General features: G+C 46.6%; 3 protein-coding genes across 3 annotated transcripts; all 3 read right to left on the reverse strand.

Moving 5' to 3' along the window:
• Positions 1–29,887: 29,887 nt before the first annotated feature.
• Positions 29,888–35,258, reverse strand: Cenpa (centromere protein A). Its single transcript, NM_001246717.1, is given in 5 exon segments — positions 29,888–30,986; positions 32,293–32,449; positions 32,709–32,786; positions 33,187–33,278; positions 35,083–35,258. Coding segments are annotated over 4 exon segments (390 nt in total). The 5' UTR covers positions 35,168–35,258; the 3' UTR covers positions 29,888–30,986; positions 32,293–32,314.
• A 2,659-nt stretch (positions 35,259–37,917) lies between these two features.
• LOC100760954 (40S ribosomal protein S27-like) lies at positions 37,918–41,992 on the reverse strand. The gene has a single exon (XM_027424517.2). The coding sequence runs from the start codon at positions 38,223–38,225 to the stop codon at positions 37,971–37,973; it is 255 nt and encodes an 84-aa protein (XP_027280318.1). The 5' UTR covers positions 38,226–41,992; the 3' UTR covers positions 37,918–37,970.
• A 391-nt stretch (positions 41,993–42,383) lies between these two features.
• On the reverse strand, positions 42,384–54,062 carry Slc35f6 (solute carrier family 35 member F6). Its single transcript, XM_027424516.2, has 6 exons — positions 53,884–54,062; positions 45,907–45,979; positions 45,070–45,241; positions 44,651–44,863; positions 43,746–43,856; positions 42,384–43,168 (listed from the first exon to the last, which is right to left on the reverse strand). The coding sequence occupies exons 1-6, from the start codon at positions 53,958–53,960 to the stop codon at positions 42,696–42,698; spliced, it is 1,119 nt and encodes a 372-aa protein (XP_027280317.1). The 5' UTR covers positions 53,961–54,062; the 3' UTR covers positions 42,384–42,695.
• Between the last annotated feature and the right edge of the window lie 6,886 nt (positions 54,063–60,948).

The following is a 60,948-nucleotide window of genomic DNA, read 5'->3' on the forward strand; positions in this document are numbered from 1 at the left end:
TCCTGGTGTCCTCCCCTCTGACTCCACCCCACTTCTGCAGGGTCCCCTGAGCTCTAAGGAAGGGACCCGATGGAGACCTCCAATTTAGACTCTCCACATGCTGTCTGGCTGTGGGTCTCTGCTCCCACTTCCATCTGCTGCTGAAGGAAGCCTCTCTGATGATGACTGAAGAAGGGCAGGTGCCATTCTTCATTGGAAAACATAAGACTTCCCTCTCGACACCTTTTTTGATAGAGAGGGTTCTTGTGTACAAACAACATAAGCAACTAACACAAGGGCATCTTTATGTGCACCAAGCTCTGTCCCGCACAGCCCTGCATTGACTTAATGTGGTCAGAGAGCACAAGGCTGGAAAAGAGCTGCTTTTACCATTGGTAGGAGAAATATTCTTACCAGCTGGCTAGTGAGAGAGAGGTGGGGACTGACACTAAGCTGTTCGTTTTGAGATGCGATCTCACTATGTAGTCCAGGCTGGTCTTGACTTCACAGTCCTTTTGCCTCAGTCCCCTGAATTTTGGGATTTTAGGTGTGACCCACCAGGTCCAGCTCCCAGCAAGCATTCATGGTAGCTTATGATGTGCTCAGTGTGCTAAAGGGCACAGTAACCCTGATCTCTGTCTTGAGGACTGATTCTCTGTGAGAAAGGAATAGCTCTGGATCCAGGATTCTATGGGGGAACCATAAGAGAGTCCCTTATTCCCTTAGCTCACAGGACAGGATACTGGGGGATAAAATAAATCCCAGAGTGGATGTTTAAAACTTGAAGAGGTCCAGGTGAGGTGAGAGGTCAGGGTCCAGACCAGAATGGCCTGTGGTGATAGATTATTTATGATTTAATAAAGCTTGCCTGAAGGATCAGAATGCAAAGTTAGCTAAATCCATAGAAGCTTAGCAGGGGTGGCACACACCTTTAATCCCAGGACTCAGGAGACAGAGGCAGATGGATCTCTGTGAGTCCAAGGCCACCCAGGGCTACAAGAGAGTGAAGCATTCTAAAAGAGAAACAGAGCTCATGCCTTTAATCCCAGCACTAGAGAGTATATAAGGCGTTCAGTGCAGTCTCAGCAGTCTAGGATTCTGAGGCTTCGTGGAAAGCACTGCAGTGTAGAGATGCAATCTGAGGCTCAGAGGATCATCCCTTCTGTCTGAGCATTGGTAGAGGTGAGAAGTCTCTAGTGGTTGGCTGCTTTGCTTCTCTGGTCTTCAGTTCAAACCCCAACATCTGTCTCTGGGATTTTACTATTCTTGTTACAATGGCCTACCCATGGGTGATGGTGGTCAAGAATGGGACATTGGCCTTCAAAGGCTACTTGACCCATGTGTGGTGAAAGGCAGGAAGAAGGAAGGAAAGCAGCATTTATCCATGTTGCGGTAGGTCCCAGGTCTTCCTGAGTGTTCGGTTTTCATGCCATGAACCAGGCTTCATCATTGGTGGAGACTTTTTTCTCATGTTAGACCCCCGGAAAACTCAGGCTTCCAAGGTCTTAGCCCAGGACCTCGGTCACCCCAATCACCAGGCAGATTTGAGAGCTTGATGCAAACTGCATGAGGCTTTATTGTTGTTTAATGAGCTAACCCCATGTTAGCTCGGGTCTTTCACCCACCGCCATGGTGGATGGCTAGCAAAGACAGCTCGAAGTGTCTGCATGGAGATCTTATAGGGCACCATAAGGGGAGTGTCTAGGGGTACGTACAGGCTCAGGATTGGTGTTCCTCCAGGCTTGGAGGGCTTGCTCTGTGTTGATTGGCCAATTGGTTGTTATGGCCCATAGGCCCTCCCAGGGTGGTTGCTATGCTCTGTGTGTCATTGCTGTGCACTTTTCCGTAAAGCACAACCAGAGTCGTAAAGCATAGCGCCACCAGTTAACTTCTGATTGGTTCCTTGCCACAAGGCAGACATCTGACTTCTAGTGACTAGGACAAGGTCATGGCGAGCACGTGTTACTGTCATGGCTGCCGAAATAGGGAGCTGGTCCCTTCACTCATAAGGTCCTAAGTTTAAGAATAACCCCTGAAGGTTCAAGAAACATAAATGGCTTGGGAGTCTGTGGCCTGATATTGCGTTACAATTTGCTCACAATAAATAAAACCCCAGTTTGGCAGCTTCAAAATGTGGTCTTTTCAAAATTGCATTTTATTGATTTCTTTTTATTGTAGAAGCAGGTTTATTTGCTATGGGAAAATTATAGAGGATGTTTAAAGAAAAAAATAAAAAGGAAAATTCCACACCTACATTTCCTTCCTTCATCGAGAATCACAGCAAAGATTTTGGCATCACATCTCTCCCCATGCTCTTGGTTTTTACAAACTGTGTCCCATGTAGCCCAGGCTGGTCTTAAACACCTTAGAAAGGCTGAACTTGAACTCCTGATCCTTCTGTGTCAGCCTTCCAAGGGCTGGAATTAAGGTGTAAGCCACCTTGTCTAACTTATTTCTCTATTCTCTTAGCATAATTTTTCTCATTAAGAATGAGATTATAGGGCTGGAGACATGGCTCAGAGGTTAAGAGCACTGACTGCTCTTCCAGAGGTCCTGAGTTCAATTCCCAGCAACCACATGGTGGCTAACAACCATCCGTTATGAGATCTGGTGCCCTCTTCTGGTTTGCAGATATACATGGAGGCAGAATGTTGTATACATAATAAATAAATAAAATCTTTTAAAAAATGAGATTATGTTGTTAGACCCCTGGAAAACTCAGGTATCCGGGGTCCCAGGCCACGACCGCGGTCATTCCAATCACCAGGGAGATTCGAGAGCTTGATGCAAACTGCATGAGGCTTTATTGTTTTTTTTTTTTAACGAGCTAACCCCATGTTAGCTCGGGTCTTTCACCTACCCACCATGGCGGATGGCTTGCAAAAGACAGCTCCAACCACTGCAGAGAGAGATCTTATAGGGCAGCGTAAGGGGAGTGTCTAGGGATATGCACAGGCTCAGGATTGGTGTGCCTCCAGGCTTGGAGGGCTTGCTCTGTGTTGATTGGCCAACTGGTTGTTATGGCCCATAGGCCCTCCCAGGGTGGTTGCTATGCTCTGTGCGTCATTGCTGTGCACTTGTCCGTAAAGTACACCCAGGGTCATAAAGCATAGCGCCACCAGCTAACTTCTGATTGGTTCCTTGTCACGAGGCAGGCATCTGACTTTCTAGTGTCTAGGATAAGGTCACACAAGCCGTGTTCGGCCGTTATGGCTGCCGAAAGGGGAGCTGGTCCCTTCAATGGTACTTGTCACCAGGCCGTTAACCACAGTGACCACTTGAAATATGACAAGTCTGATATACACTGAATTACAAAGACAGTTCAAAAGCACCCCCCACACACCATAAATCATGAGAGATTCCGAGTTGGAATGATTGGGTTCAATATGTTATGCTTTTAAAATTAATTGATGTCCTTTGAGTTTTAAAAACATAGCACTTAGATTTCTAGAAGACCCTACCTAGGCCCTCCACTTCTTAGGAACCCGCACTGTTCTTTGTCTTGAAGGAACCGGCTTCCCTTTTGGCAGCCATAACAGTCGAACATGTGCTTCTATGATCTTGCCCTAGACACTAGAAAGTCAGATGCCTGTCTCGTGACAAGGAACCAATCAGAAGTTAGCTGGTGGCGCTATGCTTTACGACCCTGGGTGTGCTTTACGGACAAGCGCACAGCAATGACGTAGAGAGCATAGCAACCACCCTGGGAGGGCCTATGAGCCATAACAACCAGTTGACCAATCAACACAGGGCAAGCCCTCCAAGCCTGGAGGCACACCAATCGTGAGCCTGTGCGTACCCCTAGACACTCCCCTTACGCTGCCCTATAAGATCTTTTGGGAGACCCTAGGAGCTGTCTTTGCTAGCCATCCACCATGGCGGGTGGGTGAAAGACCCGAGCTAACATGGGGTTAGCTCGTTAAATTACAATAAAGCCTCGTGCAGTTTGCAGCAAGCTCTCAAATCCGCCTGGTGATTGGGGTGACCGCGAACGTGGCCTGGGACCCCGAATACTTGAGTTTTCAGGGGTCTAACAGTCTTTGTAGACTTTGCAGCTCAGCAATGGAAGAAATCCGCTTGTGAGAAGCCTGTCTATAGGATGGCAAATGAGTGTTTCCCGGAAAAGATGACACCCACCTCAGTTCCCGGAAGAAGCTGGTCTTGCCTCTGTTAGCAAATTCTCTTCAGCATTTCCATTTTGCTGTCCTTTGGATTTCCCTCCAACCCAATTTGTGTAAGTTATGGGTTCCTGTCGGGACCGTATATGGAAATCCATTCCATCCTGCCAGGAGTTCAGAGAGCTCAACTCACTCCTTTTGTCTCTAAAACATTAGCTTAAGGGCTACAGGATGCTGAGGCCTCAGTGGTGAATGGCTCCTATCTAAATAACAATAGACTTCGGCCCAGGTGAGTTTACACTCATCCAGAAGGCTAGAGGATACTGCAGCTATGGGGTGCCTGATGGCCAAAAAGTATGTGCAGCTATGGGAGTGTCTTTAGGATTAAGGGAAGTAATTGTTATTTGCCCTTTATACAAAATAATAGAAGTCTTCTGCCGTTGTCCCCACCTTTGGTTGATTACTTAAGATGATGCATGAAAAGGTAGCGGCGCATTCAGTATGGACTGAAACTGCCCTCCTGACAGCTATTCTGTGTCTCTGACTCTTAACTCTCTTAGCTAGCCTTTTCCTCATCCACTCTCCCACTCAGGAGCAGACCCAGGGCTGATCAGCTGGTCCTGACTGCAGCCCCACAAACACTAGTCTGTGACAGGTTTCCACATCATCCATAAGTTAAATAAGTCTTTGATATGTGTCCCTGTTATATATTTTTTAATTTTTTAATGTTTTTAAGATTTATTCATTTACTATGTATACAAAGTTCTGTCTGCATGTATGCCTGAGGGCCAGAAGAGGGCACTAGATCTCATTACAGATGGGTGTGAGCCACCATGTGGCTGCTGGGATTTGAACTCAGGACCTCTGGAAGAGCAACCAGTGCTCTTAACTGCTGAGCCATCTCTCCAGCCCATGTGTTCCTGATACATTATGAACTAATCATGAGTCACAATTTTGTCATTGAAAAAGTGTATTTTAGCTATTGTCCTTTGATGGCTGTGGGGGCTCATGCCCAGGTGTCCAGGGAATTCACCTGACAGGTCTGGTAACTGTTGCCGGAGGAGCTCACCTAAGGGCTCCCGGTACAGCCTGTCTCTATATTCAGTTACTTTTCTCTTTGCTGGACCAAATACCTGGCAGAGACAACTTATGAGAGGTTTCCTGGGGCTGATGATTTTAAAGGGCACAACCTCCATGGTGAGGAGGGAGGATGGCCAGGACAGCTCTCTCCACAGTGGTGGGACCACGAAGCAGCAGCATTTCCCCTTGTGGTAGATCAGGAAGTAGGGGACTTTAGACTAGGATCAGAGGTAGGTATAACCCTCAAACCCCTGCTCCCAGGGGCTTACACCTCCCAGCTAGGCCCCATGTCCCACAGGTTTCAGAACCACATTAGACAGAGCTACCAGCTGGAGACCAAGTGCTCAAACACACGAACCCGTGGAAGCATGTCTAGTTCAGGTCAATGCACTCCCAATTGTGAATATGAATGGCTTCTTCATCACCCTCTTTACAGATTTTGTCTTTGGCTTCTCATGCCCAGCAGGCCAATGTTATTCTCCTGGGGACAACAATGGTTGCAACTGTGCATTTACAGCTTGAGCATTTGAGAATTCTCATGAAGGGACCAGCTCCCCATTTCAGCAGCCATAATAGCCGAACACGTGCTTGTCTGACCTTGCCTTGGTCGCTAGGAGGTTAGGTGCCTGCCTTGTGGCAAGGAACCAATCAGAAGTTAGCTGGTGGCGCTATGCTTTACGGCTCTAGGTGTGCTTTACAGACAAGTGCACAGCAATGATGTGCAGAGCATAGCAACCACCCTGGGCCTATGGGCCATAACAACCAGTTGGCCAATCAACACAGGGCAAGCCCTCCAAGCTTGGAGGCACACCAATCCTGAGCCTGTGCATACCCCTAGACACTCCCCTTATGCTGCCCTATAAGATCTCTATGTAGATGCTTCGCAGTGTCTTTGCTAGCCATCTGCCATGGTGGGTGGGTGAAAGACCCGAGCTAACATGGGGTTAGCTCGTTAAAGAAAACAATAAAGCCTCATGCAGTTTGCAGCAAGTTTTCGAATCTGCCTGGTGATTGGGGTGACCGCCGTCCTGGGCTGAGACCCTGGAGGCCTGAGCTTGTGGGGGTCTTTTTCTCATAGAGGGATTTTAATGATTGTTTTCTACTGTTGGAAGGTGACAGAATTTCTTTTTGTTTGTGTGCTATTTGGGGCACAAATTGAGACAACCATGATCACTGGGAAGAAAAATAGATCTTTGCCCTCAGAACTGGTAGATACTGTGTTTACTCACCACTCATCATTAAGTATAAACATTTTGTATATGTGTGATTCTAGGGATGGAACTCAGAGACCGATGCATTGAGCTAGAATTGGAGCTCAGTGGTAGAGTAACTACCTAGCATGTGCAAGGTCCTGGGTTCCATCTCCCATCCCACATGTAATCACTAACCAACCAACCAATCAATAAGGTAGTACCAGAGACTGGTGCATTCAAAGTAAGTGTTCTATGGCTGAGCTACATGTCAGCCCCTACATGTACTCTTGGTCTGCTGCAAATGCTGTTCCAAGTACCATACGTGTCTATGAGTCTATGTGTCAGAAATATCTAGAAGCTTTTACACCAACAGCAACTGAATTCTGTAGATATTAACTTGAATGTTTTTACCAAGATATTTGGGTAGTTTAAAACCTTCGACAAGGTCGGGAGGCAGAGGCAGGTGGATCTCTGTGAGTTTGAGACCAGTCTGGATTCCAAGAGCAAGTTCCAGGACAACCTCCAAAGTCACAGAGAAACCCTGTCTCAAGACTCCCCCCCCAAAAAAAACCTTCGACAAAATTTAAGAGTTGCTGGGCAAGTTGGTGGCACATGCCTTTAATCCCAGCACTTGGGAGGCAGAGGCAGGCAGATCTCTGTGAGTTCGAGGCCAGCCTGGTCTCCAGAGCAAGTGCCAGGATAGGCTCCAAAGCTACACAGAGAAACCCTGTCTTGAAAAACAAACAAACAAACAAACAAAAAAACAAAAAAAATTAAAGAGTTAATTAATAATCATAGATTACTTAATACCAAATGATTGATATAGAATACTGACATAAATTATTAAGATAATTTTATAGTTAGATATTGTGGTCATTTTTTAAGTGTTATATAGGGTTTTATGTTTCATGTATTATAGAGAAGCTATAGCTTTGAGGTACGTGAAATTAGCCTTGTAACCAGGCAGGCAAAGGCCTGGCTGAAGACAGATTAAAGGAAAGGGAGCATAGGCCCACTATGAAGCCCAGCCCAGCCGTTGTAGATAAGTGTGAAAACGTGTGAAGTGTGGCAAAGTGTGATTAGCAGGATTTAGCGAATTACTTAAGGACCAGCTCAGAAATAGGAATTTTAGAATGTACCGCGACTCTATGTTCTGGAGCTCTCCTCTGCTAACCTGACAACCAGTCCATTAAGCTGAGTGCCGCAGGTTCTGAGCCCGACTTCCCAACAGAGCCAGAACCTACGGGCTGCCGCTGCAGGAGAGTACCCCCTGCTGTGAGCCTATTGTCTGTGGTTCTTAGGATTGTTTGCTTATGCTTGTGTGTTGCTTTGACATAAGTGTGAAGTAAAACTTATATACTCAAAACCAACTCCCTGAGTTTGTCATTCCTCCCAGGTCAAAACCTGGTAAGGGCTGGAGACAGTATGCAAGATGATTAGTCTACATTGTCAACTGGATTTGGAGTCAGCTAAGAGACACATCTAAGGCTGTGTCTGTGAGGGAGTTCCCAGAGAAATTTAACTTGGGAAAGACTCACCCTCAACCTGGGTGATGCTATCAAAAAGGGAAAAGAGGGGATGCTAGAGGAGCATGAGGGTTCCCCTCTCTCTGCTTCCTGATGGTGGGGGCAATGACACCCAATGCACTGGTACTGAAGCCTCCGTCAGAGGACCGTCACCATCAGACCATTGCCAAATTAAACCCTTCCCTAAGTTGCGTCCCTCGTCCCTCGGGTATTTTGTCACAATGAGGAAAAAAGTAACATAGCAGCAAGGGGTCGGTCTGTCTGTCTGTCTGTCTGTCTGTCTGTCTGTCTGTCTGTCTGTCGTTTGCAGCAAGGTCTCACTGGAGCCCAGGCTAGACTAGAGCTTGCTGTTTGGTCAAGGATGACTGAGAACTTCTGGTCCCCTTGCTCCAATCTTTGGAGTGTCAGTTTCAAAAGGTTTAAAAGGGGTCTGTTTAGCCATGCAAAGTTGTGTTATATGTGTTCTTCAGGAAATACATATGTGACAAACGTGTCTTAGTTTTCCAGCCATTAATTTTCTTTGTGAAATAGAAATTACTTTGGTTGTTGACTATTATTGATATGTGAGAACATTCTAGAGACAATAGTTTAAAAATGTAACACTGAGTGTGCATACGAGAGAGAGAGAGAGAGAGAGAGAGAGAGAGAGAGAGAGAGAGAGAGAGAGATAGTTTTCCTAATACAGAATTTCCTAGGCATTCTGGTCTTAGGACCCTTTGCATACAGTAAAAATTATTGAGGGTACCAAAGAGCTTTTGCCCAGGTGGGCTACAGTTACTAATAGTCAACACACAAAAAATTAATTCTGAATTTTTAAAAAAAAGTGTGTTGGAAATAAAATCACTGCATACTAACATATTTTATGAAGAATACCATGTTTTCCACAAAAGTAAGAAGGGGCATCATTTCGTACTTCCAGATCTTCTTAATGGGTAGCTGAATGGAAGATTGCTGGATTCACATATCTGCTTTGGCATGCAATTTCATTCCTCACAAGTCTTCTAGTCTTATTTGATGCCCAAAAGAAAAAAAGAGGGAAGAATCAATGTTTTATTTTGATTATGAAAATAGTTTCAACCTCATGAACCCCTCCCACCCAAGAGCGTCTAGAGGACTCCTTTGAGGACCTTTGGATGACACACATCAAGTGTCAGTTTGTTCCAGAACATAAATGACCATGATGAAGGGCAGAATTAAGGAGTGGTTTTTATTTGCTTTAATCACAGACAGCTGTGCTCGAGAAGACGCTGCATGAATATTTCATTGGAAAGAAGGCAGACTCTTGCCCGAAGCAGAGAGGGAACGGAGGTGGTCCCTGCTGTTGGGGTTCTGAAGCCCAGTCCTCGGGAGGGAAGGGACTGGGTGTGGTTAGTGGGTTCAGAAGATCATGAATGTGAACAAATCTTCAAGCTTGGACATGAAAAACACTTTCAGGCGTGGCAGGGATGAGATGTTCCTGTGGGTACCAGAGAGGGCCCCATGACCTGCCCTTGCCCCTCCCCTGCTTGTGGTGAGTACAACAGACTACTCTGATGAAACCCAGCCAACTTAGTGCAGAGATACATACCTCCACCCCCAGATAGCCATAATTCCCTGCGATGAAGCTGCTGCTACTACTCTTGCTCCAATTGAATAGCGCCTGGAATAAAGATTGAATGCTGAGGCTTGGGAGGTGGCTCGCTTGGCCAAGAGTCTGCTGTGCAAGCAATGGGCACCTGGGCTTGGATACCCAGCACTCATGTAAAAAATCTGGTATGGTGGTGTGAGTTTACCACCTAGTGAAGCTCAAATGTTTGTAAGAGATCTCCAGTGAGAGTCTGGCAGCCACTTTGGGGGTGGGAAGAAGAAGACCTTCTCGCTGCAGCTCAGAATTGGAAGGCAATAGGGAAGAAAGCTGAACTGGTCAAGCCCCTAACAGCACCCTACTGGAACACTATTCAAACCAAGGAGGGCCTTCGTGGCCTCAGCCTGTCCTGGGTCCTTCTTTGCTCCTAAGACAAAGGCTTTGCTTATTTGCTGCACTGCCTGGGATGGATTTAGTTTTCAAGAACATGATTCCCTACCTCGCACTGGCATGCCATTGTGTCATAGGTTCTCCCCTTGCAGTCAATCGCTGAGTGGGCATTGCTGCCTTTTCTGTTACAGAGAGATGCCCAAGGCTGGGGTGTGTCAGGGTAGGTGGGATCGGGTATATCTTGGCCTGTGTTATAAATACGACCACCACTTGGTGCCAATACTATGCTAGGTGTTTTATCAACATTAAAATTCAGCAGTGAGTTCCCGCTTTTCCTGCTGATACTGGAAGGCTACAGTCTTGGTCAGTCACAGAGAAGGAGGCCACTAGTGTCACAAAGTTCAGCCTGAGAGAGGGCAGTCTACTCAGGGAAGGTGACTTTTCTTGTGATACTGCATGTAGGGGACTTTGGTGGGACGTGACTGGCTGTAGTATTCAGGTTGGGAAGGTGGGCTTGTATTTGGAGGCCAGAATTAAGAAGTGAGCCTGTTAGGATCCAGGGGTCTGGATCAGGTTCCTTTCTGTTGCTAATTAGATAATAAAAGGGCAGGAGAAATCTCAGCACTTCAGGCTGCAGGGAAAGTCTCAAATGTGGCAAATGGAAAGAACAAGTGGGAAAAAGTTATTAAAGGTGGAGAAGCTGGGACTGGAGGGATGGCTCAGTGGTTAAGAGCACTGGCTGCTCTTCCGGAGGACCCAGGTTCAATTCCCAGTCTCCACATGGAAACTTACAATTGTCTGTAACTCCAGTTCTAGGAGATCTGACATCCTTACACCAATGCACATAAAAAAATTATTTTTTGAAAAGGTGGAGAAGCATGCAGACACACCAACCAAGGCACAGAGAAAGACCTCTATGCAGAGCAAAAGTCACATTTTTCCTGGATGCACACGGATGATGCTTGGAGAGACCACCTCCCAGTCTTGTTCTGGCTTTCAGGGACTGGCTCTGTCTGTGACCTTTGTGGCATGATGCTGGGCCATGGTAATAGCAGCAACAGGCTGGCATGGTTGCTTGCTTCTCAGGAACAGGCCGTGAGCTCTTGGGTTCTGCTTTATCCTTCTGGAAAATGGGGCCTGTCTTCCCTGCATGGTTCCCTAGGGTATTGCTGAGGACGTGTGTGAAAACCTTTCTGGAAACCAGAGAGACTTGTCACATGTTGGCAATTATTCTGATATCGAAGGTAGTTAGTAGATGAAATGGAATTTTCCTTAGTGGCTTCTTCTCAGGGTCCCCATGACAGTGATTTGAAGCAGAAACCATGTTTGTGTCACCATGATCCTTGCTCTGTCCCAGGCTGTCCTCTCCTGGTAATTACTATACTTATTGTTTGTGTGTGGGGGGGGAGGGGGAGTGCAGGCATTAGTGTGTGGAAGTCAGGGTGTGACTCGAGGGAGTCTGGATCTTTCCTCCCACCATGAGTAAGCTGAGGATTGAACTCAGGTCCTCAGGCTTGGTGGCAAGCACCTTTACCTGTATAGCCATCTCACTAACCATGCCCTGGTAATGATCGCTGCATCTTGGAGCTATTTGAATTAGCCTAAGGTAACTAACTCAACCTCTGAGAATTCTAGTACTTCAGAGCAATGATGATAGAAGCAGACACCATCCCCGCAGTCAGTGATGATGGAAGCAGACACCATCCCCTCAGTCAGGATGATGGAAGCAGACACCATCCCCTCAGTCAGTGATGATAGAAGCAGACACCATCCCCTCAGTCAGTGATGATGGAAGCAGACACTGTCCCCTCAGTCAGTGATGATGGAAGCAGACACTGTCCCCTCAGTCAGTGATGATGGAAGCAGACACCGTCCCCTCAGTCAGGATGATGGAAGCAGGCACTGTCCCCTCAGTCAGTGATGATGGAAGCAGACACCGTCCCCTCAGTCAGTGATGATGGAAGCAGACACCATCCCCTCAGTCAGTGATGATGGAAGCAGACACTGTCCCCTCAGTCAGTGATGATGGAAGCAGACACCGTCCCCTCAGTCAGTGATGATGGAAGCAGACACTGTCCACTCAGTCAGTGATGATGGAAGCAGACACTGTCCCCTCAGTCAGTGATGATGGAAGCAGACACCGTCCCCTCAGTCAGTGATGATGGAAGCAGACACTGTCCACTCAGTCAGTGATGATGGAAGCAGACACTGTCCCCTCAGTCAGGATGATGGAAGCAGACACTGTCCCCTCAGTCAGTGATGATGGAAGCAGGCACCATCCCCTCAGTCAGTGATGATGGAAGCAGGCACTGTCCCCTCAGTCAGTGATGATGGAAGCAGACACCATCCCCTCAGTCAGTGATGATGGAAGCAGACACTGTCCACTCAGTCAGTGATGATGGAAGCAGACACCATCCCCTCAGTCAGTGATGATGGAAGCAGACACTGTCCACTCAGTCAGTGATGATGGAAGCAGACACTGTCCCCTCAGTCAGGATGATGGAAGCAGGCACCATCCCCTCAGTCAGTGATGATGGAAGCAGGCACTGTCCCCTCAGTCAGTGATGATGGAAGCAGACACCATCCCCTCAGTCAGTGATGATGGAAGCAGGCACTGTCCCCTCAGTCAGTGATGATGGAAGCAGACACTGTCCCCTCAGTCAGTGATGATGGAAGCAGACACCGTCCCCTCAGTCAGGATGATGGAAGCAGGCACTGTCCCCTCAGTCAGTGATGATGGAAGCAGACACCGTCCCCTCAGTCAGTGATGATGGAAGCAGACACCGTCCCCTCAGTCAGTGATGATGGAAGCAGGCACCGTCCCCTCAGTCAGTGATGATGGAAGCAGACACTGTCCCCTCAGTCAGTGATGATGGAAGCAGACACCATCCCCTCAGTCAGTGATGATGGAAGCAGACACTGTCCCCTCAGTCAGTGATGATGGAAGCAGACACCGTCCCCTCAGTCAGGATGATGGAAGCAGACACCGTCCCCTCAGTCAGTGATGATGGAAGCAGACACCGTCCCCTCAGTCAGTGATGATGGAAGCAGACACTGTCCCCTCAGTCAGTGATGATGGAAGCAGACACTGTCCACTCAGTCAGTGATGATGGAAGCAGACACCATCCCCTCAGTCAGTGATGATGGAAGCAGACACTGTCCCCTCAGTCAGGATGATGGAAGCAGACACTGTCCCCTCAGTCAGGATGATGGCAGTGGGCACCATCCACTCAACTCACCAGGCACTTTCTCATCCTTACAAAAACACAGCTCCAGCAGGGAGGGTCTGTCATCATTAAGGTAAAGGGCACCCTGGTCTGGGTCATGGAGCTACAGGGTCAAAGTCAGGGCTCCATCCTTTCACTTAAAAGCTTCAGTATTTCCTGGGGAAAGTGTGGCTGTTGACACCCTCTCACAGTTGTCACCGGCAAGGAAGGAATATCAGCTCATGAAAGTTCTGCAAACACAGAAGGTTCTGAGTTCATGTGCTCTGCCTCAGGCCTTCTCATGGTTCTTACTAATTAATATCTGCTGCCATTGTGATGGTCTATTAGGTTTATTTTCTTCCATCAACATGCCCTAATGTTGTTTCCCTTTCTTTGAATTTTTAGATTAGAATTAAAATAATTAAAGTACAAACACTGAGTTTCCAAATGATGCTTTCATAGCATACTTTGTTCATATTTGCCTCCCCAGCCTTCTCCCATCTCTCTTCTCCCTATTGTGTTGCTTTTGTCACCTTGGAATTAGGGCTGAGCTGTGGCATTTCAGGCCTCTTGTCTCACCATATGGTCTACATTCCCTTACTGGACACAGAATCCTTTCTCTGCAGATTCCAGCAGGACAACCCTCTACCCCTGGGCTCCCTGCTCATAGGGGGCTCAGGGCCCAGCCCTCTCTCCTGCTGGTGTCTTCACTTGAATGGCCCAGTTGCTGCCTCACGGCTGCTGGGGTAATGCTTCACTTTCTTTCCCCTTCCCCCACACAGGGGCTCTGGGGATGGCTCAGGTCCATTTCTGTGGGCATACTTCATGTGGTTTCTGCAGCTGCCTCTACACTGTGGAGGGTCAGGTGGCAGTGAGAGCAATCCTGTCTGCTGAGGCCGCCATCATGAAGAGCTGCAGAACTATCGTTCTGCCACAGTGAAGAAGTCCAGGGCTAGAGGCTGCAAGCCTGAGGTCAAGGACTTATCAGGGCTGACCTCTCCTGAGACACTTCCTTGGTTTGCAGATGGCCATCTTTGCCTGAGTCATCACATGGTTTCCCTCTGTCTCTGAATATCCTTTCTCTCCTTGAAAACACATCACCATTCTTGGCCATCAGGGAAATCCTAAGCAAGACTATATGGAATTTTTGTCTTTAGTTAGAATGGCTATTGTCGAGGAAACAGACAGACAACAGACAGACACACACAAACACATGAATACACACACACACACACACACACACACAGAGAGAGAGAGAGAGAGAGAGAGAGAGAGAGAGAGAGAGAGAGAGAGAGAGAGAGAGAGAGAGAAACACACACAGAGGCACAGATAGAAATGGACACACACAAAGACACATACACTAACATACAGATAGAAACACACAGAGACACAGAAATGGACACACACAAAGACACATACACTAACATTCATACAGATAGACATACAAATAGACACACACATGCTAGTGAGAAAGCAGGGGCTGATGAAGAGGAATCCTTATACTCTCTTAGTGGAAATGTAAATTAATGCAGTCACTATGGAAATGGAGGGTCCTCCAAAAAACCTACACTAAAAATAGAACTACCATATGGTCCAACTCTAGTACTCCAAGTATATACTAAAGAGGACCCTAAGTCACAGCACAGAGATACTTGCACAGCCGTGTTTACTGTTGCCCGATTCATTCACATAGCCACCTTCTAGAACCCACCTGTCAGTCTGCCAACAGATGAACAGACACAGAAATTCAGAACAAAAAGGACTTTTGTTCAACCATAAAGGAAAATAAAATGATGCAATTTCCAGGAAGATACAGAGAGCTGAAGATTATCATGTTCAACAAAAGAAACCAAATTCAGAAATACAAATATTGCATGTTTTCTTTTAGGTGAGTGCATATATATATGTATGTATACATAAAAAAGTTACAGGGGACTAATTGGGAAGAATAGAGTGGGGGACAAGAATAGATCATAGGGCAAATACAATCAAATTACACTATACACATGAGTGAAAATCTCATAATAAAATATATATGCATTTATACATTAATTATACACTGATTAATAACGCACATTAATTAATTCTCATTATAATGACATCAATCCCATTGGGTTGGGACCCACTCTAATGACCTCATTTTTCCTCAATTGATTTAAAGACTCTGTGCCCAAGTACGGACCCGGGCTAAAGGTACTGGGGATTAGGCCTTCAATACCATGGATTTTTAGGGAACAATTTGATCCATAACAAGGACCAAGAGGATATTTTAGAGGTATCCCCAAGCCAGTCTAATAGGTTTTCTGTAATTTGATAATAGGTTTCTCTGATGACACAGTAAGCCAGATCAAGCCAAATTGAAAAAGTAAAAGAACAGGTTTATTTGCGCAAAGCAACTCCCGAGTGAATTCTCCAGCCCTAGAAATCTCGGCCAGAGAAGAGGCAGAAGTCACACCCTTGAACTAAAGCAGGGAGCTTATATACCCTGTAGGTGAGAGGTGATGATGTGTCCTCCACAAGCTGGGTTTGTCCCCAAGTATGGTCAAAAGCTGACCGCTTTAGGCGGGGTCTTGAGTCACTGGCAACTTCAGGGGAGGAGCTGCCGCAGCTGCAAAGAACTGGACATTTTGGTGCCTTTGTTGGAGATTCTCTGAGAGGGAAGGGTTTGGAGAGACAGGGATGGGGCTTTCTGGATCAAACAGGAGTGAACTGGAGCTTCCAGTCAAACACAGTCCTTTCTGTCAGGGTAGTACCAGAGGACAGGCACAGGCAAGGTCCCCAGCATCCCCCATATCTGCTAACACTTATCTCTGGTGGTCACAAGAGCTTTGGCCCTTCTTGTCCTCACAGTAGTCAGGAGTTGAGCACTGATGCCCGAGTCCTTAAGAGCCAAAGAGTGGTTAAGGAAAACTTGTGGCAGAAGGCTCCATGACAGAGGTCTGAGGGAGTGTGCTGTTGGTTTTAAGTCACCTTGACATAAGCTAGAGTCACTGGAGAGATGGGAGGCTTAACTGAGGAAATGCCTCAGTACCATCAAGCTGTAGGCAAGCCTGTAAGGTATGTATGTATGTATGCATGCATGCATGCATGTATGTATGTATGTATGTATGTATGTATGTATGTATGTATTGAGACAGGGTTTCTCTGTGTCACAGCTCTGTGACTTGCTTTGTAGATCAGGCTGGCCTCGAACTCAGAGACCTGCCTGCCTCTGCCTCCTGAGTGCTGGGACTCAAGGTGTGTGCCACCACTGCCTGGCATAAGGTATTTTCTTAATTAGCGATTGATGCATGAAGACCTGGCCCATTGTGGGTGGGGTCATCCCTAGGTTGGTGGTCCTGAGTTCTATAAGCAAGCAGATTGAGCAAACTTGAGGGAGCAAGCCAGTAAGCAGCACCAAGGCTTCTGCACAAGCTCTGTTTGAGTTCCTGTCCTGACTTCCTTCAGTGATGGACTATGGATGTGAAGGCATAAGCCAAATAATAAGCCTTTGCTCCCTAACTTGCTTTTGTTGTAGTGTTTCATCATAGCAATAATAACCACAGGGAGGGGCTTCATCTGGGCCTAATGCCTTCTCTTTCTGGTTACCTTTGAACAGCATGATATTGATGGTCTCACAGGGGTCTCTGTGTTTTATAGGGATGTCTGTCATGCCAGAGAGGTGTGAGGTCTGTTCTGTAGTCTCAGTGGAGAGGGTGAGAAACAGTTGATGAAGAGACTACCTTGGGAGGTAATGAGCCAGCTCCCAGTCAGTAGAGAATCCAAGCAGAGGCCAGACAAGTTACAGGAGAGGAGGCTCAGGCATGGGTGTGTGTCTAAACTGGAGGACTGGAGGAGAGTTTTCCCAAGCTGGGGTATTTAATTATTTAATTTTAAAATTTTTATTGATGTGTAGAGTGGGTGAGCGGGGGTAGTCACATGTGCCACAGTCATGCATGTAGAGACCACAATACAATTTTATGGAGTCAGTTCTCTTCTTCCACCTTTATGTGAGTTCTGGGAACAAATTCAGGTCATCAAGCTGGCAATTTAAGTGCCTTTACAGTCAGAGCCATCTTGCTTGCCCCCACACTAAGAGTCTTTGAGTCCAGTAAAGTGCTTGAAGAGAGCAGATTATCTGCAGTGTCTCTTGCATTTTGTGGTGGAATCTGGCTCCAGTTTGATGTTAGCTGCTCCCTGTTACTTGCTGTAGTTTCCATGGAAAAATTGCAAGCACCAGAAGGTCATCGAAAGCAGTGCTGTGTTTTCAATTCTCTGGTGTATCTATGTGTGATCCAATAAAGCAGAGAATGAGTCACCCCCTGTAGTGGCTACACTTTTTGTTTTGTTAAATTTTCATTTCTCAAGTGAAGGGACCAGGTCCCTGCTTTTAGCAGCCATGACTCAAGATGTGCTTGCCTGACCTTGCCCCTTCTCCCAGTCACTAGGAGGTCAGATACCCTCCTTGTGGCAAGGAACCAATCAGAAGTTAGTTGATGGGGCTGTGCTTTACGGCTCTGGGTGTGCTTAATGGTACAGGTGCACAACAGTGACTGGCATAGCATAGCAACCTCCCTGGGAGGGTCTATAGGCCATAACAACCAGTTGACCAATCAACACAGGACAGGTCGCCCAAGCCAGGAAGCACATGAGTCCTGAGACTGTTGTGTACCGTTAGACACTCCCCCTGCTCTACCCAATATATTCCCTGCCTTGTAGTTTCTCGGGGTCCTCCTCCAAGCATCCGCTGCAATGAACGGATGAAGGGCCCTAGCTAATGGGGTTAACTTGTTAAACAATAAAAGACTCTTTGCTTTTACATTGAAATGGGTCTCTTGGTGGTTTGGGGGTTTCAGAATTTGGGCACAACACAAGGACCCTTCCCCTCTACTATGTTAATCACATCCTACATCCTGGGATCAGAGCAGTTGCCAGTCCCATGGTGGTATAAAGAGAGAAGCAGAGACAGGGGGTTGAGAGAAAAACAAAACAAAACAAAACTCATAGACTCAACTGACTCACACCAGCATCCATTGGCTTGTTTAACCATGGGAGCAAGAAGCTAAATGATGTTGGATTGAGGAACCAGCCCAGTGTAATCAGAGGTTTCTCTCCTGCCCCACAGTTCCCGAAGAACCACTTAGAGGCTTAATATTACTTGTAAATGCTTGGCTGATGGCTCAGGCTTTTTCCTAGCTAGCTCTTACATTTAAAGCTAATTCATATTCCTTATTTACACTTTGCCACGTGGCAGTACCTTTTCTTAATACAGTGTACTCATCTTGCTCTCTCTGCCTCTACCCTTCTCCTTCCCATTTCCTTAGTTTAGTTGTCCCGCCTATACTTCCTGCCTGGCTACTGGCCAACCAGCATTTTATTAAACCAATTCGAGTGACAAATCTTCACAGCACACAAGAGGATTATTCCACAGCAGCTCAGTCCATAGAATGCCTACCACAAATGCACGAGGACCTAAGTTCATATTTCCAGCTCCCATTTAAAAGCCAGGCATGGCGGTGCACATTTATAACCCCCAGTGTAGGGTTCAGAGACAGGCAGATCTGAGGCTTCCTGACCAGCTAATCTAACAGAAATGGAGAGCTCCAGGTTCAGTGAAAGACCCTGCCCCCAAATAAATATATAATACTGCCTGCTGGGGGCAAACTGGTGGGGATCCATAGAGGAAGACGTCTCAGTGTCAGCTACTGGATTTCACTGGACCACAGTGGCAAGCATACCTGCATATGTATGTATACATACACACACACATACAAGAAATAGAGAAGGAAGGAAAGAAAGGAAGAAAGAAAACATTAAGTATTTTTGGTGCCAACTTTTACCTCTAATCCCCTTACCTTGGGTTCTAGATATTCTGACTGAAATGAACATGCATGGGTCAGACCTCTGGGACTAAAGGATTTCTAAAATAACAGGTAGATGAAATCAAACTCTAATGCATATAGGATAACACGTATTCCAGCCTCAAACCATCCATCCATTTGTTCAGTCAGTGTTTATTCTAAGAGACCTCTACTAGGAGTTGGGAAGGCAAACACATGCAGAGGCTCTGTGTTGCAAGAGCCTAGAGTCCTGCCAGCTGTAGCTAAAAGACTTTTCCTTTCTTTGGGGCTGTCTTCATTCTTAATAAAGACTGTGTGCAGGATAGTCTCAAAGATCCATCTATTATAATTCTAGAATCTTATGTTTACTGAATTTAGACTCTAGGGTGTGGCTGTTTAGTTCTTCTGAGAATGGCACCTGTGGCTCCTTTGTCACATAACAGTGACTGGGTTCATTTAGGACCTTAAAATGAATTGTGGTATGGGCTTTTTGGGGTTAATACTCCATATTCGGGCAGTTGGTATCTGCCCTGTGAAGTCAGAGGCACATCCTATTTGTCAGCAGCTGTTACTTTGGTCCTCAGCCGTGTTTATCACATCCTGATCTTAAAGTGCATGGCGCCCTCTGCTGGCTGAGGACTCAGGATTCACGCTTTCACTCCCCAGGCACTGCTCCCCGACGTTCGTGTCCGGCCCCCCCATCTCCCCCACTCCCCCGTCCCCCTAGAGTAGATTGGCTCCTGATTGATTCTCCAGGAAACTGTTAAATGATAGGGAATGTAACATTTGTGGTTTGCTTATCTTCAGGGATAAGCAAGTGTCAGAACCTGGCATTCTTATAGATTAAGCTCCCTAAGGTAACCTGCTTTGACTTCCAGTTTGCAGTACTCCCTGAGGCAATCTTGTAGGATGCAGGAGATTCATGAGGTGGCAGCCTGTCATAGAAGCCAAGACTATTTGTACAGCCTGTGGTGGCTAGTGTTAAGTGTCACCTTGATAGAATTTAGATGGGCCTCTGAGAATGTCTGTAGGGGATTATCTTGACCGTATTAATTGAGGCATGAAGCCCTGTCCACTATGGGTGGTACCATTCCCTAGCCGGGATCTAGGACTGTGTAAGTGAAGAAAGGAAACTGAGAAGTATACATTCAATGCTGTCTTCTGACTGTGGATAGGATGTAACCAGCTGCTTCAAGGCCCTGCTACCTTGACAGACTTGAACTAAAATAGCCTCTTCCTCTCTTAATTGCTTTTGTTAAGGTGTTTTATTAAAGTAAAGGGAAAAGAAGCCAAAACACAGCCCCTTGTAAGCTGGTCTTCTTCGTGGGCTGTGGAGCTAAACCAGCTTCCGGAAGAGGAACCCACCTCACAGATATCCTCACCTCAGTCATGTCCCGTGAAATGAAGTGGCTCTGATGGGGGTGTCCTTCTGTATATGTGTTTCTCTTATTGGTTGATGAATAAAACACTGTTTGGCCAGGAGAGGCAGGAAGATAGGTGGGGCTAGGAGATGAGAAGACTTCTGGGAAAAGCAGGCAGAGAGAGAGAGACCTCAAAGAGACACCATGTAGCGCGGAGGAAGAGTAACAGGTCTAGACCCTTCTCCGGTAAGATAGGACTATGTGGAAATACTTAAATTAATAGAAATGGGTTAATAATTAAGACACAGCTGGCCAATAAGAAGACCTAGCCATCACTCAACAGTTTAATAATTAATATAGTGTCTCTGTGTGTTCATTTGGGACTGAAGCAGCAGGACCTGGCGGGACAAGAAAACTCCAGCAACATGGCTCTTTGTCTCTGACTTCCTCTCCTTGGCTGAAGCTGTCAAAGGGCACAATGTGTGCCTTGGGAATGTGAAAACCCTCCTCCCTGGGCTCAGCATGGGGTACCTGGTGTGCCTGATGCACCTCAGTGACACCAGACATTGGTGGGAAGAGAGCCATGTGCTTTGTGTCTGTGGGGCGTTACCATACTTACTTGCAAGTCTCCCTGGTGGTTTTGGAATACTGCAGAGTCCAAAGAGTGGGAAATGGCCCCAAGGACCAAGCTGAGGCAAAGTAAAGAGGCTGGCCTGCAAACTCAATTCTGAAGAAGAAAACCCACCAATTTATTCCTGGGACATCTGCTCATCATTTTCTGGCCCATCACAGAAAAGTGCAGATTATAGCCCATGGATGACTTCATGATGGGGACTCATGTCACTCAAGAACCCCGGGTATCCAGGAACAACAACGTGACATGGAGAATCCCTGTCTTCTGAGTTTAGCTATGGAAATGAAGTAAAGATGCCAGGTAGGCATGGCAACAATGTTGTCAGAATTAGAACCAAATTTCTTACTGTCCCATTGATGCCTGGTACCTTTATCAAGGTACAAAGAGCTCTAGCCCTGGTACAGCTCCCGTGAGGGCCTGCCAGCAAAGAGAAGAACTGGGGTCTCCAGATATGTCACTGTGGCTTTGACAAAGACTTGACCCAAGTTGTTCTCTGTTGTCTCATGGCATCTTCTGCTTTCCCTGTTGACCTCATTGTCATGGAAACAGAAGCTACCAACCTTGTGGAAGGCAGCACAAGGGTGGTTATCTCAGGATTCCTGGAGCTGCGTTTCTCAACCCTGAATCAGTATGGCATGCCCATGTAACTTGTAGAAATAGATATCCTTAATGTTTACCAAAAAGCACAGTAGCTTACACTTGTAATTTCAGCACTTGGGAGGTTCAATTCAAAATCAGTCTCAGCTATATTAAATCAAAATCAGCCTCAAGTACAGCAATTCAAAATCAGCCTCAGCTTCATAGTGACTTCAAGGCTACCCCTTTCTTAAAAGAAAACAACAAAAAAGACATGCTCATGCTTTCTTTCTCTTCGTTTCATATTAACGGTTCACTTACATTTTGATGATTTGCATATATGCCGTAGTATTTGTAGGTTCTACCATGAAAATATTAAATACAGCATGCTTACAATTAGCAAGCAAGAATGTACACACATTCCCAAGAATTGAAATGAGAGAAGTTCTCTGGTGATCCCATGTCCTACCCAAATGTCTTTGCCTCTGGCCTAGCTCCCTAGTTCATTATCCAGAACACACAGGTACGAGGTGTTGCCATGGTCACAGCTGTCCCTTCTGACTGCTGTAATCTACCCTGCTCCATGGAGGACAGGTGCTCTGAAACATTTCATCTGTCCTGTCTTCCAGCCCGTGCCAGCCTGCCCTTACAGGGTGTCTGATGGAGGAAGGATGTGCGCCCATGTACTTGAAAACATACATATACACACATACATGGTTTAAAAAATGAAGCAAAGAAAAGAGAGAGAGAGAAAAAAACCACAGGCTAATAACTACCCAGAATCTTCATTAGAGAGAACATCTCCCCATCCCACCCAGAGTCAGGTAAAATCTCCAAATTTCTTTTCCCAAATAGCATATAGCAAGGAATCATGAACTACCATCAGTTACCAATGCCTTTTAAAAACGGAAGTTCATCTTCCTTATTTCTATTAAGCCATATACATCTCTTCTGGGTTTATAGAGCTCTTGTATATACACTACCAGTCCCCAAAATATCTCTCATAGACTTAGGAATCAGACTTTGACATGTTCCCATCAATGTATCCCCCCCTCCCCCCGTAAAATCTACGGTGTTTTAAAATTTGTATTTACTTTGTGTTTTATGTGTATGAGTGTTTTGCCTGAATATAATGTACATCTATGAGCCTCCTGTTTGCCTGGTGCCCACAGAGGCCAGAAGAGGGAACCAGATCTTTTGGAACTGGAGTTACTGGCTGTGAGCTGCCATATGGTTGCTGGGGATTGAACGGAAGTTCATCTTCCTTCTTTCTATTAAGTGCAAGAGCAGCCAGTGTTCGTAAGCACTGAGGTATCTGTTCATCCTGGGTACTTTTTACATGAGGTCTTAAGTAGTCCAGGCTGGCCTCAGACTCATTACTTAGCTAAGGGATGACATTGAACTTCTGATCCTCCTGTCTTTGCCTCCCGAGCTCTGTGATCACAGATGGGTGCTCCACCATCCCAATTTATGATTCTGGGGACTGGACCTAGGGCCTTGTGCACACCAGGTAAGGACTGGATAACAACTGAGCTACATCCAGAGCCATAACTTACTTTAAAAAGAATAGTGATAATCAAGTAATTGTGACATGTTTTCTCTCTTTAGCTAAAGGGAGAAGAAATTTACTAGTTTTCTGGGATTTCAGGGAGCATGATTAATAAGTTAAGGACACTGACACAATGCATACTAAATGTCAAGACAGCTTTGTAAAATGACCCCATGGGTAAATGTCCCCCAACACTAAGTAAGGCATCGGAACAAAGCTTAGGTTAGAAGGACACATTTACCTTTGCTAAGGGTCTGGGATAAATGACTTCAAAGATAACTTTGGGCCCTGAAAGTCTGGGATGGATCTGGACTAAATGTAGTATAGGGACAGCTCAGGTGCTAAGAGGACCTTTTAGCGCAAAGGGAAAAACACCTTGAGACACAAGTGTCTTGGATTTAGTGTCTTGTCACCCGGGAAAGTGCCTTGGCCTGTCTTTTCACCACTCGGAGCTTCTCCGCCTCTCACACCCCCCACAGTGGAGACTTGGGTACCCTTTGGCTTTTCTCCCCCAGGAAACACCAGTGCCTCGAGGATGGAAGGTCAGTCTTGCCTGCCAGGACCACAGCCCTGGAAAATTCCACAACTGTGCACAACTGAAGCTCTGTTCTTACAGCTCATGCAAAAACCCAGAGCGGCAGACCCTCAGAGCTCAAGCCCGGCCAAGGAGTTCGAGTACACGGGGATAAACGGGAACGACCGTTTTCTTTTGAAAAGGCAATCAATTTTTAAGTAGCTAAAGGCCAGTGGTGTTTGAAAGGTGCTGGCCTGGCCTGGGGAGGCAGGTACTTAGGAAACAGGCTGGCTTGGGAGTCCACTGGATGCGGTGAGTTAAGCCAAGTAGACTGGAGTCAGGAAGGAAGCTGGTAGACTCCAAGGTAGTCAAGACCTTGAATGAGTTTTGAATGAGATCCCAGGAACATGGATGGAAAGGTTTGCAATAACCGAGGTTGCAGAAATAACTGAAATTGATCCTGGAAACAATTAGGAATCAACTTTTTCCCTCTGGCATCATGTGGGACAGCAATATTGACCCAATGTGGGTAGGGGAGAGGAGAGAAACCCTTGGTAAAATGCTCTGCTGCTCTTTAAAGTGCGGCTGATGTCCCGTGTGCCTAGATCTGTCTCCTGAAATGACGTGCTGTCTGCCGTGTGAGCACATAAGGGGGGGCGGGGGGGGAGCGCTAAAGAGAGTTTTCACTAGACAGATTGGATCCATCATTACTCTCACCCAGGTAGAGGGGTGTCCTATGGGATGGAGAGTTGAGGCTTTGAACATTTAAAAACATTCTATATAAAAGAATTCCAATATTTAAGCTGGGCATAGTGGTGCAAGCCTTTAATCCCAGCTTTCAGGAGACCGAGACAGGCAGATCTCTGTGAGTTTGAGGCCAGCCTGGTCTACATAGTGAGATAGATCCAGGACTGCCAGAGCTACATAGTGAGACCATGCCTCAAAACAAAACAAAACAAAACAAAACCAACAAAACAAACAAACCAAAAAAGCCCCCCAAGTGCAATGTTTACCCAGAATATGAGGTTTGACACAAAATAGGTCATCTAATTCTAGAGTGGTGTTTATAACTATTAATGAATGATGGACCTGAAGAACTAATTTTAGCCATAGCTCATCTCTGAAAAGTGCATGAAATATGTGTTCATAGAATTATGAGCTGGACAGTGGTGTTGCATGTCTTTAGTCCCAGTACCTGGAAGGCAGAGGCAGGTGGATCTCTGCAGGGTTGAGGCCAGCCTTCTCTACAAAGCTACACAGAGAAACCCTGCCTCGAAAAACAAAACAAAACAAAACAAAAAACCAAAAAAAAAAAAACCAAAAAAAACCAAAAAAGAATTATGTATAAATTCAAAACACATTTTTGAATTGAAATTGATTTCTTTACAATATAAAACATTTACAAATAATTGCATCTCATAAATTTTTTAAAAGATTTTATTTATTATGTATACAGCATTCTGCTTCCATGTATATCTGCACACCAGAAGAGGGCACCAGGACTCGTAACAGATGGTTGTGAGCCACCATGTGGTTGCTGGGAATTGAACTCAGGACCTCTGGAAGATCAGTCGGTACTCTCAACCTCTGAGCCATCTCTCCAGCCCATCATCTCATACATTTTTAAGCAGAATGAATGTCCAACATTTATAATAGCTTTAAACATGAATCTGCCCAAGTGTTCAATACAATTTTGCCTATATCCATGCAATGGAATATTTTGATTTGTTTCTTGGTGCCTACAGGGAATTGGTTTCAAGATTTCATGTGAATGGATACGCAAGTCCCTTTATATAAAATGGCATAGTAGTTTGGCTTGATGTAGTGGTGAATGCCTACTTGGGAAACCGAGGCAGGAGGCTAGCCTGATCTATAGGAGAAAGAACTATTCTTTTTGTTTGTTTCAAGAAGAATCTTTGTTGCTGGGTGGTGGTGGCACACACCTTTAATCCCCTTACTCAGGAGGCAGAGACAGGCAGATCTCTGTGAGTTTGAGACCAGCTTGGTCTACAGAGTAAGTTCCAGGACAGCTTCCAAAGCTACCGAGATACCCTACCTCAAAACCCACCCCCCATAAGAATATTTGCAAATAATCCGCATACACTTTTCCCATATACACAACCTTATCTTGATGTCACTTTAATGCATAACACAATGTAATGTGGTCCTTATACTTGTTTGGGAGAATAAGTCATAAGAAAAAAAATCTGTAAATGTTCAGCACAGATGCCCTTTCCCCCAAATCTTCTTTATCGAGATTGTTTGAAACCAAGGAAGCAGAGCTCAGGTAGAGGGTGTCTATACAGCCATGAGAATTAACCCAGTTGTAGGGGACTCAGGAGAATACATCCTCTACTATTTCATCCTCTAACACAGCCTGCTGTGATTGTAGTCGGGATTCCTACCTTGGCAAAGCAAATGTCTGCTAGAGTGGGACCCAGAGCAGACTTCTTGGAAGCTGCAAGTATCTGAGTCTCCATCTGAGCACTGTAATATTGGTGTTTCAGGGCTGTGAAATTGTGGTTTGTGACCATTTTTCAAAGGTATGCAAATATTCCAATTAAAAAATTAATGAGGGGCTGGGGAGAGGTGAGGGCTCAGCTGTTGAAGTGCCTGTAATGCAAACATGAGGACCCAAGTTCGGATCTCTGACACTCAAGTAAAAAGCTGGGTATGGCCTTATGCACCCATAACCCTAGGGCTACGGTAGGGGAGGCTAGAGACAGAAGGATTGCTGCAATTTGCTCAGGGGCAGTCAGCTCCAGTTTCAGTAAGAGGTCCTGTCTCAGGGGAATAAGGTGGAGAGTGACAGACGAGGCCACAGGACACTCTCCTCTGGCTTCTGCACACACAGATGCAAACATCTACACTACCAAAGTACAAACAAACAAACAAACCACACATGTACCATGCAGACATGCACCAAAGGTGGACAACAGTCAAGGAAGGACACCTGATATCATCAACCTCCAGCTTCTAGGCCAACATACATACATACACCTACCTATCAGAGTCCACACACACATACCTTTTAATGGAAGTTTTGAATTCCTGAAACAATACCATTCGAATAAATTCAACAGGGTGGTGGAGGCTAGAGCACAGGGTACCACCTGGAAAGCTGGCTGCTCTTGTGGAGTGAGTAAGTGAAGGTCACTGAGGAGGTCTGGATTTTCAGTGCCTCGAGGTGGCTGATGGGAGAGAAAGGACCCTCTCTAGAAGATGGTATCTGAGACCCCAGAGACAAGAAATCACGAATGAGAACCAACGAAAACCATATACAGAAACAGATCCATAGGGGCTCAAAACCCCAGAACCATCAGACACAGCCAGAAACAACTAAGCTTACATTATTAAGGAGAGAAAGGTGCCAGACTTGGGAGTTCTCAGCAGGGAACAAGAATCTATAAAAAATAACATAAAAAATTAAAAGGGATGGTAGGCATGGTGGTGTCAGGTATGGTGTTGCATTCCTACAACTCCAGCATTGGGGAACAGTGGCAGGAGAATAAGCTCAAGTTCATTTGGCCACACAGCAGGCTTGAGTCCAGCCTGGGCTGGGTGAGACCCTGTCTCAAAAACAAAACAAAACAGTAACAACCAAAAAGAACCAAATAATAACCATAGAAATAATAAACTCAAAACAAACCTTACAACAACTAAAATTAAGAAAATGGACAAAGGAGCTGGGCGTTGGTGGCACCCGCCTTTAGTCCCAGCACTCGGGAAACAGAGGCAGGTGGATCTCTGCGAGTTCGAGACCAACCTGGTCTACAGAACGAGTTCCAGGACAGCCTCCAAAGTCCACAGAGAAACCCTGTCTCAAAAAAAACAAAAAACAAAAAAAACAAAAAAAAAAAAAAAAAGAAAAAAGAAAGAAAGAAAGAAAGAAAGAAAGAAAATGGACAAAGGACAGAACTGGTGACACATACCTTTAATCCCAGCACTCGGAGGCAGAGACAGGAGACAGGGAAATCTCTGTGAGTTACAGGCCAGCTAGGGCTATATACTGAGAGCCTGTCTCAAAATAGAATAAAACAAAATGAAAAGAAAATGGAAAAGTTTAAAGGTAGATTAGGAAGAGCTGCAGAAAAAACTCAATGAATTACAAAGTGGGCAGAAGAAATAATATGAAAGCATTGAAGAGGGCACAGGGGACAGACCTGGAAAGCAGGTGACTTGGGGATCAGGAGAGAGGCTAGGGAAAGGCGATATTTGAAGAGATAATGGGTGAGAATTGATGAAAAGCCATATTCAAGAAGCCCCAGCAAAAAAAAAAAAAAAAAAAAAAAAGCCTGTATTTAGACACAACATCATGACACTGCAGAACACCAGGAAAAAGGGAAAATCGTTGAAGAAATGATAAATCAAGGGAACAGTATTAGCTTCAAAGAGTAATGTTTGGAGTGACATTTCAACAGCGAAAACAGAACCCAGAAAATGGTGGCGTCAGCTTTCTCACGTCAAGAAAGAAAATTGCCAGAATAGGGTTCTATACAGAGTTAAGAAAATCACCACAAGCTGAGAGAGATGGGGAGAAGCACAGAGGCAAGAGCAGCAACACTGGTGAAAGTCAGAATGCAGATGGACAAGTAGACAGTGACTTCAGCAGCTCCCAAGACTGGAGGGGCAGAACCGAGCCAGCACATTCCACACCACAGCCTTTACCAGCCCCAACTGATGGCCTCAAATCCTTCTGCAACTGGAGCAATGACAGCTGGGTAGGGCTGGCTGCAAAGGTGACTCTAAGAGTTTCCCCACCACTCACTACATAGCTGCCTGTCCCCAGTGTCCTCTTAGTATTGAGTCAGTTAAGTAGAGGGCCTAAGGACGCAAGGAGGCCAAAGCTCGGGACATGCTGCAGGTCTGTGCATAGATTTTGAATAGGGGTATCAGCTTAGCACCACCTGAGCCTTACTTGAGCATACATTTATCCTGAGGGGGCCGAGAGGGTTCTCTGTCATGTTCACCGGAGCATCCTTCAGGAAAACTCAGATGCAGCTATTATTCCCAGCCACATGCTCAGAACCAATTCTCAGTGAGCTTTTGTCTCTGCCCTCAAGCATATACCATTAGCTACCAAGGAGAACCGTAGAGGAACTAGAACAACTAGAAAGAGGGGAAACTAATTTGGAGCAGTTATTACACAGCAAAAACAAAAACCAGCTAACAGAAAATTATAACAAATTTAAAAAAGCATTGCTTATTCTATTGGCTTGAGTTCCTATTCTTCTCTTTGAAGTTCTAACAAAAGAGGCTAGAAGATGATTAGGTACATTACCAGACTCCCTTGTGGCTGCTTCTGGTTAGGTTCTGCCAATGGGAGGTGCTTGTGGGGCCTGGGAGGTAGGAGGAAAAATAGACATCTTCTCCTATTTTACTAGGGCTTTTGGCAGTCACAGCCACTGCTGCCACCACGGCCGGCCGCCAAGCGTGGTGCTCTGCTCAGTGTGAGGAGGCAGCGCGGCAGCTGTGAGGGTGGGTTTGGGACACCAGCAGCTCCCTGACCTTCCCTTGTCGCCTTCCATCTTTCTGATTATTAGTTATTAGTCGCCTCGACAATACCTCCGATTTAAATAGCTGTAGTGGTTTCGGTTTGAGTGAATGCTGACTGGCATTTTGCATAAAAAAGAAACATTTAAAAAGAAAAAGGCCTTGGGTGTTAAAAACATGAAAGCAGAAATTAAGTCAGTGGAAGGGAAAGGATAGAGTGATGCAATCACCTAGTCGGGAAAGGCAAGGATCAGACAGGTGGGTGGCAAATACACATAGCAGGAGTTTGCTCTGTGACCACACACCTAACAGAAGCACTTTGTGGGAGGAGGGGCTTATTTTGGCCCTTGGTTCATGGGATAACATCCATCAGGGTAGGGGAAGGCAGAGGGACTGGAGCAACTCTCTGGTGTGGTCCCCACCCAGGAAGCAAGGCCAAACTAGAGCCCTCGAGGCCTATAGCTACTTCCCCAGCCATGCCTCTCAAGGTTAAAGAGCCCAAACACATGGGCAGCAGGGAACCTTCCAGACCAAATTGTAACAGAGGTAAAATGCGAAAACTCAACAACACTTGGGGATGGGTTGGTTGCTGAGGTGTCCACCTTGTAACCACAGGGCCTGGGTTTAGTCCCCAGGATCCACATTAAAATGCCAGGTATGTCAGCACACACTTGTATTCCTGCTCTGGGAAGATGGCCTTCTTAAAATGTATAGTAAATTTTAACATTTCATTCCATTAGTTACCAGGATGTAAATCACTTATTCTCATACAAACACTGCAGTGCTGGGAATACTTCATTCCACCTGGCACTTGGAAGAAGACTAGAAACCCCACAGATAAGCTTTATTTGACTGTTTGCATATATCTGACCAAATGGCAAATGCTTGCAAAGGGTAAAGTTTATTAAATAGCAAAACCTGGAACTCCAGTTCAATCAGCTGACATGTCTCCATCAATAGCACAGACTGTTTAGTGCTCACAGCTGTTTTCACCTCAAGTCCAAGAGCATTGTGGCCTATTTTTCTGGAAACCTCTTACATTTCTTTTACTGCCAACAAAAGAGCAAATTTTGTGTGTGTTCACCTCATCGGTGGCAAATCCGAACCACTCACATCTCTTGTTTACATTTTGGCTGTTTCAAATGGTGTAAAAAACGAGCTCAATATTTACTAAAAAGGCTTGTAACACCTAGGACAGTAACTTTAATTTTTCATTAAGAAATTTTTTATTACATCTCCCCAAATAAGCTAAAAAGAAACTCCTGTAAAAATACTGAAAACACATTTTAACACTCCAGACTGATAGGATACATTTTATATGATTTACAGCTTAGAATAAAATGTCCAGTTCTATGACAGGCTTTCTGGATGATATTGATAGGCATTTACTGGTAGGAATTAGAAAGACTGTTCATTTCAGGCTATGGATATGGCTCAACAGTATAGTCCACACTTAGCCTGTACAAAGCTTTGGATTCAAGCCCTAGCATGGAAGGGAAGGAAGATTTGTAATCAATTCTAGTTTGGTTTTGAAAAGCTGCATGTTTGTTGACAGGCACTAACAAGGAACTGCCAGGGCTCTCCATACAACAGATTCAAACATTTCACCCAGATTTTCCTCCCTTATATTTTAAATGAAAGTACAAATAAACATATGGTAAAAGATGTACATAGACCAGAAAGACTAACATAACAACATCCCCTCCTAACACGGCAGATCTCGTGTGTCCAAAACCCTTAAACAGTTATATGGTTGAGCTGTTCACACCCCAAAGTTGACCTGTGGTCTGCAAACACTCATGTCCATGGGCATATGCAGATGGTCCTTTCTTTCCTCTCTGTCACAGAGAAAAGCTACAGTCTTTTCTTCAGAAAGAAAGTTTAAAGGGCAACAAGTACATGTTGTTCAAAACCAGCTGAGTCCAGGCAGCTCCTCAGACACCACTGGGCTCACTGTGGCTCCAGAAGGTCCCACGTGTAGGCTCTGAAATTTAGGAATCACATTTACTAACAAGACTTTTTTTTCTTTTCCCTGAAGACAAGGTTTCTCTGTGTAACAGTCCTGGCTGTCCTGTATTTCGGTTTGTAGACCAGACTGGTCTCAAACTCATAGAGATCCTCCTGCCTCTGCCTCTTAAGTGCTAGGATTAAAGGCATGTACCACCATGCTTGGCTAACAAGGCATTTTTTTGTTTGTTTTGTTTTTGTTTTTTTTTTAAAGGGGTGTTTGTATTTTTTCTTTTTTAAGATTTTATTTATTTATTATGTATACAACATTCTGCTTCCATGTATATCTGCACACCAGAAGAGGGTACCAGATATCATAACAGATGGTTGTGAGCCACCATGTGGTTGCTGGGAATTGAACTCAGGACCTCTGGAAGAGCAGTCAGTGCTCTTAACCTCTGAGCCATCTCTCCAGCCCCTGTTTTTTGAGACAGGGTTTCACTGTATTGCTTTGGAGGTTGTCTTAGAATTTGCTCTGTAGACCAGACTGGCCTTGAACTCACAGAGCCTGTCTCTGCCTCCTGAGTGCTGGGATTAAAGGCATGCGCTACCAATGCCCAGCCTAACAAGGCATTTCTATTTATTTATTTATTTATTTATTTATTTATTAACAAGGCATTTTTAAAAGAAAAATTTTCTTTAAAATTATGGAATTTGAGGGCAAGCATAGTGGTGCATACCTTTAATTCTAGCATTCGGGAGGCAGAGGCAGGTGAATCTCGGTGAGTTCGAGGCCAGCCTGGTCTACAGAGTGAGTGCCAGGACAGCCAAAGCAACACAGAGAAAACCCTGTCTTGAAAAGAAAACAACAACAACAACAACAAAAACCAAAGACCAAAACCACACACACACAAAAAAAAAGGGGGGGGGGGAACCCAGTCCTTGTAAATGGCAAGACGTACTACCAGCTATATGGAGCACAGCTCATATCTCCCCTTCTTTTTGAAGAAGGCTCTCACTATGCAGTGCCAGCTGCATCCTGCCTGGCACTTGAGTGAGTGAGATGCTCACATGTTCTTGAAATCCTTATCCTCCTGCTTTGGCTTCCCAAGTACTGGGGTTACAAGCATGAACCACTCACTACATCCAGCTTTTATTTTAACATTGTACAAAAAGACACGAACCATGACACATGCCTCCCAAGCAGTTGGGAAAGGCCAGACCTTAATTAGGGAACAAATAGGTGTGTTGGCAAGGGACCAAGGATGCATGACACTCTCCCCTTCAGACCAATATCCACTCCCAGCAACAAGCAGCACTCACTTCGAGCAGGAAAGACTTACGGACACACAGCACACTGCCAGCTCAGCCAAGTCCTCCCTCAATGCCTCGGATCCTCCTGGTGAGCTGTATGTCCTTGGGGAAGATAGTGACTCTGCCGGCATGTAAGGTGAGGAGATAGGCATCCTCAAAGAGGTGAACTAGAAATGCTTCTGCTGCCTGGGACACAAAGACTGACATGGATGAAGGACCTGGACTGTTTTTTCTTGGAGACATACTGACTCAAAGGACTGAAGTAAAGAATGGGGTGAACCCAATGGCCACCCATCAGACCCTCCCAAATTGTCAGGTATTGCCCATTGGCTACTCTTTTCAGGAGGCCAGGAACAGTCTGTGGTACCCACCCCTTATGCCGTCCTGTGGAATTCTGGGATGCTCTTCCCCCTTTTAGCCTTTACCAATACCTACTCCTTCTTACCTCTTGAAGGGCCAACAAGGCTTGGGCTTGCCAACATAGGTCCACACCTCGAGTGAATTTCCCACATATTTCTCTTACCTGTGGAGGAGCAGGGTGGGGATGAGCTGAGAATAGCAGAGTGATCAAAGAGTAGATGGTCTTTCTCCAAGTATCTCTAAGCATCCTCACTTCCACCATTATGTGCTGCCCTTGATCTAAGGGCCTGGCTCAGGGTAGGTGCGGACTCCTGGGAGCTTTAACTGGCATAGCTTATGGGTGGAGAGAAGAAAAGGCAATCTCCAGGGTATGGAGGGAAACTGGGTGAGAGGGCTCTACTACAGTAATGAGAAATCAGCAACAGAAAAACCGAGGATGTGCAGCGCCCCAGAGGGTTAGAAGCAACCTTTATCCACATCAGCAAGAAGCAGAAATCTCCCATATGTGGGAGGCTTAAAGCAAAGGTGGTCCAAGGCAGAGTGAGGGTGTCCCCAGAACTCACAACTCGGCTGAAAGGAAGCTTCCTTAGCAGGAGGTCGGTGCTCCTCTGCAGTTTCTTTATCTCCTTAAGCCACAGAAATTTCCGCCTCTTACCTGAGGAGAGTTAGGTCATAAGGGAAGTGCTGTGGAAATAAGTGGTACCTTGTGGCCCAGCTGAAGACAAACCTTGCCACTATACTCCACAGAGCAGGGATTCTCTTTTTTCTAGTTGGTGGAGTCAGCAAGAGCACACGAGTGCTTGCCACACACTGAGTGTGAAAAGACACACAGGTGCTCACCACAGGCTTACTAAGAGAGTGAGTGCAGTCTGGGCCTTTGGGTTGGAGTGTTAACTCCATGAAGCCTTTCTCAAATCCCAGTTCCTTCCTAACAGATCCTTCCTGTTGGGTCCCATGCATTTCATATCTTTCCCATTCCCACCTAGATGTTCCAAGTTCGTTATTCAGTTTTTAGGTCCTTTCTTTCTTTGTAACAGCTGGAGGGAATGAGATACTACCTAGTACGGATCTCTTATCTTGCTTGTCTTGGGCCCAGGGAAGTAAAGATAGTTGGCTAGTGCTCATTAGAGGCCAAGTTGGGACCTTAGAAGTGGCATAATTCAGTGCTAATGCTAGGAATGCGGGCTGTGAAGCCACAGCCTTTGGTAAAAATTCAAATTCTCACTAGAAAATAAAAATACCAAACTTAAAAAAAACCCTCTGCTCTAGAGATGCAGCTCTGCAGTAAAGTGCTTGATCAACATGCACAAAGCCACAGGTTCAAACCCCTGAAACACAAAGAAAAAATACATCTAACCCTAATGTTGAAGAGGAAACTTAACTGATATTAGACTATTTAAGATGAATAATATAAAAATTTACTTTTAAAAACCTAAAAGAGCCAGGTGGTGGTGGCGCACGCCTTTAGTCCCAGCACTCGGGAGGCAGAGACAGGAGGATCTCTGTGAGTTCGAGGCCAGCCTGGTCTCCAGAGTGAGTTCCTGGACAGCCAGGGCTACACAGAGAAACCCGCCTTCAAAACAAAACAAAACATAAAACAACTAAAAGCACCAGAGGCAAACATATCTAGTAGAAAACAAGAATGCCAAATGAATTAAGGCCTAGCTAGAGATGGTTCAGTGGTCAGAGTGTGTATCATTGTTAAGGAGGAGTCAAGTTTGGCTCCTAGCGCCTACATCAGGTGGCTCATACTGCCTATACTTTAGGTCCAGGGGGCACTAATGACTTGGGCACCTGTACTACGGTGCATATACATATGATTAGAAATAAAAATTGGAGCTGGAGAGATGGCTCATTGGTTAAGAGTATTTGTTGTTCTTGCAGAGGTTCTAGGTTTGGTGTGCGTGCACACGTGTACACACACATAAACACACAAATGCAGGCAAACATGAACACATGTAAATAATAATGTGCTGGTCTGAAAAAATGGCCCCACAGGCCCATAGGGAGTGGCACTAGTTGGACATGTGGCGTTGTTGGACGAGGCATGCCACTAGGGGTGGGCTTTGAGGTCTCAGAAGCTCCAGTGTGTCATCATTACTTCCTGCTGCCTCCAGATCCAGATCCAGAACTCTCAGCTTCCCCCAGCATCACGTCTGCCCCATGCCTCCAGCCCAAATGGCCGTGGACAGAACTCTCAACTGTGAGTCAAGGGAGGACAGAAGAAACGCCAGTGATTTGAACTAGGCTGGGGAGACCAAGTATGCTAGTAAAATAATAAAATGTTGGGCTTGGAAAGCTTGCTCAACAGTTAAACAGCGCTTGTCGCTCTTCCAGAAGGCCTGAGCTGTGTTCTCAGCACCCTTACCCTTAGGCCTGTGGTTTCCCGGGTTCGGAACCCTCTTCAAGCCGGCCGTCCCCAGCACCCTCAGAGCTGAGGTTCCGGCAGGCCCGCTTACCTGGACGGGAGCTGCGTCGCGAGGGTCCGGGGACCGGGCTGGAGGGGCGCCTTCTCGGGGTCCTCGGCTTGCGGCGCGGGCCCATGGTTGGCCGCGAGTGGGTCCAAGCTCCGCCGCCTCCGCTAAGCCCGACGAGAGAGCGAGGTGACTGAGCGTGTCAGAGCCGCAGGAGCTCGGCCGCCATCAGTTTGAAAAAAACCCACCCCGCCTACCGCATTTTTTAAATCCCCAATTCCGTGACTCTCAGTGGCTGGCTCTGGAACGCCACCGTGGAGCGACAGCCACAAGGACCAGTGAGAATGAGGGTCTGGCCGCAGAGTCAGCCAATGGGCACTTGGAGAAGCTAAGGAAGGCGGGGCTTTCTCACATTTTGCGTGTTGATCTTTGACTGACCCGACTAGCTTGCTCTGGTGCCCTCTGGGCAAAAGGACAACTCAGTCTGATGTAGGTGGTGAGTTTTTAGAATTCATTCCCTCAAACGTTTTACGCTTTCGTATCAACGTTGGTGTGGCTTTGAGAATGGAGAAACAGACCGCCCAAAAATGTGACACTCCACACAGCTCCCGGGAGGGACCCTCCCGAGAGCAACCAGCAAATAGGATTCAGAGGCCAGGTTAACACCGTGAACTTTTCTAGGGTCGAGGGGACAGCCAGGACGATGGGATCTGAGGACAAGGTCCAGGCAGGGCACGAGCCAGCACTGTTCCTGGACTATACTATTGAACACCATGACAGAACTGTCAGAGAAAAAAAAAAAAAACAGCTTTTCCCTTTCTCCTGGGAGTAATATGAATTCGGGTCATATCTCTGCAATTAGAATAAAGAGGATTTCAATTTCGTCATTTTGCTTTTTTGAGTTTTCTAAATGCTCTACCATGAACGTGTACTCTAATCAAGAATCTCCTTATATAATCAGTGGTTTCACAGAACCCTTCTGCAACACTGGGGTGGGTGGTGTAAAATGGTGCAGCTGCTATGGAAATGTGTCATGGCTGGAACCTGAAATGTCCTACAGAAGCTTGGTCCCAAGTGCAGCAGTGCTCAGGGGTGGGGGCTTTGGGAGATGGGGCCATAGGTGCCCTGACTTCATCTGTGGATCTTAATTCCAGCATTTGGGAGGTAGAGGCAAGAGGTTTGCTCTAAGTTCAGGGCAGCCTAGCTTAGTGAGTTCTAGGCTAGTCATCCTATGTAGTAAAATTTGTCTCAAACAAACAAAAAACCAAACAAACAAAGGCTGACATAGCTCATGTTAAAGCACTTGCCTCATATACAAGGTTCTGTGTTCAATCCTCAGTATGCTACCTACAAACACATAATTTAAACATAGAATTACTATATGATGCTGGGCGGTGGTGGCATACACCTTTAGTCCCAGCACTCAGGAGGCAGAGACAGGCGGATGTCTGTGAATTTGAGACCAGCCTGGTCTACTAGAGCTAGTTCCAGGACAGACTCCAAAGCCACAGAGAAACCCTGTCTTGAAAAACAAACAAACAAACAAACAAACAAACAAAAAACAAAACAAAGAATTACTATATGACTTAGAGGTCCATGTTATATATCTAAAGGAACCAGAAGTAGGAATACATACATACATACATACATACATACATACATATATATATATATATTCATTCATTCATAGCAGTTTTACTCACAATGACCAATCAGTGGAAAGTACCTGAGTGTCCATCAGCAAATGAATAGAGAAAATGAATATACAATGGTGTTATTCACCTTTAAAAAGGGAAGAATTTCTGACATAAGCTGCATGGATGAACCTTGAAATCACTATGCTAAGTGACATAAGCTAGTCACAAAAAGATCACTGGTCTATGATTCCACTGACATGAGGTAGGTATGAGAGTGGTTGAATTCATTGAGAGAAAGTAGAATGGTGGTTTCCAGGAGCTGGGAGGGTGGATAATGGGGTTATTGTTGAGTGGGGACAGAGTTTCCAATTGGGAAGTGAAAGCAGCCTTATAGACTGATGACAGTTGTGGTTGTATCACATGTATGCTCTTAATGCCATCAAAATTTTATATTTACTATAAAAAAGAGAAAAGGAGGGTTCTAAGTTTTTAAGGTATGGTCAAATCACAGAAAGATGATCCCACCTTCCACCTCCAGTTATCTAGTTCAACATGGACTGAAGAAATCCGCATCCTTAGCAACTGTTAATTAGACAGAGAAAATTTCACTTATGAACTCTGCTTTAGACAGATAGCCCTTTATTAAGCTAGAAGTAGAAAGCTGGTGGAAGACAGAATCTAGATTCCTAAGAAATTGATGAAACTAACAGTCTCTGAAGCAGCAGTGAGTGGCTTAAGGTAGAAGGAGGGGTGTTTATTAATGTATACATTTTTTATATATTTTGGTTTTTGAACCAATTGAACTACCGATGGTTTTTTAAAGATTTATTTCTGTGCTTTATGTATATGAGTGCTCTGTCTACTCCAGAACATGGCATCAGACCCCATTATAAACTGTGAGATACCATGTATGTTTATCTACTGAGCCATCTCTCCAGACCCTGATTTTTTTTTTTGAATAAACTAAATGGAAGCAAAGTAGGCTGAAGATGTCAAGGTGAACACTAGTCATCTTTGAGCTCTAGACCAGTTGAATGGAACAAAAGTAGTAAATTATAGATCATAGGAACTCTCAGAACTCTTGGGGAGTTCAGCGTAGGAGAAAGGGGGAAATTAGTTGGTTGTGCCATAATGTCTGAGACAGACTCCTTCAGCCAAGACTTAAGGCACATAGGAAAAGCAGCTGAGGCAGGATTTGAACCCCACACCTAGTGATGTCACCACACTGCTGCTGCTTCTTTTAATCCAAAATGTGTTTATTGGGATGGTTCCCACTCATCTTGAATCAGGTGCTTTTTAGTGCTGCTTCCTCCTAAAGGAGCATCCTTCTGTCAGCCTTGCTTTTCTGCCTGTGGGCTGACAGAGGACAGTGGAGCAGCTAACACACAAGACTACCGTTTGTGCATGGCTAAAGACTGTGGTGATTTTATAGCATCCTGGGCACTTCACATCCATAAAGTAGGAACTGGGGCTCTGTACCAGGCGCTTTTTCTTGTGTTTCCGCTTTTCCTCTTCTGGAGAGGGATGAAGGAGATCCTTTTCCAGAGGCATGTTCCCGTAGGGAGGTCGTCACCACTGGAAAGGACACTACTGCTTGTTATGGTGGTTTTATTTTTTCTTTACTGAAGAGAGAAGTGGGTGCAATTTCACATATCTAAAGTCCCAGCTACTCTAGACAGGAAGATCATTCAGGCCCAGGGATTGTAGCCTATAACATGCTTTGCTGATTTGGCATCAACATGGTGACCTGGGACTTTGGAACCACCACATTACTCGTGTTAATTGGAAAAGATACAATCTGGTTTGAGCAATACAGTGAGAAGTTACTGGGGAGGGAGGGAGGGAAGGAGGGAGAAAGAGAGCAGTGACAATCTAACTCAAGGAACTATGGGATTGAGGTGTCACCACACCCAGGGGGCTCAAGTCTGGTTTGAAAAATGTCAATAGTGATAGGCACGGTGGTTGTGACCTGTCATCCCATCTACTTGGGAGGCTGAGGAAGACCAAAAGTTCAAGGACTACCTGGGCTACAGGACCCAAGACTGGTCTAGACAACTGAGGAAGACTCAAGAACAAAAGTAAAAACAGAGCTGGGGATATAGATCATTGATAGAGGGCTAGCTTAGCAAGCATGATGCCTCTGGGTTTAATTTCCAACACACACACACACACACACACACACACACACACACACACACACACGCACACACATATTTTAGGGTCATTTTCATGATCAGAACACACAATCCCCACCTTGACTGTGGTCAGCTTAAGGGCATGTATAAGCTTTTAATAAGCTTGGATTCTAGCTTCCTGTTCACTAGCTCCATGACTTTGGAGATTCACTTGCCTGCCATAAATGATAGTTTCGATGTTGCACAGTAAGATAGTAACTCTTGTTTCATCACTGGGAGAAGTAACTGACTAGGAAGCTGCCTTTCCTTCTATCTTGGGCTATGCCTTTCTTTTCTGGTAATGGAGCCCACAGCCCTTGCTCTAGTACTACGGTACAGTAAGCTGGGAACAGTGTCTCCTTGAAGCTGTCTCGTGGCTTCTACATGCATATGCATACATGTTCACATACATCTGCTTCCACACATGCACTTGGACATGCGCGCACACACATTCACACGCATTTAAAAAGTAGATAAGGTTCACTAAAGTTGATTCTGCCTATGTGGTTCGAATGATCCCAAAGTGGAGGTGCTGCCAAATGTGCTGAAGATGAAGAATACGAAGCATACACTTTCTAAAGGAATGTTCCCCTGCCTCCTGCAGCAGGTTGTGGAGGCAAACTGTGTTCTGGTCCTCGGCCCTTTCTACCACCGACAACCACTGCTTCTTTCTCTATCACTTCTGGAGGAAAACCACTTTAAACTTGACTGCCACATATCTCCCTCTGTGATGCCAGGTGGAAGGGGACATTTGCTTTGGATCCTGGGAGAGCACTGAAAAATGATTTGGAAGCACAAAGAGGAAGTGCCCACAGAAGGCAGCTAATTACACTGCAGTCCATGCTGCAGCTCCTTGCAGTGCTTACATAGAGGTGCAGTGGTGAGTGTTCTGATGAACCTGAGGCCATAAACGAATTCTTAACTCTGAGAATGCCCAAGATGCAGACCAACCTCACAAGCTTCTCCAGACTTGTGGCAGCCTTTCTCGAGCCCTTCAGATGGGTGCACCTGTGGGGAGCAAGGGGCACATAAAACTACAAAAGGCCACGTGTCCTGATTTCTGGGCTACCAGTTTTATCTTGCAGCAAATGACATCATGTAAGTCATAAATGACAGTAGTACAGAATGGAGCCCAATGCTATACTCACACTGACTCTTGATTAAGATAGGATGTTAAACATGAAGTATGGACTGTATAGGCCACTGCTGCCAAACCCAGGTCTCCATTTGCTCTCACTAAGGTCAGGGGAGCCATGGCAGCACTCACAAGAACCACGTTCCCCCATGTCTAAAAAAGGGTTTAGTGTCCCAGCACTCGGGAGGCAGAGGCAGGCGGATCTCTGAGTTCGAGGCCAGCCTGGTCGACACACCGAGCTCCAGGACACCCAGGCTACACAGAGAAATCCTGTTTTACCATAACCCCCAAAAGTGGGCAATCCAAATTTCTAAGACTTAACAGAGTCTCCTGCTGATCTTGGGTTTTAAGAGGATGTTGGCAGGTGGGCGTAGTGGCACATGCCTGCTTAACACAGGTTGGGCAGTCCAGGGCAGGTGAGATTCTGGCTACCAACTCTGGTCTACCCATCTGTGGCACAATGGGATGGGCAACGAACCAGGGCACCTGGCATTGTAATAGGCTGTGACCTCCGGGAAGTCCTTCCCATTCTGGGCATTAGTGTCCTTCAGGGTTTTTACAATTATTATTACACATGTATGATCTGCATGTGAATGTTGACAGCGTGCACGTGGAGGTCAGAGGACATTTGGGAGTCAGCTTGCTCCTTCCACTGAGGGTTCTGGGGTTGAACTAAGGCCACCAGGTTTTCAAGGCAAGTGCTTTTCCCTGCTGAGCCATCTCCCTGGCCCTGGGCTCTACTGTCTTCCTCGGAAGGAGTAAATGATGTTTGTGCTTCTGACACTCAACATTCATTCTAGATGCTACACTTGGGCTCTCTTATGCCGTTTCTCTTTCATTAAAAAAAGGTTCAATATTGACCTTTTCCATTTTTTAAAAAAATAAACTCAAAAGCAACATGGTAGGGCCCCAGCGTTTGTTTTTGTTCAGGACAGCTGCCACACTGTCTCTGCCTCCTTGAATAAGTGGGCACAGAGTCCTCATCTACTTCTCCCTGGGTCACACAGTATAGTCTAGAGAAGCTTGGGTTCCTGGGACTCAGGGCTGATGGAACAGAGAGTTCCTTCCTTGACATACCATGAGAATGTCGGAATTAACTATACACTGAGGGCCTTGTTTGTCAAAGGCCTCTTCTGCCCACAATCTCTTTAAGAAAGGTCTTAGGGTTTTGTTTATTATTGGGCTGCCACTCAACCATTCCCATGAGCAATGCTGGGATTAAGGGCTGCATTTCTTCTATTAAGGGTGGGAGTACCTGCAGGTAACACTATGTTAGGCATTTAGCCCAGTCATAGAAATCCACCGAAGACCCACAGAGACCCATGTGGTAGTGGGCCACAGGTTTCAAACCAGACAAACCTGGCTGGCTGGGATACTGGCTCTATGTGTATATATATCACTTTAGCCTTTTGGGAGTGCCTTTCCCTCTGTACCTGTGTGAGGACTGAGCATTTAACCCAATGCTGGGAATGCCAAACTATTCCATAAGGAAGAATCCTGGGAAGTCTGTCATCCTGGTGGGTACTCTGGGCCCAGACTGCTGGGAGTGGGGCTGTGAGCCACAGATGCTCCAGGTCTCACTAACACAGAGCCATGTGGCTGCTGAGACCAGGGCTCTCCCAGGTCTTTGGCCCACGCTCACAGCTAGAGACAGATCCCTCTTGTTGAACAAGTTATGAAATTCAGTCTCCTTACCTTAAAATGGAAGCTCTCCAGGCATGGTGGCATATGCCTGTCATTTCAGCACTTGAGAGGCTGAGGCAGGAGGACTGAGTTTGAAGCCAGCTCGGGGCTATAAAGGAAGTTGAATGCTACAGAAGACCTTGCTTCAAACAAAACAAAATGGGCTCATGAAGTGATTTCCAAGGGCTGCCTGAAACCCCCCTGTAGTCTTTCCCAAGAAGAGATGCCTTGAAGTATGAAGAACAGAGCATCAAAACATTTAGGTGCTGGGCATAGTGACACACACCTTTAATTCCAGAACTGAGGAAGCAGAGACAGGTGGGTCTCTGTGAGTCTGAGGCCAGCCTAGTCTACATCATGAGTTTCAGGCCAGCCTGGTCTACATCATGAGTTTCAGGACAGCCAGGGCTGCAGAGTGGCAAAAAACAAAACAAAACAAAAACCCAAAACCCACCATGGTGAGATACTGCTCCTCTTTTCTAATGCTAGTGACAACCAGAGGCCCACAGAATGCTGGGGCTGCAAGGCACCGAAACCATACCATGTTCACCTGTGCTCCAGAATGGACAGACCTGGTGCACACACGGAGTCTGCAGTCAAGTCTGAACTGGAACCTAGGTCTCCAGACAGGCTTAAACTTGGAGAATACATCTCTAGCTCTGATTTGAACCTTCTCACTGAATTCTTTGTAGCTTATGATTCATAAGCTAGATAATCTACTGTAACAAGTTAGTGTATTACACAGAAATATTAGGGTTATAAATTCCTGCCATTCAAGTTCACATTTTTGCAGGAAGAACTCGGAGGGCTGAGAGTGGATGCCATACCCAGGTCTGTGGAGGCTGTGTCCCAACATTATAGGCTTCAGGAATAAGAGAAGACCTGGTGTTCTGCCATCCTCTCTGGCAGCAGTTGCCCAAAGGGGTCAATAGGGAGGGGTGGGGTGAGGCCTTGGGGACAGGGCACTCATAGCCCACCAGTCTGCATGGCCTCAGTCATCTGGTAGCAGCAGAGACCCCCACCATGGGCTTAGCTGGCATCATTGATAGGAGTCCGGCTGTCACCCAACAGTCTCTCTTGCTCACCCTCTTGGGTTGGGGGATGCCAGCTCCTGGACAGGCAGGCTAGCAGTGGATGGTGCAGTCCATTGTAGAGGGCAGTGCCCATGAGGAGGATGAAGAAACCAAGGATCTGCAGTGGGTGGAAGGTCTCCCAGCCCAGTGCAAGGCTCAAGGCCCAGATGACCACGGTGCGTAAGCTGTCTAGCACCATGCGGGTGGTGGCACTCAGTTCCTTGGTGACACTGATCCCCGCAAAGTTGAAGAAGGCAATGCTGCTGATGTTGCCCAGCAGAGCCAGGGCAATCAGGGGCTGTCGGCCCACCTGGCAGAAGGCATCCAGTGCATCCTCCAGCATCCCACGAGGGTTCCCACTAAAGGAGTCAGCTGGGATGTAGTACATGGGCACGAGGAGCAGCGAGAGGGTCACAAAGCCAAAGAAGCCTGTAGGAAGCAAGGATGCTCATCACTTTCTCCACCCTGCCTGGGGCGTCCCAGCATGCCCACAGGTAGGCAGTCTCTCATCTCAGAACCACTGTTTTTGCTAGGTTCCTGTGGTCCACTCCTGGGATACGTTCCTTCGCCTTGATGTTAAATCCCACTCAAAGGACAACTCACTGGTTTCCAAACTCACAACTGGCAACTCAGGCCATCGCCCTGTCAGGAAGTCCCTCTCCCCTCCTCCTGTCTGTTGAAAGCTGTGACTCCAAGGTCACCTTTCCTGCCCTAAGAGACTCAGAACTGCTCAGCAAATGAGGTGCCTGAGTATGAATGGTTTAAGCTCAAGTGTACTGTCTGGCCCCTTCCTTGCTGTCACTGCCTCTAAGAGGAGCATGTGTCTTGCTCATTTTCCTTCTCTGTCTCCTCTCCCCTTGCCCATGTCCCTCTGGGGATGGAGGCTCACTGTATCAAGTGGTTGCCAGGCCCTGCCCCGAGCTCTACTTTTATGTTTTCATAGCACATGCTGCCCCAGCATACCCTTCCCACCAGCTACGGCTCCCAGGCCTGTGCCCACACGCACCCTCAATGCCCACTGCCCTGAGCGGGTGGACATTGTGTTTGTAGACAAACTTCTCCTCTAGCACCATCTGGATGGCAACGATGATCTGGGCCATGATGATCAACAAATCACCTGAGGAAGAGAGGCTGGAGTGAACAGGGCACCATGGAATTAGGGCTGGGGGTGGTGACGGGAGGATCCAAGGACAGAATGGCAAGTCAGCTCCTGATTTTTCAGGGTTGAATATGGGTCCTGTCTTCCTGGCCCGAGGGCAGGACAGCAGGCTGGCCTGGGGTTCCAGAAGGCCCCAAGAGAACTGCCTTGGCCTGAGAACTGCATAAGCAACAGGCCCAAGACAGAACACTTCAGGGTTAATTGTGAATCTGAGTCGGCACTTCATCTTTTTTTTTTTTTTTTTTTTTTTTTTTTTTGTTGTTGTTGTTGTTTTGTTTTTCGAGACAGGGTTTCTCTGTGTAGCTTTGGAGCCTATCCTGGCACTCGCTCTGGAGACCAGGCTGGCCTCGAACTCACAGAGATCCGCCTGCCTCTGCCTCCCGGCACTTCATCTTAAAACGTGCTGCAGAGGGTACTGTTGGGGGTCTGGGCTACTGTGATGAGAGATGCATAGGGCTGGGCATGTGTCAGAAACTGGTCCTTCTGTCCCTCTCCAAAATAGCAGTTTGTATTTGTGAATATGAGCCACGGGTCCAGACAGCTCCCTCATGCTGCTTGTCTGTCTCTTCCTTGCAATGGTCACAGTCTTCTGGTCTCCCTCACACTCTACCCATCATGTACCCATCAGGTATATGACCCCACCCAGGACACACGGATGGCAGAGCTTGGATGAATCTGTGGGATGACTTTTTGCTAGGCTTCCAGAGAGGAGGGGACAGGGGAAGCAGCCTCAGGTTCCCGCCTGGCCTCACCTGTGATGACTTCGCTGAGCTTGTGTTGACTGTCATGCTTGCTCAGGAGGTCAGCGAGGCCAACCACCACCAGTCCCACAATGGTGGCCAGGATGCCCACCCACTGGCTTAGTGCCAGCCTCCGGTTGAGGAAGGCCACTGAGAACAGGCCTGTGAAGATGATCACTGCACCCCGAAGCATCTGGAAGCTTGAGGCACTGGTCATGTTCAGGGCTAGCAAAGGAAAGACATGATCAATGGCTGTTAAGGGCAAAGGCTGGCTGCCACCAAGGTATCCCCAGGGAGTAGGGACAAGATGACTTGCTCACTAAGTCTTGGATGTGCACATGTGAAGCCTGAAAGAGGGTAGGATGGGGTGGGGGCGCTGATTCACTGGCAGCCTCTTAAACATGGCCTCACTGGCCAGGTTACTTACTTACCCACGTACATGAGGCTGGTTCCAGTCATGTCACACAGGGCTGGGGGCAAGAAGAGTAGGGCGTTGAAGGTCTGATGCGGCTCTACACTGGAGTCGGATTGTCTTGTGGCTCTGCACTGGAGCAGGTAGAAGGCAGCGAGGCACGAAAACTCTCCCAGGAACATGCCCACTGCCTGCAGGAACAATACTTGAGGACTCAGCATGGAAAGGACTTCAGGGCCACCTTTAGCAATACTGTTTTTTTGTTTGTTTTAATATAACCACACTTCAGACAAGAGCTTATCCTAGAATCCCCAAATGTCAAACAAACAAAAGCAGAGTAGCTGTGGGTCTATCACAGGGGTCCCGGAACATCTCAGTGGACACCCTATGGGGTGTGTGTGGCATGGTGTAAAAACCCATCAGGCCAACCTTTTACAATCCAGACTTAGGTTCAAAGACTCATGGAAGGTCTGATACCTGCTGCTAACACACTGGGGATGAATCTGAGCCTTCCAACGCTCAGTCCAGAAATGGGGTATCTTCCATGTCTCCTATCCCAATGGAGTTCTGGGCTCAAGGGAAATGCACAACATACTTTTGTCACTGGAGCTAGTGCTTTCCATTTGTCGAGATGGGGCGTGGTGAGAGCATGGCCACTCATTAAGATCATGCAGACCTCCCATGGAGGACTGTGCCCCTTCCTGGGGCACTCTTGGACTCTGACCCTATTCTGTGAGAGGAGATAGGTAGATGGCTTTTGGGGAGCCAGGAGAGGTTCACCCCTAGGCCAGGAAAGAGAACAGCCCCAGAGGTGCCTAGAAGAAGCCTGGCAGATACCAGGAAGATATGCTGGTACCTGGAGGAAGGGATGTTCGAAGTTGTGCTCCTTGCTTCCTCCACAGCCTTCAGCTCTGAAGTTGTCGGCCCACCTGCAGTAAAGAGAGGGTTGTCAGACTGGAGGCACAATGAATTCTCCACCTGGCTAGATTCACACTCAGCCTCAGTTGACACTCCTTTTCAGAGGAGCCTGTCTCCATGGTGAGGGGTTTTAAGACAGTATTTTATCAACTTGCAAACATAGACTTGTAACTTGTAGAAATCAGGTATTATTATTACATTAGTGTTGTTTATATGAAGTGCATTACACCCATTACTCCTCAAAATAAAATTAAAACCACTGCTTGAAATTGAGTGTACTAAATATATACATTACAAAACAAGGTGATTTTTTTCCCCCTTTTCTTTTTCCTGAGACAAGCTCTCACTATATAATCCAGGCTTGAATTCGAAGTCCTCTTGCCTCAGGTGCTTGAGTGCTAGGATTATAGGCATGTACCAAGCCTGGCAGTAAATCTACTCTCTAATATTTGATATCTTTATTTCAACTTGTTTGGCTTCTTTTGAAATCTTTGATTTCTACCAGACTGTCAAAGGGACCAGTACATGAAAAGTGTTAAGAGTCTCTGGTCATATGGACATGGGGCCACACATCTGTAAGCGTACCATTAAAGTGGCCAAGCCAAGTGGACTGATGTGAACTCAAGGCCAGCTTGAGCTACCCAGTGAGTTTGAGGCTAGCTTGGGTTATGCATAGAGACCCACCACCAACCTACCTACAAACCAGCCAACCAAACCAACCAACCAACCAACCAACCAACAACCAATCAATCAAACTAGCAACCAACCATCCTACCAACCAACCAACCAACCCACCCACCCACCAACCTATCAGTCAAGCCTCTTGTCTAGAGAGGCATTCAGGCTGAGGAGATGACCACTGGATCCTTCACAGTCCAGAAGGCCCTTGTAATACATACCTAAAGCATGTAGCACCTGCCATAGAGTACAAAAGCCAGTGAGTACCACCACAGACAGAGACCAGTAGTGGAAATGGTCCCCATCCAGCCTAGAACTTTTCCAGCACACTTCAGGCAGCAACACCCATCATTCTGAATTGTTGCCATCTAAGCACAAAAGCTCCTTCTGACTTTCCTTCCTGTTGAGCTGCTATGGCCTCCAGACTAATCCGTTTTCTAACTGGAGATCCCTTTGCCACCTGGAGCCACTCTGACCTTGTGAATTTTCTTTTCTGGATAACTACCCCAGTCCTTTCTAATCCTCCACCCTCCTGGCTGCTGACTTCTGGAAGTGCTCCTGTGAGCCCAGGACTAAGCCATGTGAATGATATGGCCCAGGCAAGAGACTGGCAAGATGGCGGCCCCTCCCTCATGTTGGACATCATAGGTCAGCTGACAAACTCTTGACTGTACCAGCCATGTTGCCTCCTGACTCTAGCTGATACACATTAGCTGTTCCCATGAGCATAGGCTTATACACACTGTAGTTCCCATAGCAGGTAGCTGACGTCTCTAAGGTCGAGACCCAGGGCTTCTCTGGAAAGGTCTCTTCCTTGGAACGCCTCACTAGGGCAGCCATATTGCAGCATACCCATGTTCCGCACTTACCAGTTAACAAGCCTGAGTTCCCAAAGAATGGGAGGGGGTGGGCTTCTGGAGGGTTCTTAGGAGCAATGGCCAAAAGACAACTGAAAGGAGAAGTTCTAACATGACTGGCTCCAGGGGAGAAGTCTGGAGTTCTGCACAGTCTAGGGGAATGGGACATAGCTAGTTCCAGCCTCAGCTCCAAAGGAACTAAAAGCCCTTACTACATAACAGAACATCTCTCATTTCTGGGGCCTGATCTCCTACTGGTTCTGGCTCTTGCACTCACGGGCAGGATGGGACATGGGGTATGAGTGGGGGTCCCGGACAAGATGCATGCTTCATCTAGGCAGGCCCGTTTGGAACTCATGTTTGCTGTGGTTGAAAGAGCCTCTGTGAAGGCCGAGGAGAGGTAACTATAAAGAGGAAATGGTGAGGCTGAGTGAAGGGTTCAGGCTTCCCTGAGGGCACAGAGCCACTGACCCAGTAAGGGAGAAAGCCAGGGCTCCTCCAGGAGGTAGAAGGGAAGTGACATCAAGCCTATGACAGCCAACCACAAGCTGAGGCCAGTGCTTCCTTGTGGAGGGGTAAATGGTGGTTATAGACGTCATCTACTCATCCTGGTGCTGTCCCTTTAGATCACAGACTGACACCCAAGACCCTCTAAAGACCCTCTAGATTTGGATATAGCAGTGTGGCCATTACTTAGCAGCACCCTGGGCTATTGCTTGGGTTCACAATCTACGCTCCCATCGAATGCTCATCCAGATCCCACAGAGTTCTGAATGAGTTTAGCACGGGAGCTTCCATACTCCATCTACTGCTCCCTGCCCATCACAGCACAGCCCAAGAGGTTCTATTGAGTGACTGAGCCTTCCAGACTCTAGCTTGGGCATGTGATAGGTGCTTTAACCCCTAACCCAGTGTCCATGATGTTGTCTTCCCATGGGTCTGAGGTGGCCCCTGATGGTGCAACAGGCACAGTATGGGCCTGTCTTCTGGGGAGTTAGCTGGCTGGCTGCCCAGTTGAGCCTTTCTCCTTAAAAATTGTCTAGGCTTTCTCTACAAGGTAAGCCTGGTTTGTCTAGACAGGCATTGCTGGCTGGCTTCCCACTGGAGAAATGGAATCTCTTTGTATCTAAGAACCTATCCAACCAAAGGACTAGGTGTCAGCCTCAGTCCAGTGTATCTCTTCAGGCCTGGGAGGAGACAAGAGTAGGTAGGGGTATGGGCTCATGGTGAGTGTTTCACAGACAGGATCCAAAAATCAAGCCTCAAAGTAAGTGCCTGAGGATGCCAGCTGTGACCCCTACCGTCAGATAACACTTGGCTGACCGGCAGTGCTTCACCACATCTCTCCAGTCTCACTAACATTTATTTTCCTCCTTTGACGATGGGTCTCACTATGTAGCCCTGACTGGCTGAAAACTCGCTATGGAGATCAGGGTGGTCTTGAACTCACACAGATCCACCTGCCTCTGTTGGGATTAAAGGTGTGCACCATCACAAATATGTTTTTTTAACATGCAATTCGTCAAGCACTGCTTGTACCAGGCATGGGCGGTCTGGTGAAGCTTCACAAAGGTCTTCATTTTCAGAGGGTGATGCGGGCTCAGGGTGAAAAGTTCAGGGTTTTCCAGCTGACAACATGCGTATCTGTGGTCAAGCCCCACTGCAGTTCACCATCAGAAACAGAGAACAGCCAGAAGGCTCAGCATTGGGTCACACAGGCTGGATGTGTTCCAGACGTTCCCAGGCCAAGTGTCAAAAGTAGTAGATAATACAACCCCTGTAAGACCAGGCCTCCAGCAAGTGTTCAATACACACCCTCCCTGTCCCTTTCCCCTCCGGTTCCATGTGAAGTCAGAACCACATTCCCTTGGGTAGGGTCAGTATGGTCTCATTGGGCTTTGGCTAACAAGTTCCTGGGGGTGGGGGGCATTCATTATCTGGATACTTTCTGCTGCCTGAGGCAGAGGAAGCTAGAAGGGTTCTCTGGGTGGTGTCTCCAAAGTTTCACAGCCATGACATGTAGAACTAAAAGAAACTTGGCCATTATCCTGCAAACCCCCTTATTTGACAGATAGATGAACCCTTGGTCCAAGATGGGCCATAGGATTAACAATGCACAACAGGGCTGGTATTGGGAATGTTAGTGTCCAGTTCTGTGCTTTCACCCCTCTCAACTTTCCCCAGCCTTCTTACTCCAGCCTGTTCCTGCTGAGGCTAGAGAGGGTGCACCCTCTGCTGACAGAGGCCAGCTCCTTTCAGGGTTCCCTGAGTGTCAGCAGGCAGGCTGCGGGGTGGGTAATTATGCTGGGTGGTGAGTCACTTGCGGTAGGCCTTCCTTACTCATACTCAAAGCTCAGCATTCTGGAAGCTGTACACACAGGGGTGACAGAGACTGAAGAAATGTCTGATATGCCCAGTCACCGCTGATTCCTGCAGAATTGCTACCATTTCCTCCTGAATTGCACTGTTTGTCAAGCTAGTGAGACAGCTTCTTTGTCTCATCCAGGGGTCTTCAGAAGGGCCACAGCTTCCCCATGAGTAGGTGGCCCTCTATTATGAGGGGATACCTGGTGGCCAACCTCCCGGTGGCAAGCACTCCCATTGCTGTTGGTGAGGAGACCTTTCTATAGTTTTGGGGGGAACAGAGCAGAGCTTATCATACCCATTTTACAGCTGAGGAGACTGAGGCTCACAGAGACCCAGTGCTTCCTCTCATCACACAGCTTCTAAATTTCATGTTCTTTCCCTCTCACTGCTCTGCCCTCTGAACCGGCTCTCTTAAGCTGGTCCTGTAGCAACATAGTAGCCACAATGTCAAGCCATTCAAAGAACCCAAAGGGCAGGGGCAAAGTGCCAAGAACAAAAGTTGAGTGGGAGCTTTTTCTCTTACAAAGGCCTGGTGATGCCAAGAAGTTTCTTGTCCACAGGTGGAGACAGGTGCTACAGTCAGGCTCATATGCTCTCCCTGGCTGGGTGGGCTCTTCAACCCTCAGAAGCTTGGGATGGGGCTACCTTGGGAGCTTAGCAGGGAGCTCAAGGATCTGTTTGACCTTGGTTCCTCTGGTGACTGAATCAGGTAAAAAATAAATGGCTTGGTCTCAGGGATTTGGTCAACGGAACTGGCTGGTGAGAGGATGAGGAAACAGCCACTGAAAGGAGAAGTGCCACTTCCCAGGGAGGGGACCTTAGTCAAGGCAGCAGTTAGGGCTTTTCTCTCTATGGGCACGTGATAGAGCTTTGTGGTCTTCTAAAACCTGCTGAGTGGGCAGAAGAGAGCGGACCTGTGGTCCCTGCAAAGAGGGCAGCATATACCCTCAGACGCTTCCTCATCTGGGCCTGCCAATCTTCCCAGGGACTCTGGGAAAGGCAGCAATGAGCTCCTCTTACACGTCTGCCACAGGCTCTTAAGTTGAGCAAGTGGGATGATTGACAGAATTCCCTGACCCAGGTAGAGGCTTGCTGTCTAGTCCCATAAGGAGGGTACCCTGAGGGTAAGGATGGGAGTAGGAGATGCTATTTATAGAATCACACCTTCTAGACACTGTAGGGAGATAAGAGAAGAAAGCCTAGGGAGCCAGGACTTTGGGGCAGTATAGTCAGTCCTAAAGACTGGTATGGGGTGGAACTAAAGTCCTGAGGCCTGGGTGTCAACCCACTCCTGACGTCAGTAAGCCAAGTTACAAAAAGCAACTTATTTAGGGGCTTCCTTTGTAAACTGTAAGGGTCAAACTGGGTGATTTCTGTTCATAACAATATCATGGTAGTGGATGTCTGTAAACCCAATACTTGGGAGGTGAAGGCAGGAGGGTCCTGCATTCAATGCCAGCTAGGGGCTATATAGTAAGACCCTGTGTCAAAAGCTAAATAAATATATAACCAACTGGTCTCCCAAAATGAATGGTGAGGTATCCAGCCCCGCTCCTAACTGAGGGTAAACTGTAAGGGTCAAACTGGGTGATTTCTGTTCATAACAATATCATGGTAGTGGATGTCTGTAAACCCAATACTTGGGAGGTGAAGGCAGGAGGGTCCTGCATTCAATGCCAGCTAGGGGCTATATAGTAAGACCCTGTGTCAAAAGCTAAATAAATATATAACCAACTGGTCTCCCAAAATGAATGGTGAGGTATCCAGCCCCGCTCCTAACTGAGGGTTAAACCCATGGATTCTAGAGTTGGACCATCACTCAGACTGAGACTGAAGACATCACTTGGGAGGTGAGTTGAAGTTGTGTGTAACTGAACCTTTTGCGTTTCAGTTTCCCATCTAGGGATGATGAATCCATCAACTTCCCTCCCTGAGATCATGTCCAAGGATGGCAAGCTTGTAACTTGGTAGGCCTGGGTCCTGTGTATTGACTGTACACTCCCCTCCTCCCCCGTGCCTCCTGCCGAGGGGGCCGCACCCAGTGGAAACCGCAGGCCAGCCACACCATTTTCAAATGGTAGTTCACATTACATCACGGTGTACTTGTATATGGTATACTCCCCCAAACTTCTTTTTCGCAGAGTGTCTTCTCACTATTTGCTTCAGAACACTGTTAACAGTCCAGCTCTGGGTCCTATCTCAGGATGAGGGTCAGGGGCACGTGAAGGGGGAGTATAATGGAAGGGGACACAAGGAGACAGGGCAAAGGACAGGATCAAAGGTTAAACCTCTCACCTGGGTGCCTTCTTCCTGACTGGCAGCCTCAAAGGGTGGGGCTTCCTGGGACAGAGGATCCCCTGGCTTCCTACCTGACCGGTTTGGAGATTTTTAAAGGAATGACTGAGTCAGCTTGGTTTATCTAAGCAGTAAATGACCACTTGGATTCTCCCTGGGGACAGCAGCCTTGACAGGGTAATAGCCACTTTGAGCATTAGAAGCTATGTTAGGCTGATGCGAGAATCTCATCACAAGACACTCAGAGATAAGCCCAAAAAATGCACAGGCCCCCTTCTAGGTTCCTTAGATTGTGCCCTCCTTTAGGGGGAGGGAGGGGGCCCATTGTGCCTGGCATGCATGCACAGGGACCTTCTCTTGGTCATTTCTGCCTTCTTGTCCTACACTATGGGTACTTTATGGTGACCTGCTGAAGTGACTGCTTCTCTCCTAAGCATTTCACAGCTTTGATAGTTTGTGAGACAAAAGAAACCTGAGAAGTAAATCAGAAATGGTTACACAAGGCTCACAGCGAGCTGCATGCGCAGAGGCCAACGGAAAGCCCAGGAACCCCAGAGCACAGCCCTGGAGGTCAGGAAACCTTTTACTGGAGTCACCACACCAACTCTTCTTGCCTAACAGGACCCAGTAGGAAGTGAAACTGGACTTAGAAAGGACCATTGTCCACTCTTGTCCATGTGCACACTGGACAAAGGACAGGTGCTGGTCACACTGAGGATTTTAGATGGTGTAGAGAGGAAGAAAGGCCTTGCTTTGAGATAGGTACAGATGAAGTGTTGTCAAAGAACCACCAAGACAAAGGATAGGCCTTTCTGCCCATGATAGAGGAAGGAGGTCATATTGGGCTCCCCAGTTTCATGATGCACCGTCCTACGGAAGACTGTTACTCCCACACACCAGAGTTGAAGTGGTCAGCTACCTTCTGGTTGGGGCTAAGGACATTTCTCTCAGACAGATACTCTGATACTGTGGGTCAGCCTTGTGGCTTCATTCTGGAACTGGTTTTTACCACCCGCCTTTGTGTTTCCCGCCTCACTGGCACCTGCCAGGTGTTCTCATCTGCAAGCAGTGCCAGAGTGTCCCAGCCTCACGTGGTTGACCACACCACTTCTTTCTTTTTTTCAATCCTGTCACTTTTAACAAGTCACTCCTCAGGTCGGTGTGCCCTCTGATGATGGAGGAGGTAAGTCCAGCTGGGCATTTGATGATGTGACCAAGCCACTTGGAGCTGGCCTTTCTCTCTCTTTCCTGCCTCCAAGCCTCTGCTACATAGGAGTCCCAACTAAGCATCAAGATGTAGTCTAACCCCTCTTTCTCCATGAACGACCAGTAGCCACCTTCTGGCTTCCCCATTCCTTCAGTTCAGCCACTGCAGGAGCTCCAGTTCGTCCTCTGCAGGCCCCCAGCCCCAGCAGGGAGCGCCCAGTCTCTGCCTGCAGCACCGAGAGCGCCGCTGGGAGGAACTGATCCAACCCTTCGGCTCAGAGATGAGGAAACTGAGGCTCGGAGACGGAAGTGACCACCAATCAGAGCGGGCTTCAGATGCCCGCATCCTCCCGGCCTCTCATCCCTTCGTCCACACCAGCGCTACTGAGCTCTCGGTAATGTGGAGGGCTGGTGGGGCTGGAGAGTAGCCGATGGGAGGGTGACAGGGCAGGGCGCAGGGTGCCCAGCATCCATGGGCCCAGCAGGCCCCTCCCGGCCCGACCCAGACTCACTTTGCTGAAAGCGTGTTGATGGAGCCGGTGACCAGCATGAGCCCGGCCAGGAACAGCTGGTACTTGGTCCAGGCCATAGCGTTGGACAGGTGAGATCACTTGAACCAGCAGCTACAAACCGGGTCATCCGCGAGGTGGTGACTTCGACTCAAGAGCTTCCGGGCCGAGAGTCATGTGACCGTGCTGGCCCCCGCCCCGTGCCTGCTAGCCCCGCCCCGGAGCTGCTGCGGGTCCTCCTCCCTGTCCCCTTTCTCCCTTCCTCTCCTTTCCTCCCCCTCCCTCTCTCTTTTTTCTCTCCGCCCCCCTCTCCTCCTCTCTTTCTTTCTCTCCTTCTCTCTCACTTTTTCGTTTTGCCCTGCTAGTGCCTTAAGCGTGCTAAGCCAGCCCTCTACTTCTGAGAGTACTACTCCCAGCCTCTTGGACTCCTGGTTTGTAAAATGAGCGCTTGGATCATGCAGAGATGATAAGGCGATCTTAGAGCATTTTGTATCTTAGAGCGTTTTTATAAACAGTTTTGAGAGGTTGAGCCTGGCGACTTGGTAATAGCCACAGCGTGGGAATCTCCTTTCTCCAGGACCTTCAGAGAACTGGAGGCCTGGGAGATGTCCCTAGGGATCCCAGCCCATTGAATTGCTCGCATCTTTCAGTAAGTAGCATTAAGAGTTCCAGCTGGGTGCTATACAGCTAAAACTAAAAAGAACAGACTGGGTGTGCAATCCCAGCACTTGGAAGGTGACAGCAGGATGAACAGGAGCTCAGGGCCAGCTATATACGGACTCCTAGACCAGCCCAGGTTACAAAGTAAATAAATAATTAAAATAAAATGAAAACCTAAACCCAGAGACGTCCAAGGACTCAAGGCCTTGCTTGTGAGTGGCCCTGGTGGTGGTGATGGTGTGTGTGTGTGTGTGCATGTGTGTATATTGGGGTCATGGTGATGGTGGTGATGGTGTGTGTGTGTATGTGTGTATATTGGGGTCATGGACTCAGGTTCTTTCTATGGGTATAGTTTGTTCATGAAGCCTCCCCACTTATCCTTCAGGACCCCTCTAAATGCTGCCCAGAGGCATCCAAACAGATGCCCAGCACTACATTTGTTTGTAGAGGATTTCTAGCGTTTAATCAGTTTTTGAGACAAGATCTTGTTTATAATCCAGACTGGCCTCTACCTCACTGTGTACTCCAAGATGGACTCCAGTTCATGACTGGCTTTCAACTTTTTAAAAAAATTAACATTTATTTATTGTGTGGTGATATATTATTGTTTATAATTATGATTATGATTAAAGCTTGCCTGAGTATTCAGAAAGTAAAGTCAGCCCCAAGCTATAGAAGCTAATCACACAGCTTTAATCCCTCCCAGAAGCCAGAAGTAGGAGGTGGTGGTACACACCTTTAATCCTTGGATTCAGGATTAAGAGATAGACTATCTCCGTGAGTTCAAGGCCACCCAGATCTACACAAGAGTGAATCAGTCTAAAAGAGAGTTATAGCTCACACCTTTAATCCCAACATTAGGGAAGTATATAAGACAGAAGCAAGGTTTTGGAGAGGCATTCATTCCCCCCGCCACACTGAGCAAAGGTTACAGTCTGAGGCTTGGTGAGAGCTCGTGGCGATGGATTCAACCCATTCAGCCTGAGGTAGAGGTAAGAAGACAGTGACTGGCTGCTTTGCTTTTCTGATATTCAGGTTGAAGCTTAAACCTCAATATCAGTTTCTGGGCCATTTATTTATTCGTGTTACATATTGTGTAGGGGAGTGGATTCTCAGCTGCCAGCAGCCCACCTTCCTGTTCTAATCTGCAGCACATGCCCTACCACAGGTTAAAAAAAAAAAAAAAAAAAACACCCTGATGGCTGCTTTAACCTACTATACATATTCCCTCCATTCCTGAAGATCCTACTACTGGAGGTACAGAAATAAGCTCTCCCAACCTCGTCTTTGAGCTTGTGAACATGGATAGTATAGACTCAGAAAAAATCCTCAAGGAACTGTAGCAATTTTCTTTTTTGCAAGATCAGATGGAGAATGTATTGTAAGTGGGGTCTTGAACAAAACCTAGGAGGTTACCAGAGTGAGGGGGAGTCTCTTTCATGCAAGAAGAGTCATGTATTTGATGGCCCAGAGGCTGGAGAGAGTGAAGAACATGTTTGGGACCTGTAGAACATCCTTCAGAACTTCCCTTCACTAAGGCTTGCTCTTTTTAATTAACTGGAGGATAAGAGAGCCAAGAGGAGATGACTTCTGAGCTTTGTGTCCCCCACAGCAGTTTTAGTTTGTGTGATTTCAAATGATGTCATAATTTATCCAAAACTATTTACTGAGACAGTAGAGACATAGATGAAACAGAATTGTGTCCTAAAGGGACACCATCTACCAGCCTCCTCCCAATGGGAGGCCATTCTTATAGGTCACAGGCAGTGGGACTCTAGACTATTTTCCCATAGGTTCAAGCCAAGGATACTGTCCTGAATGTAAACATTACTAATGACATTGGTGTCACTAGCCCGACATGATGTCACTTGCAGAACAGTCTCTGTCTCGAGAGCCACATTATAAGATGAATTTTAATTTATTATATCATGTTGCAAGTATCCAGAAAACAGCCGTCTCTGGAGTCTGGTTCATAGGAGGATTTATTGGCAAAAGCACTAGGGCCCACCAAGTGTAAGGCCCAGAGTCAAGTACAGGCTCCCAGAGCAGTCAAAGTAAAAAGAGCCTGAAGAGTAATACTTGAAGTTGTCCTCTGGCCTCCACTTATGCACACACACACAAAATAATAATTTTAATTAATCCTGTTTAGTATATGTATGCCCCAGGTAGTATTAGAGACATACTTAGTACAGCCAGTTGCCAACAATATCTTTTGTCAACAATCAACAATAAACTCCAGATCATATTACCTAGTGACATTGTGACCACGTTAGTATTTGATAGCAGCCTGTGGTGTTCACTCTTTCGCACCTAATGACACATATCTCAGAATGTGTGACACCTATCTTAGAATGTGTCCCTGACTGTAAGTGACAAGGACTGCAATATAAAATGAGTCACTCCTCTGAAACCAAATTTAACTTAGGCGATGTTTCAGCTGAATCTGCCTCCATTCTGCTCCAAGAATCAAACACCAAGGTCTAGATTCCAGTGATTCACCCCCAAATGAGTGGTAAGCACTGTCTAGAAAGAGGGGGGGATGATAAAGGAATAACGATAAGAAAGAAAAAGAGAATAACCTTATGTGGCCTGAAGCTGAAAGGAGCAAGTGACTTTTTTTTTTTTTTCTAATTATCCCTGGTCACCATAGAAACCAGCTGTAAAGTCAACCAAAAGGAGCTAGTGAACCAATGTCCACACTTCTCTGCTAGTGTGGACAGTCCATACTCATCTCCCCCATGGTGCAGACAGTCACACACTCTCTCCTTCTCAGGTCTGACATGGTTCCCTTCCCTCAATTTCTCCCGTTAGATAAAATCCAGCCTTCTTTCTCTCAAGTCTCTTGCTCTCCTCCTGTCCAAGCACAATCTCAGAAGGCTGACTTTCAATACCACCCTGAAGGGAGAGACCATCAGCACACTCAACCTGACGAAAGGGGGGTCATATTCCAGGCAGAGAACAGGATGTAGGAGGAGAAATGACCCAAGGATATACAGAAAAATTGTTTTTAAAATTCAAATCTGACTTGGCCAGTCTGTACACCTATCTCTGTCCTTCCCGAGATAAAATAATTCTGTTCTAATCCGGAATGTTATTAAATTGGTTGGGAAAATATTCATACTTTCAGACAAACGCAAGCAGACTGGCAGTCGGCTCTGAATACAAACAGGGTCTGCGGCAAGCATTTATTTGGCACTGGGAGTTAGAGGTTCTTTAAGGGTAACATGCAAATTTGTTGACAATGCTCCTCGTTTACCGAAGACTGGATCAAGTTTATGTAGAGTATGAGGAATGCTTTTTTGATGGGGCGGGGGCATATATTGGAAATCTATTCCATCCTGCCACAAGTTCAGAGAGCTCAAATCACTCCTATTTTCTTTAAGATACTTGCTTAACAGCTGCAGGAAGTCCTGGCCTCGGTGGTGGCTCCTATCTGAATAACAATAGACCTAGGCCCAGGTTTACACTCATCCTGAAGGCTAGATGATACTTCAGCTATGGAGCGCCTGATGGCCAAATAGTATGTCCAACTACAGAGAGTCTTTAGGATTAAGGGAAGTAATTGCTATCTGCCCTTTATACAAAATAATAGATGTCTTCTGCCATTGTCCCCAACTTTGGTTGGTTACTTAAGATGATGTATGAATAAACTGGGCGCATTCAGTATTAACGGATACTGCCCTCCTAATATGATCTTATATCTCTGTCTTTTCTTTAATGCCTATAGCTAGCCTTCCCTCATCTACACTCCCCCACTCAGGAACAGACCAGGGGCTGTTTGTCTGGTTCCGATCGCAGCTTGGCAAACACCAGTCCACAACATATAGCCCCTCAATGTGGGGCTAATACATATGGCACGCGACACTTTTTGCAAGCTCCAGCCTTAAGTTTTGTGCTCTGGATGGGACCGATCTTACAAACTAACTCTGGCTGCTTTGGGCTTGCTTTCACATCAGTCTTCCTTGCTAAACAAGCCATGAATACTGTTTCATTTTTTACAGAAGGGAAAGTAATGTGGATTTTGTAAAGTTGATGTGGAAGCACACCAGCCCACTTGCAGTTTGTCTCTTGTGGCCCTAATGCCTTTGCCCATCTCCCTGCCCAGTGCAGGCAGGCATACTAACCCCAGTTTTTATCTCCAAGGTCCATTCCAGCTGATGGGAGAGACCTGGACTCTCTCTGTAAGTCTCTCCCTAGAATGAGGGCTGGCCAGCCACTCCAGGATATCCATGAGGCTTTCCATAAGTAGGGACACCCCTTTTCCATCTGAGGCTATCCTTTACTCCCTTCAAGACCCTGCTTAAAACTTCCCTGAACCCTAGTTTCACAAGACTAAAGGCCTTGCTTGATGAGTCACACCCATCTATTAAGCTGACAGTTGTCAGTATGTATACTTGAGAGTTAAGAAGCTCCTCCTGGGCTGGAGAGATGGCTCAGAGGTTAAGAGCACTGACTGCTCTTCCAGAGGTCCTGAGTTCAATTCCCAGCAACCACATGGAGGCTCACAACCATCTGTTATGAGATCTGGTGCCCTCTTCTGGTGTGCAGATATACATGGAAGCAGAATGTTGTATACATGATAAATAAATAAAATCTTTAAAAAAAAAAAAAAAGAAGCTCCTCCCAAGGCCCAAGAACCATCAGAAGAATAAGATTGACAAGTCCATTCATGGTGGCACACCCTTGTACCCCAGCAAACCCAAACTCATCAAGCCAAGGAACAAAGGCACCCTCTTTCCTAGCCATACAAAGTGAGAAACATCTAATGCTGATTTATAGAGGTGCCCACCAGCCCATCATCAAACTACCCAACGCTCTCTGTCCTGGGACTTTTGCTCATCCCATTTGAATCAGCTCCACACCAGCTCTGCATCTGTAGCCATTTCTATGCCTAGAACCAGCTCTGTAACTGGGCTGTGTCACTAACACCTTATCTAGCCACTTGCAGATATTCTCGGCACATTGTGTTGGCTCTCTGGTATTGTTGTGCCCAGATTTTGGAGCCCCAAAAGAACCCGCCAACAAGGAGATGATTCACCGAATGCAAGGACAAAGGTTTCTTTATTGACTCGAGGATATGAACTGCAGCAAGAACCCCACTCGTTTGGGAACAAATGGAATCCCCACTTTCGACTGTGGGGTGTTTTTATAAGGGAAAATTGTAGGGCTGCAAGTCCCAAGATTACAAAACTTCCATGGTTACACAGGACAAGACAAAGATTGTATGCGTCAGGTAAGGTGCAATTAAGCAGGATGCTGCAGAGGAAATGCGTTTGTTAATTGTCTCCTAGGCTGGGGACTTCTACAATTGATAACTATTTAATCCTCTTTGGACCAGAGGAATGTGGACACCATTCTAGGGTGTGATATCTGGTCTAAGGGCTTGAGTCCTGTGGACCTTTGTTTAACCTTGTCTGCTGACTGCCTTTTGGGAACTCAGAGTTTTCTTTTTGGGCTTTGGAGTCTGGGTTTTAGACTTTTATTAATTTTCCCCTTTCAGTATTAGAATCCTGGGTGGGAGACTCAGATATGGAGCCCTAGCATATCAGGTCATGTTACTTACCCTGAGAAACCCAGAGAAAGTAATGGTGGTCATGAGGGAGCTGTGTTAGAAACATATATGGACACATTTGTACAACATCAGAATTAATAATTAATTAATTAATTAATTAATTTTGAGAGAGGGTCTCTTTACATAGCCTTGACTGTCATGGAACTCAGGTAGACCAGGCTGGGTTTGAACTCACAGAGATCTACATGCCTCTCTCTACCAAATGCTGTGATTAAAGACATGTGCTAGCACACCCAGCTTTCTGGGTGCTTTGCATAATGATAAATGTACGAGCTATGTCAATTCTTCTTGACTTTATTTTTATTCTTTAAGATTTACTTTATTTTTGGTTATGTGTATATATTGTCTCTGTGTGGGTGCATGCACAAGAGTATAATGCCCAGAGTCCAGAAGAGGGTATTGAGTTCCCTGGAGCTGGAGTTACAGGTGGTTGTAAGTCACCCAATGTGGGTGCTGGAACACAAAGTAGGATTAGGGCCATTGGCAGCAATAGGGTTTTTATTTTTTTATTCCAGTCTTAATTACTAGATTTATTTATTTATTTATTTATTTATTTATTCATTCATTTATTTTTGTTTTTTTGAGACAGGGTTTCTCTGTGTAGCTTTGGAGCCTATCCTGGCACTCGCTCTGGAGACCAGGCTGGCCTCGAACTCACAGAGATCAGCCTGCCTCCGCCTCCCGAGTGCTGGGATTAAAGGCGTGCACCACCCACGCCTGGCTAATTACTAATTTTAACTTTTTGATCACACTTTACACTTCATACACAAATACGTGTGAATATACAGTCATAGAAGACATTTATGTTATGTAACAGAATAGTTATGAAAGTGTTA

This window comes from Cricetulus griseus, chromosome 7 (genome assembly GCF_003668045.3).
Source record: "Cricetulus griseus strain 17A/GY chromosome 7, alternate assembly CriGri-PICRH-1.0, whole genome shotgun sequence".
NCBI classification, from domain to species: domain Eukaryota; kingdom Metazoa; phylum Chordata; class Mammalia; order Rodentia; family Cricetidae; genus Cricetulus; species Cricetulus griseus.

What these genes read in the sequence shown, in the direction of transcription:
- LOC100760954 (XM_027424517.2), bottom strand. Translation starts at nt 38,225, where the DNA reads ATGCCTCTGGAAAAGGATCTCCTTCATCCCTCTCCAGAAGAGGAAAAG.
- Slc35f6 (XM_027424516.2), bottom strand. Translation starts at nt 53,960, where the DNA reads ATGGCCTGGACCAAGTACCAGCTGTTCCTGGCCGGGCTCATGCTGGTC. An exon ending in TCGAACATCCCTTCCTCCAG is followed by an intron (nt 45,242 to 45,906) that starts GTACCAGCATAT and finishes TTGTTCCTGCAG; the next exon opens with GCAGTGGGCATGTTCCTGGG. An exon ending in AACCAGCCTCATGTACGTGG is followed by an intron (nt 44,864 to 45,069) that starts GTAAGTAAGTAA and finishes TTCCTTTGCTAG; the next exon opens with CCCTGAACATGACCAGTGCC.